This window comes from Apium graveolens, chromosome 10, assembly GCF_009905375.1.
Source record: "Apium graveolens cultivar Ventura chromosome 10, ASM990537v1, whole genome shotgun sequence".
Classification (NCBI taxonomy): domain Eukaryota; kingdom Viridiplantae; phylum Streptophyta; class Magnoliopsida; order Apiales; family Apiaceae; genus Apium; species Apium graveolens.
Genome location: NC_133656.1, coordinates 184,749,722 through 184,821,810, shown reverse-complemented (window position 1 = coordinate 184,821,810; position 72,089 = coordinate 184,749,722). Strand labels below are relative to the sequence as shown.

Sequence of the window (72,089 nt, the reverse complement as noted above, 5' to 3'; positions counted from 1 at the left end):
CAGACCAAAGATGGTCTGTTGAGTTGCTGTATTAAGATAGTATTGTCAAGATTGTTTGTTATAAGTTAGTCTTGTAATAGTTGTAATCTAAGTCATACTTAAACCTGGAAAAGGTCTTGGTAAAGGGGTCGTGGTTATGTATTATTAATGATTTGGATTATATTATGTTTGTTATTATTATTGTTGGTGACGTCAACTCTTGACCCCGGGGTTGAGGCCGTCACATATTAAGTGGCAATATCCACTTAGAACATCCTATAAAGGCTCAAATTGGTGTTTTGTACTCAAGTTATTTGTGTATTTGATGTGTTTTTGTAGTGTTTTGCATTTCAGGCATTGATAATAGATCGAGGAGATTTATCATTGCTTTGGTGCTAAAATGGTGTTAGGAAGGTGTCTTGGATAAATGCTCGTTGAATGCCATCAAGAACCAACAAAGAAAATAGAAAGAAGAAGATTTTCCAGAATGTTAGCGCGCCCGCACTGTGATAGCGCGCGCCCGCGCCAAAACAACAGAAGACAATGCGCCCACGCTGGGAGAGCGCACGGTCGCGCAAGGTCGGGTTTTCAGAATTCTGTTTCTACTTGGATTTTGAGAGTTTGAAGCCCAGGATTATTCTACAGCTATATAAAGCCTATCTAAAGATGTTTTTGAGAACGGAGCTTAAAGAGAAGACAGCGAGAAGACCTAGGAGCACAAATACAATGAAGGCGAAGAGGATCTAGTTTATTCTTGTGATTCTTTGTTTAAGTTGTAATCTTGGATGCTAGTTTTCTTGTTTGTTGAACCTATACTCTTGATTACGTGCTTTGGTTTATTATTCAGTTTTATAAAGACTTAGTTTATTATACCATGCTTTCATCGAAACCCACGATGATGATGAGTTCGTTATGAACTTATTGTTATCGTGGGGTTCTAGCGGATTTACTTATGGATTTCAATAGTTAATTTGTTTCGATACCTTAGTGTGTGGTGATTGTATGATATCTTAGTATTGGTTGTGTTTATTCGTCTAATGAGCGTCGCGAACTTATAAGATAGCGTGTTAATCTCTATTAAAGCGAAAGTGAATTTAAAGGTTTAGAACTTGCCATGCTAGCATAGGTTCATGTACTTTATATGCATGATTCGTAGGTAATTTTAACCATCTTACTTGCCCTATGTAATCACGATAGATAACTTGCGCATTAAACCTTTATGTTGTCAAATTCTATAGACATATAGGGTCTCAACATATTTGGTGTCTATTCAGCTTCTATCTCTTTTGTGGATGTCTGGTGGTAGGGTATTCTTGCAACGAAAGTTGGCGTTTACTAGTTGTTGTTGTCTGATTAGTGTCATCATTGTTGCATGCTAAGGATAAGAACAATGACTTTGAATGAAGTAGTAATGAAGTTAGAATCCCATGTTTGTCTCAAATAGTAAATCAACCTTTTAATCTCTTAGTTAAATTTTATGTTAGTTAATATCTTAGCATTGAATAATAACCATAGCATTGTTGCATAAGTGCATAGATTGAAATTAACCTAAACCAGTCTTTGTGGAAATGAACTAGAATTAATTCTATATTACTTGCGAACGCGTATACTTACGTGAATATTAGCACGTATTTTCGTCCTAACAATCCTTTACAGAACGTGGAGGTTCCATACCTAAGATGGCCTTTATCTTGTCCGGGTTGGCCTCAATTCCCCTTTTGGAGACCATCAATCCTAAAATATTTCCATATCCCACTCCGAAAGCACACTTTACAGGATTAGCTATTCTTGTAAAGTACCTATCTAGTAACATCATTTTGTGGTATCTCAGGACCTCAAAAGCTTCCCTCAAATTGGTTATGTGGTCATTCTTCACAAGACTCTTGACTAACATGCTGTCTACATATACTTCCATAGTTTTCCCAATAAGATCTTTAAAAATCTTATTTACCAACCTTTGATAGGTAACTCCTGCATTCTTGAGACCAAATGCCATAACAAGATAAAAAAACACCAAAGTCAGTGATGAATGATACATTTGGGATGTCATCCTTAGTCATCTTGATCTGATTGTAGCCGCTGAACCCATCCACAAAGCTTAACATCTCGCGATCAGTGGTCGCGTCTATCAGTGTATCTATCCCTGGCAACGGGAAACAATACTTTGGGCAAGCATCATTCAGATCAGTGAAATCCACACACATTCTCCACTTTCCATTAGCCTTCTTTACCATTACAGGATTTGCTAACCATTCCGTAAATTGTATATCTTCAATAAAACTAGCGTCTAAGAGCTTCTCTACTTCTTTCTTGATTGCTTCCTGCCTTTCAGGGGCAAAACTCCTTTTCTTTTGTTTCACGGTATTTCGATTAGGATCCACGTTCAACTTGGGGGTGATCAATTATGGGTCTATGTTGGGCATATCTGCGGCCGACCACGCAAACACATCATTGTTATCTTGCAAAAAAGTCACTAACTTCCCTCTAAGGGGCTCCTCCAATAATGCTCCAATGAAAGTTACTTTTTCGGGGTCTTCAAAAGCTAAGGCAACAAGGATCAAGTCTTCCGCTGGCTTTCCTCGCTTCTCATCATTCTTACGAATATCCAGGTCTTCAATAGGCAAGACCTGCCCCCTACTCCATCTGCCCACAGTGAGGCTACATAACAGCTTCTAGCCATCTTCTGGTCTCCCCTTTCTTCTCCTATTCCATTTCTCGTTGGAAACTTGATCATGGAATGGTAGGATGAGGGGACTGCCTTAAAGGCATGTATATATGTCCTTCCCATGATCGTATTATACGTTGATCCATCCTTTACTACCACAGAGTTCAACATCTGTGTGGCTTATCTTGGCTCCTGACCTATTGTTAGGGGTAGCTTAATTATCCGTTTCACGGGGCATTCGACTCCGGCGAAACCATATATCGGCATATCAGTTGGGGCCACTTGAGAGTCATTGTAACCCATCCTTATGAAGGTATCATAAAGTAAAATGTCTACCGATGCTCCATTGTTTACAAGGACTCTTTTCACCGGGTTGTTCCCTATTACGGGTGTTATGACTAGGGGATCATCATGGGGAAACTTGACCCCTTCTCAAACACCATTGCTACTCCTGTCCTAGCCCTTTTTGGAGCTTCTCTTACTATATACATGACTTCTCTGACATAAGCTTTCCTCGAGTTCTTAGAGGATCCTGCAACAGTTGACCCTTCAAAGATTGTATTTATAACCGGTCTTGGTCCCTCCTACGATCATCAAAGTTCCTTCTTCCACTATTGTGTTTCTCTTCGTCCCCAATATACTTACTCAATCTACCTTTTCGGATAAGGAATTCGATTTCATCCTTTAGTTGTCGGCACTCATCGGTGTCATGACCAACGTCCTTGTGGAATCTACAATATTTGCTTTTATCTAGCTTTGTGGGATCAGCCTTCAGGGGTTTAGGCCAACGAACAAACCTATCTTTCTCAATTCCCATCAAAATTTGGCTTCTAGGGGCATTCAGCCTAGCATATTCAGTAAACTTTTGTCCAGGCCCTCCCTTCTTTGGGGTTGAGTCAACGTCTTTCTCAACTCTAGGATACTTGTCCTTGACATTGTATTTTAGATCAGTCTTTCGCTTCTTGCCACCAGCGGGCTCGTTGTTCACCACCATCTTCTTCATACTTTCCTCCACCATGATATACTTCCCGGCCCTATCTTGGAGCTATAACATGCTTTCAGGGGGGAGCTTAGCTAAGGACATCTTGAAGAACTCATCTCTAGTTCCCTGCTGTAGTGTTATCATAGCTACCTTGTCGTCAAGATCTGGGACCTTCAAGGCTTCCTTTGTGAAACGATTCAGATAGTCTCTCAAGGAATCCTTTGCTCCTTGCACAATGCTCATGAGAGATGCTGAATTTTTCTCATGTAATCTACCACTGATAAATTGCTTGATGAAAGCTTGTAAGGATGATGAGCATTCTGAAATTTTATGATATTGAAAAATTTAGAATTTTGGGAGAATAAGAAGCTGAAGTTTGAATAATTTTAACCACATTTGAAGCAAAATTGATCGTGTTCCCCCGAATTGAATTATTGTAATTCATATAGATAGTGATTGTCAGTTTTTTATATTACTTTTTCATTTTTTCCAAAAATGGTCAAATTTTGATGTATTTTTTAAAATCAAGTAGATTATGATGTTAAGTTCGAAATAAACCTAAATAATGTTGGTTTAAATCAAAAATCGAATAATTTTATGAATTATGTGTACATCTAACAATTCCATTTATCACATAATTGTTGACTTCTTTGATTTTTTGTAATCAATTTGGTCAAATGACTAAAATATATCATTTTATTTTCTTAAAAATATATTATGTATACTTTCTAAAAATATATTTTTTATTGAATAAACACGCATTATAAACTTTATTTGTTTATTTTTAGTATTAGCGTGAACTTGATTATTTGACATCATTAATTAATTCTTATATATAATATCGTAGATTTTAACAAGACGATTATTTGAAAATATATTATATTATTTACTAAATATATGTCATGTCTTAATTTATTTATATTTTTTCATATAATGGTTATCATTATATGTTAAATATTTATCAAAATTATTATCTAAATTGTAACTTTAATTATCTAGAAATATTTAGTTAACTAAATCAATATATATGAACGGAAATACATGATTATAAAAGTTATTTCATGAATTGCAATAGAAAACTGAATTTTTTCTCTTTAGAGACACACACATATTAAGTGTTTGATTGAAACATATTAAGTGTCATACTATAGTGTTAGACTTAATGGGTAGATTGTGGTTTGATTACCGCCAACAACAATTTTTTAATTATGATAGATAGAGGGACAGATTTGTCATTTTACTGAGAATAAATAGTTTCACTAATTTTATAGTCAAATTGTGCTATTATATATAGAAGAAATTATAGAAAATATCATTTTTCTTAATTTTTTGAAAAGGGGAATCAGTTCACTGATGAAAAATCATACGATATCTAAATATAACTGGACATTGTTGAACTCTTATTTTGTTGAAAGACAATTAAAAAAGATATTATAAATATATTTACTTTTATGTAACTGTTTTAAGCAATTAATGATTCTATGATTTTTTTTATGACCGAATAAAAAAATACGAGAATCCCGAAAATTTGTAATTTCGGAAGAAGAACACCAAAATAAACTCAACTTTCACAATAAGAAAGAGACTAAGCAAAATAAAAAAGGTTTTTTTAGAAAGATGCCCAAGTCCAAAAATGTTTTTTAAAAAATACTTTCACTTTTGTAAAGAATGTGCAAAAATATTTCTTTTTATTCGTAAAAATATTATTTTTCATTTTTTTGTTGCAAAAATATGATTTTCTGTAATTAGATACAACCTCGACGAGTTTATGCAGTTACATGCAAACTCAAATGCAACCGGACAAACTCGATACAAGTGGTTGAATATATGGAATTTATGGTTTCACCGTATTTTTGTAAATATTTTAAAATGATAATAAAATCATAAAAAAAATTAGAAAATTTAGTATTTTGATAATTTCTCTAAAAAATGAGACTTTATTGAATAAAAACAAGACTTTAATCAAGATAAATGAATAAGAAAAAAATATTGGAACTTTTCGTTGGTAAAAATCGATGACTGCTTCTCAGAAAATATTCGGGGTGGCTGCTTACATAGAATTATAGCATGAGTATAATCAAAATTAATAGTCCTATTACCAGAAAACAGATTCCAACTTAGAAATACTCAGAGCACCCCCAGTGGGTGGTCAGTTGCCGCATCGGGCCACGTGAAGTGGCTGAATTGTGAAAACTAGGACTGTATTTGCATTGGAAGAATGAAGATAAAAATGGGCAGTCACTGTCCCATTTGATTATTTTAGTATATATTCAAAATCAGTTGCATGTGCATTACTTTACTTTTTCAGTTTACAGATACCTACAGACTGCTTTTCTGAATATAACGTATATATTTCTAACATAAACTTAAAAACGGTAATATTTTTTCCTATAAATACTCTCAATTCTCATACCTTATTCATAATCTTTACATTCTCAAAAAAAAATTAAAAAAATTCTTTGGGAAAATATGAATCTAAACAATTCCAACAATCCTCCACCTTCAAATTCTCAAAATTCAAACCCCCAATTTCCATACCCATATCCAAATTCCTATTTATCAAACCCACAAAATTTTAATTTTCAAAATCCGAATTCTCAATACCAATTTCTATTTTCTCATAATTCCCAATTTCCATTTTCATGTCCTCAAAATTCCCCGTACCAATTTCCATTTCCTCCGTTTTCAAATCCACAATTTGAAACCTAACAAATAACCCCCGATAGTCAAAATTCTCCACGTTTGCAAGTTCTGGCCTTTAATAACCCGAATTTTATTGATTTAAATGATGATTGTGAAGAAAGTGAAGATGTTCGAGAAAATACTGGTCGGTGGAAGTGGGTTGAAGATCAACTCTTAATAAGTGCATGGTAAAATGTGTCAATTGATCCAGTGGTTGGTACAGATAAAAAAGCTGAAGCATTTTTGGGAACGAATTCATCAATATTGTGAATAAGATAATCCCGGTGTTATCAAGAGAGGAGTTGTGGCGATGAAAAATGATGGAGCCGGGTAAACGAAGGTGCTCAAAAATTTGGAGCGTGTTATGAAAAGGCAGTCAAGCTAGTCGGGAGCGGCTCAAATTTGGTTACTATATCTGACCAAACTCATGTATATCATTTAACTATATACAAAAAGAAGTCTAACTTTGACAAATACTAGTTTGAGCTCCGTAGACATCCTAAGTGGAGAACTCCTTCAAGTACTGAAAGTTCGAAAAAAACTAAATTAAGTAATTCCGGAAATATGAGGGCATGTATCATAATACATAATATGATTGTTGAAGACGAGAGGGGCACGTACGCCACTCAATTTGGTCATCTACCGACTTATGATGATGCAACAAATGGCTTATGGCAACTAAATTTAGACGAAGAAATTCTCGTTCAGTATGAAACGTATATTCAGAAGACTATACAAATGCGTGATAAACGAGCATATCGCCAGCTACAAAATGACTTGGTTGAATATATCTTCCAGTTCCATAATAATCGTTAATTTTTTTTCCATTTTGTAATCTTTTTAATTTAATGCTTTATCCTGTGGTGTTTTTTAATATTTTTTACAGCAAATATAATTATAATTATTTATTTATTTAATTTCATAAAATATAGTAATATATTTATAATTATAAATTATAATTTTATTATAAGTATTGTAAAAGAAAGAATAAGATAAAGTTAAAAGGGACTCATGTGTAAGTAGAATTGGACTTGTGCATTGGAGGGGAGTGGCCACTTATTTCTAAAAGATCACTTGATGCTTAGTTGACAAAAATATAACCCCATTTGTAAGCGTGTTGGGTATTGATATTGTGGATGCTCTCATTTCTTGTTATTTAATGTCAACGTAACAGTTTATTTTTGGTTAATGTCAAATTAACAGTTTATTAAAAAGTTTACAAGTTTTAGCAAAAAAAAAAGAAGTTGACATGAGAGTAAAGATGCAGCGAGTGAGTGACAGTCTTTGAGATGCAGTTGAGTGTCTTGAGTCGTTGACTCAATTTTGCTTAATTGTTATGGACTCATTTTTGCTTTGAATAATCCTTGCCGCCGGACATTCATAAAATACAGTGCATGGTAAGATAATAATAATGAAACCAGTTTAGGAGGTGACTCACCTACATGGTAAGAGACACTATGATTAGCAAAGTGAAGAAGACTTGAGCACAAACAGATCAACTTGTAGGGAGATGGAATTGCATAAAATGGTTTAGCTTTTAGCTTTAACAGGTCCAGACCAGAGCCCAGCCCACAAGGAGGCATCCAGGTATATCGTATAGAATCAAATACAAATAAATAAATAATTTATTTATTTATATTTTAGGTTCTCTAGACTCCCTTACAAAGTACAAATTTAAAAACCAATTTTATCTGGACACACAATAAAAAATAATATATTAAATTTTGGTTAATTTTTCAATTATAAATATTGAGCGAGAGTGGGGCACTATTGTACTTCCTCACTATTCCAGGCATATTCTCGCGGACATTAGTATAATTTGACACGTTCTAATGTGTCAGGGCTCTAACCCATCCGAACTGAATTTGACACTCCAGTCTGCCCGACTCTATTTGAATTTGATTAAACAATTCTTTTCACACATCAAACTCGAATTTAAATTTTATTAAAAAATTTGGATACGAATTTCAATTTGACCGAATCTTAAATTTCAAAACTAAACTAGTAAAATGTTCGATAAGCCCCAGTTCGGTTTTAAAACTCGAATCGATTTCATTAAATATTGCCGAAAAATTGAAATAGGATATGATTGTTTCGGTTCAAATTTGATTCGATTAAATATATCAAATAAAAATTAAAAAAATAGTTATTTTTGTAAAAATATATTTATAAAATAAAAAAACAATAGAGGCTCGCCAACCTTACTAGTCGAATAATTTAAAACTCTGGTTCGGATAGGTAAAGAGTTCGGATAGCTCGAGATCAGGTTTGGCTCAATTATGACCAAATCAAATTTAAATATTTAAAGAGTTGAGTGTGAGATTTCTCTAATAATTTAATTTATTTACACCCATGTACATATATAAAGTATATACCCCTAATGCATAATAAAAATGAGAATTACGAAAATTGAGGAAAATCGGTGATTTTAGTAATTTTTATAAATTTTAGAATTTGATATCTATTAAATGATTGGCTTGTCAAAATTGATTTTTTTTATTTCTATAATCTTACCAATTTTGACAAGAAAAAAAACCAGTTCTTAATCAATAAATTGAGATTTAAGCAAAAATACTATAGACAAATCACTGTTATAAAAATCGGTAATTGAAATAAATAAGTGGCCTGATAAAAAAAAGTGGATGTACTGATTTAAGATTAATTAAATAATTGGGGATTTATTTTAAACTCTTATTTTATTAATAATTTATAAATTAATATATATTTCTAGTATTATATAATCATGATAATTTAAATTTAATTAAAATCCCATTTTATATATAATATTTCATTTGCAATACCAATCAGAAAGAATATAATAATTAACCGAATTTTAGAAATCGGATCAATCACCTATGTTATAGAAGATTAATACAGAATTAATGGATGAAATTGATAATATTTAGAATGATATGTTTATTTACACATTTATATTCTTTATTTCGTTGCTATTTATACTGACCATGAGTTTCCTTTTATACGAGCCACAAGATCTTGCACACAAAGTAAAAGTCAAGATTTATTCATTATTCCAGATGTGGGATCAATTGTGTTTCCCCTGCATTATTATAGTGACATGTTTCTATTATCCGCCAACAAACGAAGGGTGCTATAGCAGCTATAAGCCCATAATAAATTCCGTTTTCTCAACAATGTATTTATTTTATTTAGTAAATTATAATGTTTTTACCAGAGTTCTTACTTAGCGTCTGTCATATAATTTTGGTATGAATATATTAATAAAGTTGTGAAAACCACAATAACTAGATTTTTGAAAAATAAAAATTAATAGAATAACCTCGTTATACTAAAATTCTATAAAATTGTATCTATCTATACTGTATTATTATAAGCAGAACACCCTTTATTTGGTAGTCAGTTACTCGGTACAGTTGTTTGGTATGATAAATAACAATCGTCGGATCTAAAGTCAGAAAGATGAGAACCGTTGGATGCAATAATAAAATATTATTATATTAATATTTAAACTGCTCTGATTTAGGGTTCGAACCCTTACAACAGCTTATTATATTTAAACTTTTATATTCTTTATTTTAACAATTTCTACGGTTTCAGGGCTCGGATCCCGTGAACAACATATTATATTATATTATTTATTTTCAGTCAAGTCTCAAATTATTATAAAACATATATTGTTATAACTTATTATATATTTATTATTAAAAACTGCCGAATGTTAAAAGCAATCCGTGCATCTCATGTGTTATAGGCTAGTATTATATGTAATTATATATTGAGTTATTTAACTCAAATCTAAATGAAAAGAAGATTTTATTAGACAATTTGTAGTCCCAAATTATATACATAATTAATCACTACTGTCTCTTGAATCTTGATAAAATATAATTTGTTCTATATTTCTGAATAGAATCTCTTTTGGAATCTGTCCAGTATTTAAATTCGAATACTTCCATATATAACTAATTTCCATTCTTATTAACATAAATTGAGTCATCTTTGGTTTCATATATTCACCTATAAAACATTGCCTTTGCCTGTTTCAACTTTCAACTTGAAACTAATTTGTAACATGAAGATCCAGGATTTAGATGGTGTTATTGCAGATACTAATGATTGTAATAATGATAGCAGAACAGCAGTGGTTGATGCAAAGCGAGCTCTAGTTGGAGCTGGTGCTCGTATCTTGTTTTACCCTACTCTGCTTTACAATGTTTTTCGAAACAGGATTGAACCTGAGTTTAGATGGTGGGATGAGATTGATCAGGTTCTCTTTTCAACCTCTTCTCTTGTTTACGATTACGAGATGTGAATTCTTTTTATTTCATGCATACTTCTTACACTTCCAAGACAAAATCATATTAATTAACGAGTGACATGTACTATGTACTCATTAACTGCAACTAAGATTTTTTTTTTAAACACACGGAGATATTAGTTTATCGAGGTTAAAAATACATAGATGTTATCATGTTGGGACTGAAATACAGTTTAACTTGCAGAGATTATTACTTTATCGATTAATAATTTATCATGTTTGTGTGTTGTAATTTTGGTTCCATACCTTACAGTATCTTCTATTGGGTGCGGTTCCGTTCCCCAAGGATGTTCCTAAATTGAAGCTACTTGGTGTTGGAGGAGTCATAACCCTCAATGAATCATATGAAACTTTGGTTCCCACCGAACTGTACCAGGTATGAAGCTTTTTTTGTGTATCTTTCGCCTAGATGCATATACATATTTGTTTTCGTGATTGTTTCCTATATGGGTTGGTAAATTGCTCAGAGGTTGCTTTAATTTGTTCTTTTTGAATTAACAATTGTTCTTAGAATGATGTTTTGTAGCTAAATTATAAATTGTGGACTTTAGTTGTTTGATATTAAGTTCTCTTCTCTGTTCTGTAAATTTGGTTTGCCATGTATTGAGGCCTAATTCAATATAATTCCAATCTTTTCAATGCTGTGAGAGCTTAAACTTGGAAAAAACACAAGAGTCTGATTGTAAACAGCGCAACACGCAGGAAGCAATCAAACACAATATTTTTTCTGCTAAGTACCGCCTCTAAGGCTACTTTAGTATCGATGCTCTATTAAAATTGTTGCTAGTTTAAATATAGGAGTTCGTCGAATAGTCTCAAAACCTAGTAGATTACCGTACTATACATAAATCAGCTCATGTCACCGAGTTCAACAATATCGTTTAGAGGGATCTTGTGGCAGTCAAATTATCTCTCTTCCTTTTCATCATCCATCTATGCCTAGGACAGCTGGAGAAGCGGATTAATAAATCTTTAAACGCCTGATTAGATAAAACAGTTATTTTAGCCGAGAAGCAATATGTACTTTATCCCATTGGAGCTAAGGGAGCCGAGAGAGTTTTATAGAAGATATAATTAGCCTATTACACAGATAGTGAGATGGAGATATGGGTTCTGTTTTCGACTTCTGGAGCATCTCTATATATGATTTTTGTGCGTTTAAAGCGTGCTTTATTACTAATTTGAACCTCATGCACGTTGTTACCTTTTGTCCTGCAAATCCTTTGCCGGCTTGCAAAGCGCAAGTAAACTTGGTGGTTATGTTTAATGTTGCATTTGAACTAAATAATGAAGTTTTCAGGAAACACTACACTTGAACTGCCTTGTATTGCATTGCGAAAATATTTTTCTTCTTACTAGCTGTTTGTCGATACGAGTACGAGTAGATGTTTCACTAGTCTTTTATTTGCTTGGTTTCATTATATTCACATCTTATTTTTATTTCAGGCTCATGGAATAGATCATCTAGTCATCCCAACCAGAGACTACCTATTTGCCCCTTCATTTATTGACATTAACCGTGCAGTAAATTTCATTCACAGTAAGTAAATTACAGCCGAACTTGGTGTATCTGGGCAAGTCTGGACTTGACATAATATTTGCTGCCTCTTTTGCTTACGATTGATTTTTGGTTGTCAGGGAATGCTTCTTGTGGTAAGACTACTTATGTTCACTGCAAGGCTGGCAGGGGAAGGAGCACAACCATAGTTCTTTGCTATCTGGTAAAATATTCCCCCGACATGAAAGGATTACCTTTCTGCCAAGTATTGCCTCTAAGGCGGCTTTAGTATTGATGCTCTAATGATGCTCTCAGGCATCTGTCTTTGCCATTTGAAATGTTGGAATATACTGATACTTTTGCAATGTGCAGGTGGAGTATAAGCATATGACTCCTGCTGCTGCACTTGAATATGTGCGCTCGAGAAGACCAAGAGTGCTGTTGGCCCCCTCTCAATGGAAAGTAAGTACTACATCCAGCACTTGCACATTTTGTCACGTTTGTATTACTAGTCCCAAATGTGATCGTGCTATATTCTGATCCTCATAAACTTTCGGTCTTAATCCTCATTTCTTGCTGTTAACACATCAATAAACAGGCAGTTCAAGAATACAAGCAGCATCAACTAGCTTTTGCTGCAGAGTCTCCTTCTAGGGATGCTGTTTTGATAACAACAGCAGATTTGGAAGGCTATCATAGCTTTTGCGACGAAGATGCCAAAAAGAAGTTGGCACTTATCACCAGAGGGACAAGAACGAGTCCCATGATCGCAAGATTATCGTGCCTTTTCTCATCCCTAAAAGCTTCTGGTGGCTACACAAGCAGTAGTAAGCAGATCACTGAAGCACGTGCCTGCTAATGTTTAGAGACATCATCTTTTTGAAATTTTGTCTTTAAGAAGTTAGCTCGAGAAAAACAAAGGACATGTTGAAGAGATCTGCAAGAATGTGTAAAACTTCGTAGAAAATGAGTTAGATGAGTTTTTAAGCAATTGTATAGTTTGGAATCATTCTCCTACACCTCATGTGCAATATCTTGCAACAATAATAAAGAATTAAAGATGCAACCCCTATAACGTGTGTCAATCTTTTTTATAAATTAAAGTTTTTAAATGTCCCGTGTTATCTGATATCGATGTAGGGATAGGGTGCCCGTTTGGATTTTTTTTTTTTTTTTTTTTGCTAAATACCGTTTGGATATTTTAAAATAAATAATTTATGATTAAAAAAAATAACAAATAAATGATTAAGTATATAAAAACCGATAAATTAGATAAGATTTGAATAATTTTACTTAAAAGTCATAATCTATCTACTTAAATGAATTAAAAATAAATAATTTTTAAATACAATAATTTTAATTTGTAAATTTGGAAAACATTTAAAAATTATATATTTTAAAATTAGTGTTAATAAAAAATAAAAAAAATCAAAATAAGTCGAGAAAAATTAAGTTGTTACAACACAACTTATGAGTTTATAAATTATAAATTATAAATTTGACATATAAATTAAGTAAACAAACACTCAAAAATACGTATTTACGGGCTTATACAAATAAACGTCATTTTTCATGGCCAGCTAAACAGGTATAGACGGTGAGCCTACCTTCTATTCATCAATTGAATATTATTATATGTATTTACATATTATTTATTATTTATTTTAATATTAAAATATCTATTTTTATAAAAGTAAAAACATAATTTTTTATTTTATTATCAAATACAATTGGTAAATTTCCCATTTCATGTTTAAGCTATAATTTTTAATTATAAAAATTTACATTTTTCAATTTTATTCTTCATTTAGCTGTTTTTAAGATATTCACCGATTAATCTCGCCTACATTCTAACCAACTAATCGAGTCTGAACCAGTTTCGATTCGATTACTCGACAATTTTCACAAAAACGTTTTATGATCAGTGATAGGGCATAATGTTATTAGGCCAAGAACATTACAAAAATCCAAGGAAAAAGCACCCGAGGCCCAAATTAATGTGGTACTCGAGCACGTGGCAGTCAATCAATCAGGATGTCAACGGTCTCATATTACCCGAAATGGAATGGCAGCATCTTAACCATCCATGTGTCTAAACCTCAAGACATCTCAATAGCAAGGGGACAGCTGAGCCCCGTTAATAATCTGGACCATTCAATCATCCGCCAACCAAGGTTCACCAATGGCTAGGATGAAGAGGTACAAACCCCCATAACCCTAAAATTGGGAGCCTATAAAAGGTCCCAAAAAGAGGATTTTGGGGGTTACAACTTATTACTTGCTCTCTACACATATACACACACCACTGTAATATATTTGAACAGCTCTTTTCTTTTTCCACTTCTTTTTCAAGAAACCCCATTCTTATTGTTACGCCGGATTGGCCGTGGGGACGCCACCCCCCTCCGGTTTTGTTTGCAGATACCCCACCTCGCAGCTTAACCCCACACTGTCCTTATTGCGTTAATGGAGTTTGAGCCTGTGTAAGGAAAGGAGAAGACCCGGGAAAGAAACAGGGTTATCATTGGCGCTAGAAGGAGGGGGGGTCGAACCTCTGATACAGTAGTGTCATCGTTCTCAGCCGTCACCCCACCCCATAGTCCAGAAATTTTACGCCCCAGTAAGGTTAACACTCATACTCTCTCGTAGGTCTGTTTTTCGTACAGTTCATACCTTGAAACCATACATATTGTTGTATTTGTGGTATTTTGCCTGTTTTATGCTGAACAAATGACCACAAGGAAGAGTAAAACAACTATTTCCGGTCCGGTTCACCCTACCGTCATCCCCCCCGAGATGGAAAAATTGAAGAAATAGACGAGGGACTCCCCCTAACCCGTACCTCATCCCAACAAATCCAACAAGAAGACCAAAGAATAATCATAGAGAAGGTGGCTCACAAATACGCGGAATCATCTACAACTCCCCGGGAAAACATGACCCCGGAGCAGATTCAAGCGGCCATGAACCTTAGAAAGGAGAAAAACCACCCTGAACCTGAAACCTGCCCAAGGGAACATGAAGAACACTCCGAAGAAACCTGCGGTTCGGTCCTGGACCGGATTGCGAAAAATATGAAAAAGACCAGCGGATGATGCCCGTGACGAAATTCGAAGAGCCTCACTCCGGGACCGAATTCGAAAAGAGGAGGAAGCTAAATCCAAGGTGAACATTGAGAGAAGAATCCAGGGAGAGGAGGCTAAGCTGAAAAAGAAAACCCACAAAGTTCACGTCTCCTCGGACTCCGAGCCTGAGAGAGATTCCAAACGAGAGCAGATGGCCCGGGCTCTCTGTGATCTCAAAAGGAAAGTCGAAGGGGACGTAGAAGTTTGAGCGGAGAACACCCCCGTCACTAGAAAACTAGCATCTACACCCACAGAATCTGGCCTCAAGCACTTCAATTTCGATTCCTTTGATGGACTGGCTAATCTCGAGGAGCATCTGAACTACTTTGAGCAGATATCAAATATCTACGACTACACTGACCTCACGAGGTGTCATTTCTTCGCATCCACATTGAAGGGAGGGTCTCAAAAATGGTATAGCAGAATCCTGTCCCAGAGCATAGACTCGTGGAAAGATTTTCAGGAGATATTTCTGAAAAAATTCCGGGAAAACTGTATGAATGAGCTACAGATATGCCATCTGGAAACCATCCAACAAAGAAGCAAAGAATCACTCCCGGAATTTATCAAAAGATTTCAAGAAGCAATCAACCAACTCTTCAATCGGGAAGAAAAGAAAGCCGTGAATATCTTTCGGAGGAACCTCCATCCGATTTCTTGTGAGGGCTATGTCAAAGACCTGATCCACAGGGTACCCCAGAGCCTCTCCTCAGCCTATGCACTGGATTCAAAGTTCTTAAAGGAGAATGACTTTCTAAAATCGATGAAAATGTACAGAAGAATCCACGATGAGGACGAATCCCCGGAAACACGCTCCTCGAACAGAAAAGACAAAAAATTCAATGTGGATAGACAGAACAACTACATTTAGCAGTCCCGGGGAACCCCACCCCGGAACGATTATTCAGCTCCCTAAAGGAGTCAAAGGAATCCCAGAAGCAAGAGAGATCTGAAACCTGAACTCGAGTGGACCCACCTCAACTGGTCTCGGGCCGACATCTTGAGAGAAGTTAAAGGCAAATCTTTCTATTATCCCCCAAAACCTCTCCTCGCCCCTCCGAAGAATAGGGCAAGAGACAAGTATTGTGGGTATCATGAATATCACGGACACACAATTGAGAACTGCTTTTCCTTCAAAATTTTCATAGAAGATCAGATCAAAAAGGGAAACATGAACCAATACCTGCAGAGAAAGCCGACAGACAAGGACAAAGCCCCGGGGAGCGGAAAGCACGTGGTGAACATCGTACTGGGAGGTACCTCCACACCATCCCAGAGTCTCTACATGGACAGTAATGTCATGATAATCCAGCCCTATGAAGATGAGCCAATTTCATTCTCTTATGCTGACTACGAGGGACTGGACCTCGGGCACAACCAAGCACTAGTGATATGCCTGGATGTGGTATATAATGAGGTGAAGAGGATTCTGGTTGACAACGGTTCATCTGCAAACATCATCTTCGAACACACCCTCACAGGATAAAGTTGGGTCACCTACGGATGAACCCCTTCCTTGAAGATCCTCTCTATGGCTTTGGAAATTCAATGATTCCCATCCGGAGAGTAATTTATCTTCCTGTCACTTTCGGAACCGCTCCCCAACAGGTATCCCATATCATGAAATTTAATGTCATAAGTGCAGCCTCGTCGTATAATATGATTCTAGGGAGGCCAACCATCACCAAGCTTCAGGCCATCCCCTCCACCATTCACCTCAAACTCAAGTTTCCTACCCCGAGTGTAATTGGAAAAATCAAAGGATACATGGATATGGCGAGCAGATGCTACAAGAAAGCACTGGTCATGGCAGAAACATAGCCCGAAAACAGAAAGAAGGCTATGTCCCTACCCAAAGGACAAAGCCGCAAGAAGCACCGTGAGCACCTTAACAAGAGGCAAAGAATGAATGTAAATGTCATTGAAGATTCAAACTACATCGTAACCAACGCAGATGCCCGAATTCAAAAATTTGTGGAGGTCAAAGTAAAAACCAAAGTGGAACCAGCTGCCCAGACAATTAATATTGAGTTGGATCCCGGGAACCCCACCCAAAAATTGAAGATTGGGAAGGGACTGGGAACAACCTTCCAGAATGAACTAATTGACATATTGAAAGAGTGTGCTGATGTGTTTGCATGGATCCCGTATGACATGCCCGGGATTGATGATTTTATGGCAATGCACAGTTTGGATGTAGACCCCAAACAAAAGCCCATCAAGCAGAAAAGAAGAAATTTTGCTCCGGAACGGCAGCAAGCAACTGATGAAAAAGTAGAAAAACTCCTGAAGGCAGATGTCATTTGCGAGATAAAGTATCCGTATTGGCCAACTAATGTGGTGCTGGTCAAGAAACCGAGTGGCAAATGGAAGATGTGTGTTGATTATACAAATCTAAACTCTTCCTACCCTAAAGACTCCTACCCTCTTCCCACTATTGACCAGCTGATCGACACAACTTTGGGACACGTGATGCTGAGCTTTATGAATGCTTTTTCTAGCTACAATTAGGTCAAAATGGACCCCAAAGACATTGCAAAAATGGCTTTCATCACCTATCGGGCCGTATATGCTTTTCTTATGATGCCATTTGGACTAATTAACACCGGGGTGACCTACCAAAAGATGATGAACACCATTTTCAAAGATCAGTTGGGGAGGAATATGGAGTCTATGTTGATGATATGATATCCAAGTCCAAGACTATCCTAGATCATATCAAAGATCTCAAAGAATGCTTTGAGAACTTGAGAAAGTATAAAATAAAGCTGAACCCGGAGAAATGTGCATTCGGAGTCCCATCCGGAAAGTTTCTTGGTTTCTTGATCAGTGAAAGAGGAATTGAAGCGAACCCGGAGAAGTTTAATGCAATAATGGAGATGAAAGTTCCCAGAACACAGAAGGACATTCACAAGCTGGATGGATTCCTTGCAGCCCTGCGAAGGTTCATCCCAAAGCTCGCAGAAAGATGTTTACCCATCTTCGAACTGCTAAAGGGAGTCCGAAATAAGAAAGTTGATAGATTGAACTCCATATTGCAACACAACCTTTGAGGAAGTCAAGAAACACCTCATGAACCCTCAAATCCTGTCTAAATCTGAGCCTGGGTAACCTCTCTCACTCTACATAGCTGCAGACCCAAAGGCTATCTCTGCTGCCCTCATCTGGGAAGAAAAGGGTCTCCAAAGTTCAGTGTACTATGTCAACCAAGTCCTCAAGGACGCAGAAACTCGGTACCCAAATTTGGAAAAGTTTGTCTTAGCACTTGTTCATACAAGTAGGAAACTCAGACAATGCTTACAGGGCTGAGAAATCAGAGTGATCACGGATCAACCACTCAGGAAAATCATCCATAAACTAGACACATCCGGGAGACTTGTCAATTGGGAAATTGAACTAAGTCAGTGCAACATCAAATTCATAACCCGGACAACAATCAAAGCTCAAGCCGTAGTAGAATTTGTGATGGAGTGCATTTTCCTCGAGCCATATACAACAATGAAGAATCCAACCACACCTGAGGATGAACTCCCCAACAAGGAGGCATGAAAGCTATATGTTGACGGCTCCTCAACTGCCGAGAGATCTAGAGCCGGCCTAATCATGATCAGCCCCGAAGGGTTCACGATTCAACAAGCGATCACTTTTGCCTTCAAAGCAACCAATAAACAGACCGAATATGAAGCCATGTTATCTGGACTCCGGTTAAAAAAATCACTCGGGATAAGGAGTTTAATAATCCACAGTGACTCTCAGATCTTGGTTAAACAGAAAAATGGAGAGTACATCGCCAAGATGAGAAGCTAGCACAATACCAAACCATGGTAAGGATGTTAGTCCCAAAGTATCGTAGAAGAGGGGGGGTTGAATACGATACCTACAATCTTTTCGATTCGTTTACAAGTTCTTCATTGAAAGTATGGAATCAAATTGGACACAAAACAATTTGAGGAATATATCATTTTATTAATATAATCCTTGAGGTTGCTACAATCTAATCAATAAATTGATTAACAACAATAAATTTAATAGCATAATAATATGTTTATAAACTTAATAAATAAGGTGCTTTAATGGAGGTCCCGTAAACACTCTGTTGAAAACTGAAGAAGATAACTTAAATGAATTCAATTTATTTGCTGCTAATGTAGTCTTTCAAATTCATTGGACATGTGGCATTACTGTGTCCACACAATCCTTTATTTTTGCTGCAAAATATTCTCTGAATATCACAACTCTTCTATAGCGACTTGGTAAAGCCCTATGGTGACCAGGTAAATCCCTATGGAGACTTGAAGCCCTATGGCGACCAGGTAAAGCCCTATGGTGACCAGGAAAATACTGTATCCTCTTTTATGGTGACCAAGCTCTATGGCTACCACTGGTGCCTTAGAGATTCTCTATGGCGACCACTGTGGTGCCTTAGAGTAATTCTCTATGGAGACCAGTTCTGTGGTGACCATAGAGTCTACTTGTAGTAGTGTAAACTTCTATGGCGACCAGGGTGAAGAATATTATGCCTTAGAATGTTCTTGCTTCTATTTAACCATTCTTCACTGTATCAATATTTTCTTCTGTAACTGAATCATAATTCCTTCCTGAATACTGATGTTTGGTGCACTGGTCTGGTTCAAAAACAACTAGCATTGAGAGAACCTAATTCAATTTGTCTTGTGTTTCTGAGCTGATACAGATTGTGAATATCCATTGCTTCTTTCACTGAACCCTTGATCTGCAACACTTGAAGTCACTTGATGTAACTGATGATTAAAGTCCTTTGATGTCTTATTCTTCATGGCTGCTTGAACATGTTAATAAACTTCTTCCCATGATCTGTTTTGAGAACTTAAAGAGTCAATTACATTTTTAGGTTCTTTGTGTTTGTCTTGTCTTCATCTGTAGGGTTCCTGTGCGTCACAGTTTAATATTGTTTATCTATTTCTGTTTTCATGTTGATTTATAATTTACATGTTACATTACATTACGCTTTACAATCTCCCCCTATCTGATTGTTAGAGTTCGACAAGCAGATCCCTAAGGATAACTCAACTGATAAAAATAAGAAATAGTACAACCTCAAAATATATAAAGATATTAACTACATTTTGGATTACATATTCAATTCCATATTTCTTTAAGTTACAAATTACAAAGAAGTGTTCCTCTAGCCTGAACATATATATTCTATGTCTTCTTTGTCCTTATTCTTTTCTGCTTCCTGCTTCCTTCTCCTTCTTGAGTTTGATCAGATTTTCTCTTAGTGACTTTCTTCTTAGGATCTGAAGGTTTTGGAGGGGATTCTTTCAGCTCATTCAATCTAGCTTGCACACAATCACGAGCATCTATTTCAAGTGCATTGACTGGAGGTGGATTGTTCAACTCATGAAGCATTATCTCAAGATATTTGACTTTAGTGCATTTAGGAACAAAAGCAAACAATAGTGATAATTTTCTGGACATTTTGAAGACTGTTATCCTTTTAGGATGTCCTCGTATTCTCTTGGTGTCATTGATTGATTCTTCTTCCAGCACCTCATCAAGTATCCTTATGATTGGGATCAAGGTAATTTTATCCTCATTACATGTGGAGAGTTTGACGTCCATTAAGGCTTGATAAATTGATTCTGACCCGCTTATTCCGAAATCATTGATCTTAATCTTCGCTTGATTAATCTGAAAGACTAGTCCCCCTTCACTTTTAATGCTGATGATAGGTTCACTATCTTTTAGAAGATTCATTTCTGGCTCTCCAATAATTAACACTATCTCATGATAAGCTCTTCCAACTTTCTTCATATCCTTCTTTGTATCCCTGATCATTTTGTCATTGAGCCTGTAAGCATATAGAACTTTAGCAGCTTTAAGGTCTGCTTCCGATCTTTTAACTCCTGGTGCCTCCAGTTTTGCTCTTTTGCTCCTGAGTTGACTTTCAAGAAAAGTGAGTTGTAGATATCGAATGGATCTCAGATGTTGGTCAGACATAGTGATATTTTGCATCCTGCCATCCGCAATTACTTTGATCACGAATGGATACATAAAGGCTTGAGAGGATACATCCATCATCATTCTCCAAAGTTTGTCTCTGAAATATTCATTCTCATTTAATTTCAATCATGGGATTTTGAGGCTAAGACAAACAGTTCAACAATGTTCAACTTCTTCAGCACACTGGTAGACACCTTCATCTGTAGACCATCTCTATGATTGATAGTGATCTTCCATCCATTCTTCAGAATGTTCACAGTAGTTCCAGTAATTATTTTCCTGAACTGATCATAGAACTCATGGATATTTTCATACTCCTTTCTATAATGTTCCACAGTTCTCAACAGATTAGAGTTACCAGGGTCTGAATAGTGATATATTTCCGGTTTGTCCATTTTCTTCTTTATTTCTTCCCATTTGCTCCATTTCCTGTTAGCTTGAAGATATGCTTCTCTCGCTTCTTTGTTCTCCCTTCTTTGAATGGCTCTCTGAATTCTTGCTCTTGATCTTTCCATTTCCTCTTGAATCTCTATATAAGAGCGATTGATTTTCTCTGGCAATCCATAGAATAAACAGTCGTCTGAGAAAGCATCTTCATCTTCAAACTCTTCATCCTCAGAAATGATCTTTCTCTCTTCCGTAACCACTTCTTCAAATCTTGGCTCACACCACATTGGAACATCACTTTCATCTATTTCACCTTCCTCCAGTTCCTCTTCAGAGAATAAGGGTCTTGGAGCATATATCCGAGACCAGATTTTTCTGAGTTGTAATTATTTGGCTCAGATGTCCTGATTGCTCCCCCTGAGATGTTGCACTTTCCTTAGTGAATCTTTCTTTGAGGAGCACCCTTTCATCAATTCTCTCTTCTTGCTCTTCCCCTATCTCATCTCCAAATTCATCATAGGCAACTCCAGTAGTCTGAAAAGCATCTTGAATTAGATCAACAGCAATGGCTACTTTTTCTTGTTCTTCTACCCTTTTCTACCCCTCAGTTGGGTTATCCTTCAGAGTTGGTGTTGATTGAGCATGTAATGTCGAGACAGGGATCTCAAGAAAAACAGGCAGTTGCTTACTGACTGAGGTCATTGGCCCAGTACTGGAAAGAGCTGCTTCAGAAGAGACCGAGATCGATGCTTACTTGCTAACTGAGAGCTTTGGCTCAGTATTGGCAATTGCCTTTCCTTTTCCTGTGTGAGATAGAGATCGCTCAACGAATTCCCGTAAACTGGCGAATGTTGCTTGCTGATGTTCAAGTTGATCGGAAAGACTGTCGATTTGATAATCCCTGAGAGATAATTCTTCCTGGAGATGTTGGTCTTTAAGATCCAGCTGTTCTTTGAGATAACTGTCTTTGAAAGCCAACTGCTCTTCAAGATAGGATTTGGTGACATAGTTTGATAGATCTATGGGTGTATTTTGGATGTAGGTGTCTCACAGGCTTCTCGTAGTGTATCACTCATCACTCTATCACTCGGTTTGGGGTGATGTGTTTCACTCGTTCTCACATGTGCACTCCGCTCAGAGCTTCGAGTTCCAATTGTACCTGAGAAGACACTGGAGCCATCCTTAAGGAGGTCAGCAGTGGTGCAATGGGAGTTCGCAATTCCCGATCCTTGTCTGAGACAAGTTGCATGTCATCATTAGATTACTCATCCAGAGTTAGAATCTCTGGGAGGAGCACTGGGGCCGTCATATTTGGCATCTGATCCCCAGCTTTCCCTTACATCTGTGAAGATACATTCCCCTTAGGCTCACTAGTTAATTCTAGTTCATCGCCAATGGGTTGCCGATCCACGCCTATGTCGGATCCACTATCAGCAGATGCATCTAGGGTTATCAGTCTTGGGGAGGTAAGTGTTATGTTAGATTTGGCAGCGATTACATCACTATCTCCTAACACATGTGAAGGTAATTGATCCATTGAAGGACCTTGAACAGGATATTCTAACCGTAAAATAGTTGAATACCCTGTTTCTGTCAATACTTCCTCACCAAAAAGAACTCTTCTAATCGACTTATTTAAAGCTTTAAGAGCTTGAATATTGAAGAGTGTGTTTGACTCATTACAGGATGTCATGGCCGACGGGCGAATTTCAATAAATCTACCTTGTTGAGAAGATAGATCTAGTAACTGGTTAGTTGCCTTTTTAGCCAGAGAATCCTTTTGAGAAGATACCTAGAGGTTATAGTTGTCTCAGGAGATATACTGCTTTGCTTCAATGGAAACAGAGCTGTGGGTTCTCTCAAAGTACCTTCCTTATTTGCTACATCTAGTACAGTTTCGCCCTCTATATGCATTGGGTCCTTATACTCCAGGGTTTGGGCTAAGAGAGTTGAAGGTGTTTGATTTGGCTCTAGAGGGTGGTTATGAATTTGTGGTATTCCAAACTCACTACCTCTCCTATCTACTTGTTCAATAAGTAGCTGTGTGTGATGAGTGTCAAGTTATAATTGATCTATACTAATGAAATTAGAGCATGCTTCATAAGTTTTACTCATAGCAGATGTACCCATACCTGAGAAAGATGGTCTGTAGACAGATGTATTAAAGTGAGTAGACTCAACAGCTTCAGGAGGTTGTCCAGCAGTTTCAGGTTGAGGTTTTTGAGCACTGTCATGTACAGCTTCTTGTGTAGTTCAACTTCAATCTCTGCTTGATCAACATCCTCGGGTTCAGGTTGATCTGCTTCTTCATTTGCATTCTCTTCAGGTGCATGAGCAATGTTCTCCTGTTGAGCAACATCAGCTTGAGGCTCACCTTCATTTTCTTCATCTTCATGTTGAGCATTGATAATGGCAAAGACATCTGTCATGTATTCCGTTAGGAAACAACATTTGCCTTTGGATAGTTTCCTTTTCTGTGCAACTTAGTCACTATCAACGGAGACATGATAGGGGAATCTTCCAGGATGTCACTGTGAGTTACTACCTTTTGTGCTTCTGACAATTTACTATTGAACCCAATCTGAAGAAACCTTGTATATAAGATAAAGTTTTGATGCTGAGATTGGTTCTCCAAAATGTGCTTCATGAAGATACGCCCAAAGTTGATGCGAAGATTATTTATAACAGCAACACCAACAATTTGATTAAAATGAGTCATTCCATGGAATCCACCAGTCTTAGGAGCCAAGTAGTGAGATAATATGTTGAAAAACAGATTCCATTCCTTGGGAAGATGACTCTTGTTGAATTGTTTAGGAAAATCGTCATTCCCTGTTAGTGTGCTTCTTATACCTCTGAAGAAACTGAGTATTTCCCAGTCAGGTAGAATGGCATAAAAGTTATCACGAGATAGCTGAATGTGTTCATTTAAATCGTCTTCCGTGATTCTGATGGTCTCATTTCCAATTACAAAAGAAAAAACCAGTTGGTCGTTAGCAGAGGAGTTTGTTGTTGTTCTGTGCACATGCCTGAGAAGCTCAACATTTAATTTGACATTAGTAGTTAATGTGAAGCGCACAATGGAGTGTTCATGTAGAAAACGGATCCATGTCTTAAAATAGGCCATCTTAACTGGATCACGTTCAATAATTGAAACAAAATTTGTTTTTAGAATCTGAATATTATTCGCCATTTAATTAAAAATGAGAATAAAATTTGGATTTAAAACAAATAGATTTGTGCCCTTCGAATTATAAAATAAAACAAATAGACCAAACTTTTAACACACTTTAAAAAATTAACCAAACGAGGCCTTAAGAAGAAATTAAATTAAAATCAACCCAATTAACAAGTTAAGCCAAACAAAGACTTAAACCAAAAGCTAGGGTAATTCGATCTCCACAAATCTCCGGTGAAATTTGTTGATTTTGGTATCAAACTAATCCTTGTGATCTGGGCTTTTAAAATCTTCAAAAATTATAAATTTTGGCAGCAGTTTGTTTTGGTTTTGGTCAAAGTAAAAAATCTTCTTCTCCCTTGCGACTCGGTGCTGTATGTATATGACTGAAGAAAAATCGACTGTATGCATATATACTCAGACAGCAAATCACGAAATGGTTCAAGTGTTATGTGGCGACTTAGAGTATTAAGGATCTCCTGTGGCGACCAGGTAGCAGAGTATACTCTCTGTGGCGATCACATGAGGGAGTTAAAATTTTCTAAGACGACTTTCTGTGGCGACCAGGGCACAGAGACTACTCCTGTGGCGACCATAGTGAGATCAACTTAAAATTTTATAAGATGACTCTCTGTGGTGACCAGGGCACAGAGTCTACTCCTGTGGTGACCACAGAAGAGTTAGAATTTTCTAAGTCCAAAACCCTCTGTGGCGACCATAACCCTCTGTGACACAGAATTCATTTTATTTTCCAAGAAATGAATTTTTGTGTTGCTTATATTATAAATTAACATATTCTTTTAAATAATTGTGAATTTAAAAGATGTTAAAATTAATAAATCACAATTATTTTTCACCACTTATACAATTATTATCATTACATTGATAATACCATATTTTTGTAAAAAATGATTATGCTACAATTATAAATTAATTTCAATAGACCCCTTTAAATATTAATTATTTAAATTCCACTGAAATTAATTTTGATAGCTTTATCAATATTAATGTGCCAAAACATATATCTTATTGGATGCAAGCACATAAATATTTGAATTACGAGAAATAAGTAATGGCATGTAAATTCAGATGTCCTCAAAATATTGAAATTTAATAACAAGTGAATTTAACCAAGACAAATTGCAGTTTCTGACTTCTAATATACTAATTAGAAATATTTAACATCCCAAGTTCACTAACCAACTTAGAGAAAGTGTTTTCATCAAGTAGTTTTGTGAAGTGCCATTTGTGACATGCTCTTTGATAAAGTGATACCTGATATCAATGTGCTTTATTCTTGAGTGCTGAACTGGGTTGTTTGAGATTGCTATTGCACTTGTATTGTCACAGAATATTGGAATCTTCGATACCAATAGACCGTAACCCCAGAGTTGGTTCCTCATCCACAAGATTTGGGTACAACAGCTTCCAGCAGCAATGTATCCAACTTCAGCAGTTGATGTGGATACTGAGTGCTGCTTCTTGTTATGCCTAAATACCAACCTTCTCCCAAGAAACTGACAGCTTCCTGAAGTACTTTTCCGATCAATCTTATAACCAACAAAATCTAAATCTGTATAGCCAACTAGGTCAAAACCTGTACCTTTAGGGTACCAAATACCAAGATTTGGAGTACCCTTAAGATACCTAAATATTCTTTTAACAGCTATAAGATGAGATTTTTTTGGGTCAGCTTAAAATCTAGCACTTAAGCATGTTGCAAACATAATATCTGGCCTACTTGCTGTGAGATAAAGTAATGAACCTATCATACCTATGTAGCTTGTGATGCCAACTTTCTTACCAATTTTGTCCTGATCAAGCTTAGAGGCTGTTGGCATGGGAGTCTTTGCTGGAGTTGAATCTTCCAGATTGTACTTCTTGAGAAGTTCTCTGATATACTTGGATTAACAAATGAATATACCATCTTTCCTTTGACTCACTTGTAAACCAAGAAAGTAGTTCAACTCTCCCATCATGCTCATTTCGTACTTACTCTGCATTAGCTTAGAGAATCTCTTGCAAAGATCATCATTAGTAGAACCAAATATAATATCGTCAACATATACTTGAACTAATATCATATCAGATTTATGCATTTTATAAAACAGAGTTTTATCTATGACACCTCTAGTAAAACCATTTTCAAGTAAAAACTCAAAGAGAGTGTCATACCATGTCCTTGGAGCTTACTTAAGACTATAGAGAGCTTTGAATAGGATGTATACAAAATCAGCCAGATTTGGATCTTCAAAACCTGGAGGTTGTTCTACATACACTTTTTCTTCTAGCTCCCCATTCAGGAATGCACTCTTCACATCCATTTGATAAACTTTAAAATCTGAATGTGCTGCGAATGCCAGAAATATCCTGATTGCCTCAAGTCTAGCCACTGGTGCATAGGTTTCATCATAGTCTATACCCTCTTCTTGAGAGTAACCTTTAGCTACCAATCCAGCCTTATTTCTCGTTACAATTCCATCTTCATCTAACTTGTTCCCGAATACCCATTTAGTGCCTATCACTGACTTGTTCTTTGGTCGGGGTACTAGCTTTCATACCTTCCGCCTCTTAAACTGATTGAGTTCTTCTTGCATATCAATAATAACCCAATCTGGATCTTCAAGTACCTCATCCACTTTCTTAGGTTCCATTTCTAAAAGAAACCCTGAAAAGTGACATTCATTCTAAATGGCATGTCTAGTTCTCACTCCTGTGTCAGGATCATCAATGATCAACTCAAAGGGATGGTCTCTGTTCCAAACTCTTTGTCGAGGCAGATAAGATCTTGATGTTTCCCCTTGTTCATCCTGATGTTGAGTGTGAACTGTAGATCCTCTTCCTGCTCCCCCAGAGTTGTTGCCACCATGACTAGATGATTCTGATCTTTGTGCAGTAGTTCTTGAAGGTGTTCCTGTATGATTATCATATTCATTATTTCCACCATTACTACCACTTGATCCTGAATCAGCATTGCCATGTACTGTAGGTATAGCTTTAGCAATCTCAGGTTCTTCTATATCCAAAGGATCATCTGACAGATTTTCAAATTCCAGAGATTCAAATCCTTTTCTCTTTGCAGGCATGCTAACTTGGTGTCGTCGAATGTTACATTAAGGCTTTCAATCACCTTCTGATCAGTAATCATATAAACCCTGTAAGCTTTAGATTCCAGAGAATAGCCAAGAAATATGTCTTTTTTTGCTTTAGCATCAAACTTTCCTAGATGTTCATTTCCTTCCTTCAACACAAAGCATTTAGCACCAAACACATGAAAGTATTTCAGTGTTGGTTTCTTGTCATCCATTATCTCATAAGGAGTCTTGTCATGATCTTTATTAATCAGGGTACGATTTTGAGTGTAACACACTGTGTTGACAGCTTCAGCCCAGAAGTAAGTGGGAAGCCTTGATTCACTTAGCATAGTCCTTACTACTTCAACCAAGGTACGATTCTTTCTTTCTACTACTCCAATTTTCTGTGGAGTTCTTGGGGCTGAATACTGTTTCGAAATACCTTTCTCTGTACATAATTCATTTAGAAATGCATTCTTGAATTCTGTCCCATTATCTGATCTGATCATCCTGACAGGTAATTTCACTTCCATCTCAATCTTCTTTATATGATCCACTATTAGCTGAGGTGCTTCATCCTTGGATTGCAAAAACAACACCCATGTGTATTTGGATAAGTCATCGACTATCACTAAAACATATATTTTCCTTGATAGTGACAACACATTCCCTGGACCAAATAAGTCCATGTAAATTAACTGAAGAGGTTCATATTCTTGTCATTTTCTTACTTCTGTGTGATGCTTTCTTTGATTTCCCCTTTTCACATGCTTCACAGAGTCCTCCTTGATATAATTCCATCTATGGTAGTCTTCTCACTAATTCTCTCTTGACCAGAGAGTTCATTGTCTTGAAGTTCAAGTGCGAGAGCTTCTTGTGCCATAGCCAACTTTGTTCTGATGAAGCTTTGTTGTAGAAACATCTGATTACTCCATCACAGGTAGACTTCAAGTCAGCTACGTACAAATTACCTTTCCTCACTACCTGTAAAGCAAGCTTCTCATCTTTCCTGTGAGTAATCAAACATCTTTCTGGCCTGAAATCAATATTGTATCCTTTGTCGCAAAACTGACTAATGCTTAGAAGATTATGCTTCAATCCTTCCACAAGAGAGATGTTTTCAATGATGACATTGCCAATTTCCAAATTGCCATATCCCTTAGTAAATCCTTTGCTGTCATCTCCAAAGGTAACTATAGGGCCAGCTTTCTCAACCACACCTGTGAGCAGGGACTTTTCTCCGGTCATGTACCTAGAACAACCACTATCCAGAATCCACACGATCTTTTCTTTTCTTACTTTACCCTGCAAACACAGATTGATTAAGAAGACTTTGTTACCCAAGATTTCTTGGGTCCTGAAGGTTTAGGGATAGAAACAGGATCAACAAATGAAATCTTGACAAACTTAGCTTTCACTTTGACTGACTCCTTCTCAGTGTTAATCTTATCAGAGATGTTAGACTTAGAGATAGGAGGTACTACAGTCTTATCCTGTGTATGCTCATTACCCATGCTTGTCTTAGTGTCAGTGCAAGTGCTATCAGTTGCATGAAAAGCTTTGAAATATTCAGACATGGTAACAAATGTACATGACATACATCCAACTACACCACAAGGATCATGAAAGCTAGGCATGTTAGGCATGGCAGGCATACTGGAAGTTGCAACAAATTCTACTTTAGCTTTAATGCATGCATGTGTAAGGTGTGCAGCAGAATTGCAATTATTACATAACTTCCTAGATGCAGATGAGGAAGATGCAAAATCAGATTTCTTACTTACACCTACATTGTCATTCCTGTTCTTCTTAGTCTTAACCTTATCACCATCACTAGTCTTAGAGTTAACTATAGGGCCTGGTTTCTTAAGTGTGTCAGGTTCCTTACTATCCACCTTATTACCTAGGTAAGCTGTGGATTTGGCTTTACTAGCTGGAGCCTTAGGAGTCTTAGGGGATTCCTCTACCTTCTCTCTATCTTCAGCAATCAATTCCTCATTGATTAGCAAACTTACTTCATCCAAAGGTTCTGAAACAGACTTAGTGAACAATGGAGATACAACATCTTTAATAACATATGGAACCTTTTCTGATACAAACATGTTTATTTCAGATGTACCACTATGTTTCTTACTGTTTAGCTTAGAATAGTCAAGTCATATTGAAGTCTTAGATTTAAATCTTTGACTATCTATTATCTCCTCTAGAGTCAAAACTGCATTCTTAAATGCATGTAACTTCGTTTCTAAGTCAGCAATTTGGGTTCTAAGAATGGCTTCTATGCCTGCATTGTACTTAACTTTATTCTCTAGATATTCATTCTTTTGTTTAAGGTCTTCTAGTCCAACTACAAGCAATTCTAGTTCTTCATTCCTAGAGATTAAACTTTCAGATTTAAGAACTAACTTATCATTTTCAAGTTTATATGCAAGCATGCTTGTATGAACATTATACAATTCTAGAGTAAGTTCATGCACAGTAGAATTGTATTCAGACACAGACATATCTATAGTGGTAAGTTCAGGAAACTGAGATGATTGTGATGATTCCTCTATAGAGTCTGCCATAAGAGCCAGGTTTACATACTCTTCCTCTTCATCCGAATCACTATCATCCCAGCTTTTTCCTTCAGCAATGTACGCTCTTCCCTTTTCCTTTACCACATAATCATTCAGTTTCTGTTTTAGCTTCTCATTCTTCCTCTTCAAATCTTCATAAGTTTCCTTCTTTTCATAGGAGTCTTTTGCTTTTGCTGCCTTGGGCTTTCTGCAATCAGATACAAAGTGACCTAACTCATTGCAGTTGTAACATCTTGTTTTGCTCTTCTCTACCCAACTTGACTTGTAGCCTCCTCTGGAGCTTGACCCTGATGAGTAGATTCCTTTCTGAAATCTCCCTGATGAACCCCTTGATTTACAGTTGGGCTTCCTTCTGAATCTAACATGACTAAATTTTACAGCCATGTATGCCATACATTTGTCCTTCAACTTTCAAGTTCTTCCTGAGTGTAGAACTCATTTTCATCCTCTGGCTCACCATGAGCAATTTCAGCTACAACAATTTCCTTGATTGTTGAGGAGGGTGCAACCTTGTCTTCTTGAGCTTCAGGTTCACGAACTACAAGTGCAGTGGTTTTTGTAAGTGTCGTACTCTTACTGTCAATGGAACTAGGTTCATAGATAATAGCTCTTTACTCTTGCTCCAGCTCATGTGTTCTTAGCTTTCCATAGATCACATCCAGGGACATAGTAATAAAATCTGCTATTTCCCTGATTGATGTGTTCTTTTGTTCCAAGTAAACAGGGAGCGTCAGCATAAATTTTCTGTTAGACTCTTGTATAGGGTAAACTTTCCCTTGCAGCTTTAATTCACTTAACAGTCTTGTATATCTCTCAAAGAGTGAAGACAGTGCTTCTCCGGGTTGAAGTTTGAATGCCTCATACTGAGTCGTCAGAATATACATCCTGTTTTCTTTGAGTTCTTCTGTACCTTCCATTAAAAGCTCAACGGTATCCCACTTATCTTTTGCACTGTTACATCCTAGAAGTTGATGACTCATATCATTATTGATCGATTCCACAATTATGAATTGAAGGCTTGTGTCCAGATTTATCAACTCCTTGTCAGTTTTCGTATATTTAGACGGATTCCTAGGAGTGGATGAGGAAGGAATTCTCACACCAGTTATGGTTGTGGATTCATCAACTACTTCCATCGAAACATAAGGGCCATTCAGTAATATCCCAATGTAAAGTGGATTCGAAACTTTCATAAACAACATCATCTTTTTATTCCATAGATTGTAATTATCTCTATCGAATGGGGGAACCTTTATACTTCCAGTTCTTTGGTTGTTCATCATCTTGGGGGAATTAAATTATTTAAAGTTCAAAAATTTCAAGAAATGAGAATTTTTGAAAATTAAAAATTTCAAGAAATTTTCAAGAACTTGTTTCTTTCTCCGGATCTTGATTTGTATGTCAATTAACAAGCTCTGATACCAATTGTTAGTCCCAAAATATTGTGGGGGGGGGTTGAATACGTTACCTACAATCTTTTCGATTCGTTTACAAGTTCTTCGTTAAAAGTATGGAATCAAATTGGACACAAAACAATTCGAGGAATATATCATTTTATTAATATAATCCTTGAGGTTGCTACAATCTAATCAATAAATTATTTAGCTACAATAAATTCAACAACATAACAATATGTTTACAAGCTTAATAAATGAGGTGCTTTAATGGAGGTCCCGTAAACACTCTGTTGAAAACTGAAGAAGATAACTTAAATGAATTCAATTCATTTAGCTGCTAATGTAGTCTTTCAAATTCATTGGATAGGTGGCATTACTGTGTCCACACAATCCTTTGTTTTTGCTGCAAAATATTCTCTGAATATCACAACTCTTCTATGGCGACTTGGTAAAGCCCTATGGCGACCAGGTGAATCTTTCTGGAGACTTGAAGCCCTATGGCGACCAGGTTAAGCCCTATGGTGACCAGGTAAAGCCCTATGGCCACCGGGGAAATACTGTGTCCTCTTCTATGGCGACCAAGCTCTATGGCGACCACTGGTGCCTTAGAGATTCTCCATGGCGACCACTGTGGTGCCTTAGAGTAATTTTCTATGGCGACCAATTCTGTGGCGACCATAGAGTCTACTTGTAGTAGTGTACACTTCTATGGCGACCAGAGTGAAGAATATTATGCCTTAGAATGTTCTTGCTTCTGTTTAGCCATTCTTCACTATTTCAACATTTTCTTCTGTAACTGAATCATAATTCCTTCCTGAATACTGATGTTTGGTGCACTGGTCTGGTTCACAAATAACTAGCATTGAGAGAACCTAATTCAATTTATCTTGTGTTTCTGAGCTGATACAGATTGTGAATATCCATTGCTTCTTTCACTGAACCCTTGGTCTGCAACACTTGAAGTCAATTGATGTAACTGATGATTAAAGTCCTTTGATATCTTATTCTTCATGACTGCTTGAACATGTTAATAAACTTCTTCCCATGATCTGTTTTGAGAACTTAAAGAGTCAATTGCATCTTTTGGTTCTTTGTGTTTGTCTTGTCTTCATCTGTAGGGTTCCTGTGCTTCACAGTTTAATATTGTTTATCTGTTTCTGTTTTCATGTTGAGTTATAATTCCTCGATTACATGTTACATTATATTATGCTTTACAAAGGAGTTTACTACAAACCATCCCGGACACCACCATTCTGTAAATCAATGAAGAAGAAAATGGCAAAGCAAATGAACTCTCCAAGTTAGTACAAAACTTTTCAGATTTGAGCTCCGCGGTTTACTTTGAGGAATTGTAGACTCCAAGCACCGAAAGGGCGGAGAACTTATGCATCAGCAGCCCGGAAAATTGGATGACTACATTCATAGCATATTTGAAGGATTGAACTCTCCCAGAAGACAAGAATAAGGCCAAGTATCTGAAGCATACAACTGCCCGTTTCTTCCTAGAGAATGATCAACTATACAGGAGGACCTTTTCAGCACCAACTTTGAAATGTGTGGATCCGGAGGAAGCAGACTACTGTCTCCGAGAAGTACATGAAAGCATTTGTGGAGATCATTTAGCAGCAAAATCCTTGGCATACAAGGTCATCAGGAAATGATATTATTGGCCTACATTCCACGCTGATGCAATGGCCTATGTCAAAAAATGCACCCAATGCCAAAAGGTTCAGCAACGTGCCCAAACAAAGCCCAAGCCTACCTACATCAGTTCTCTACTCCAATTCCTTTTGTTGTCTGGGGCAGAGACATCATGGGCCCCTTTCCCCGGGCAAGAAAAGATCTATGCTACGTCCTGGTAGCCATAGAGAACATAACCAAATGGGAATAAGTTAAGGCTATGCGAACAATTAACCAGCAAGACTGGATAAAGTTTATGGATGCAATTGTTATGAGGTTCGGGATCCCTTTTGTGTTGGTTTCGGACAATGGTCCTCAGTTTGTGGGTTCAGAATTCGAAGCTTACCTCAGAGAACTTGGTATCAAGCATAAAAGGTCTTCTTTGGCCTACCCACAGGGAAATGGGCAAGTGGAAGTGAGAAACAGGACAATCCTCCGAGGATTGGAGAAAATGCTCGAAGAATCGAAAAAGACTTGGCCAGAAGAACTCTTAAAGGTCTTGTGGTCGTACAAAACCACCCCCAAAACAAGCACCAGGGAAACCCCCTACAAGCTCGCCTATGGATCGAAAGCTAGACTCCCAGTGGAAATCGGGTCCCCATCTTATAGAGTTATCAATTTTGATGAAATATCCAACACTGAAGGCCTGAGGACAAACCTAGATCTGTTGGACGAAGTAAGAGATCGAGCCATGCAGAAGATGGAGAAATACAAAGAAAAGACAAGACTCTACTTCGGAAAGAAATCCAAAATAAGGGAACATGTGGTTTGAGATTTGGTTCTCCGGGATACATTGGCTTCGGATCCAACAAATCAAAGCAAGCTCCAGCCTAACTGGGAAGGGCCATATAAAATCAAAGAGGTGCTACGTCTGGGAACCTACAAAATGAACTATCTCAACGATACGGAAGTCTCGAACACCTAATATATAGCTCACCTCAGAAAATTTTACTAGTAAAAAGGTGTGCATGGGTGTATGATTTTTGTTGATCAAATAAGAAATTAAAGTCTGTATTTATCCCCCTCGGAATGTAATCAACACCGGATCTCTGTTCGAAATGAAAACTCTATATATTTTGAGCACCCTATAGCTTAGAACAAATTCATTTACTAGATTATGTCTGCTACTTGTGCACCAGAATGCATGTTTACAATAAATTTTATCCATTTAAAATTTTTCCCCTACTCGAGGACATTTACACAAACCATGGGTACTTATAAAATTTTATCCATTTAAAATTATTCAACCCTACCTGGGGACATTTACACAAATCATGTGCGCTTATAAAATTTTATCCATTTAAAGTTTTTAACCCCTATCCGGGGACAAATTTTTAACCCCTACCCGGGGTTACAACTTATTACTTGCTCTCTACCCATACACACACACACACCAGTACAATCTATTTGAATAGCTCTATTCTTCTTCCTCTTCTTATTCAAGAAACCCCATTCTTATTCTTACGCCGGAGTGGTCGTGGGGACGTCACCCCCCTCCGGTTCTGTTTTGCAGATACCCCACCTCGCAGCTTAACTCCACACTGTCCGTGCTGCGTAAACGGAGCTTGAGCCTGTGTAAGGAAAAGAGAAGATCCGGGGAAGAAACAGGGTTATCAATCAGTCTGCTTAAAATTATACTCCCTTCATCCCAACCAATTCTTTACGTTTGGTTTGTGCACGAAGGTTAAGAAATATGTATAAAATAGTGAAAAAGAGAAAGAAAAATGGGTGAAGTGGTGGGACCCATTGATTTTTAATGTATAAAAGGGAGATAGTGGAGTAAAAGTAGTTTGAAAAGGGAGGGAAAATGGAAAAGTGGTGGTACCAATTGACTATTTTTGGTAAATTTTAAAATGTAAAGAATTGGATCAGACATCAAAAAAAAACTGTAAAGAAATGGTTGGGATAGAGAGCAGGTTTTTGTAAGTTTAGCGCTTAACCCCATCTCTGAGACAACCTTCACTTTGGTCTAAAGTCAATTTATTTTTTTTATGTTTTTTTGCTTCCATATATATTTCAACACTCTTTTTTTCATTGAAGATTCTAATATGCCAACTTTACTGAATAAAAAAATTAAAATATAAACATTTTAAAGATAGAATAATTTATTCATTATTGAGATCACAAATAAAATTGTAATAATAATTAATTGATTATTGATATCACAAATAAAATTGACACTCTGTTTTATGCCAATTTTTTACACCCAAAATTGACAACACATGTCATCTCACTTAACATTCCAATAAATTTAGTGGAACGATAATAATGGTGCCAAATTACGTTGTGTCACATAGCGTTACACTTCTTTTGAAACTCTTGGAGTTGCAACATTTATCTTGCAATTGACTGTAAATGAGTCGAACCGAATTCAGCCAAACTATATAGTGTTAGTGTTTCAACTCTTTAAAACTTTATCGAACATGAACTTTTATCGACCAATTTTTTTGTTCGTATATCAACTCACTAGTACAAAGATTATTCACAAATATGTTCATAAACAGCTTGCAAATATACTTCACCTATTATGCTTTAACAATCAACTAATAAATATTGTTTACAAACTCCTACTTACTCACGAACAAACTAAACAAATAAATTTTAGTATTTCACGATGTATTAGCTTAAACAATGCAAAAAATAAGCTAAACAAGTGTATTTTTATATCAGCGTACATAGTTCAAAAACCAAATAAATAAATTTAAGTATTTAGTATTTGATTTTGATTAAATTATATTATTTTTGTTTAAATAATGACGTATGTAAACACTAATTGAATACATTCAAAAAATTAAATGAAATAATTATGTATATGTCATTTAGAATGTATTACAATTTAAGTCCCATAAATATAAAATAATTATAAATATAATAAATGATACAAAATAAATTGAATTAACTAAATAAATTGGTAAATCCATTCATAGATGAATATTTACACAATCATTCGCTAATTATCATGTCATGTACTCGTCCACAAATTCTATCAACAAGTGTCCACGAATTTGCTCACAAACTATATTGGAAAATGTGTTTACAAATATTGTAAATGAACTCGTTCGCGAACTTTCAGAGCTGAATTGTATTGTACTAAAATTCAATTCATTTATAAATCGAATCATAAAATTGTCATATTCGACTCATTTATAAATTGAATCATAAAATTGTCATATTCAACTCATTTATAAATCGAACTAACTCAAACCGAAAACCAAAGTATTTGTGAATGTATCTACTCATTTACGGTTCTAATCTTGCACAGTATCGACTTTTATTCACCAAGGAGTCAAGTACATTTTATTTCATTTTGCTTTTAGCAAATACACCTTTTTGTTTTACATTTTGGGTAGAGAAAACGAACAGAAAACAACACAAAGGGCTCGGATTCGGGGAATAGTAACCAAAATAGCTCATTCAACATTATATTCCGAGGGGTAAAGGAAGATATATAAAAGAACAATTCTCAACTAATAACATTAGAATTTATATCTATTGACACCAACCTGATACAAAAATTTCAAATTTTTTTCTAGATACATGAACTAAATAAATGATCATATAAAATGTGATATACTCTTAATTATAAGAATCTCATGGAGAGCTTAAAGTATCAAATAAATAAAATGAAACAGAATAACATCTGAAACGGACCTGAAATAACAAATATATACTTTCTAGTGGGAGTGGAATTTCATAATAATAGAGTTGACAAATTTCAAACTAAAACAAACTCTACACTCGAAATACTTGACGTTAAGATGGGCCTGCAATGTTTCATAATATTCGGTATCGCACTAATTCTGTTCTTCTTGCGACATCTTTACGAGACCGAATCTATTCACACTCGCTAAGGAAGCACACCCCTAAATACTCCTAACAAAGGCACACGCATATGTGCATCTACACACACTATCTCTAATTACAACAAGGAGGCATCAAAAATAAAAATAAAATTTTATAAAGTGATAGAGATGAATAATAGCTTTTTAGGTTGGAGAACATATAAGACATGTCATACTTTTTTCCAAGTTGCATGTGGAAACAGACATGACTCCCCTTTCTGTATTATAATGGGGCTGAAATAAATATTGCATGAAAGCTTTAAACAATTCTTGCAGATATTTGAAAAATAAAATATGTTCTCATAATTTTAAGGAACAACTTAAAGCTACGGCATCTCTATGTCAAGAGGTGCAGGGACTCTTTTGTACAAGAATCATGTTCCACGTAAATATATTTACAAAAAAAATCATAAGATGTGCCCCAATTTATCATCATCGTTAATTAATTTGAAATCTCATTATTATGATTTGACCGTAAATAAGATGAACTAAGATCCCGTTTAGTAATTAGCATTGTTAATTGTAGACACCTACAAAATTTTGTATAATAAAAAAAATCAAATAGTTAACTGATTTTTTAAATAATATTTCTTATATTATTCTTTTTTTAACATCAATTTTAAGTGTAAGTGGTCAGTACGTGGATATAGATAAGGGAGAAGTCGGTCATTTCCGAGAAGTTAAAAGTTAATGTTTGTTCTCGCCCTTTATTCCATCTAGAAATTACAGTAGTACTGGAGCTGAGATTAGATATGCATATATATATATATATATATATATATATATATATATATATATATTCTGTCCCTTTTGGAGCTTATATATATAATATATATGTTGGATATATTTGAATTTTATGCATGTCCCATGAACATATATAGATTTCTTGCACGCTAGTTCCTACTACGTACTGATCCTATAATCTGTTGCCTCTACATCCCAAGATTTATATTACTACTTCAGAATTAATCAGAAGAAAAGTGTGCAACCTAATGTAAAGTTGCTTACCAATAACACAGTTACTTATATACAGACGCAAACAATTATGGCTGTTGCACATTTCCTATATCTTTAATATGCAAGTATGCGCACGTCTATACGTTCTACTCATTAAACAAATATTTTACTTTACATACTTGCGACAATTCATAACATAGTTGAGCCTGGTTTGAATAATAGGAGATTATATTTATATTTGATGTCCGAAAGGACCAGAAAATCTAGCTAGCCTATAACTAGGTAGCATTGTTCTTGTTAAATAATCTGTACATCTAACACCTTAAATATATCATAGAAATTAGGTTGGAACATGATGTTATACTATTTTACGTGATCTTATACTATTTAACAGTTTTAATTATATAATGAGATTTTTTTTCATGGACCTAGCCGGTAACATTAGTAGTTGAAACTTAAATGACAAACACTTTCAAAAGTAAGGGTTTTCTAAAAAATTATAAAATGAATCATAGAACAAACCCTCTTGTTTCCATATTATATATATATTACGTAGTGCCGCTGAAACTTCTCCTAATTAATCTAGTTCTCATATAATTAATTTTAGATAATTCATTTACTGTTATGAAATTCACTAATATTACATGATTATGTTGGAGAAGAATAAAATGTCTTGAATCCAAGAAAGACGATAGATGTACTAGGAAGCAATGGGGGATATCGATCAATGTAATGAGTGACATTTTTTTTTTGTGATGAGATCTATGAAAAAATGGTTTGAAAGGCAAACATGATTTATAGTATGTCATATCTACCAATGCCAATCCTGACCCCAGAAGAATTTTAAAATCCTCTCTCACCGGCCAGCCAAAACCAGCAACTAAACTAGCAATCTCGCTAGACATTATATATGATAGAAATTAAAACATAAACCTGATAACAATTAGATATACGCAAACTTTACCTTGTACTATATAAAAAAAATGAAAGAATATATAATTTCTAGATAGATACCTCCGGCTTTTAATGAAGAAAACTGTATATATATGTAGCACATTGTTGCAATTTTGCACAAGTAGGTGTTTTCTGAATACAAATAATAAAAGGAAATAAATCAAGGAAATTATAGAAGAAAAAAGCAAAAATGAACATACAAACAAACAAACAAATAAATACTATAAGATAAAGAACATAGTGTAATGATAATGGTGATGATTTTCATGTAAAGAGGAAGAAGGAAGGGAGGGTCTTGAATTTGCTTTAGGTCTTCCTTGTTTTCCCCTCTTGTTTTTGTCAGTAGAGATGAGGCAGCCTTTCTTTCATTTTCCTCCTCCCTTTTTCCCTTTTGAATTTCTTTTCCTTAATCTATGCAAGGTCCAACAACATCATGCACTTGCCTGTTGTTCTGTTTCCTTCATGTTTCAACCATATATATGGCACTTACCATAAAATTTACCAATGTTCATATATATAATTAAATATTATATGTACTTAATTAAGGAGGGTTCAAGTACTATATAGGAGTATAATGATGATAACATAATGATGATGTTGTCTCTCTTCTTGGCGCTCTATGTATGTTTATGTATGTACTCCACGTGATTTATTTGAATAGGTTCTTATCTTTATTTGTTGCTGCTTGCTTCCTGCTTCTTCTTCTTCAGCTTCGATGCTCTTGACCTTATCCGTGATGATTCGGGTTGTCAGGGTCATGCGGGTCAGCTGGCCAGAAGTTTGAGTACTTTAACCAGTCTGCCTCTTGTGGATTTGAGATGGCTGACTCCTGCATTTGTTGTTTATGTATACCAACTCAAACAACTGAACATAAAGTGTGCCGTTTATAACTCATGAAATTTTAACATGATTAACCAGAATAGAAATTAGATTTTAATATACTTTTGTACTAAAATTCCCCTCTCAGTCCCTTTAATCAAGTAAAAATCACATGATCTAGCTAGATGGCTACAGTTATATACATCCATGCATATATTATTTATAAACTTGTACAATTGACATTACAAATTTTAACTACAATACCTAAGAACAAAGAAAATCGATATTCTTCATGAATTAATACTTTTTACGTGTCTCGTTAAAACAAAAAAAAATCAGGAAAAATGTATGATCAAAAGTAATTTCGAATTAAAAGGAAGAATGACAAGATACACTTACTGTCAACCAAGTGATCATCCAAACTTACTTAACAGAGAGAAAGAGTTGTGAAAAAAGCAGCACAGAATATAGCAACATGTAATTGGTAAAAAAAGGGAACTTAAGGAATATAATTTTATTCGTAACTTTACCCTTAAAACTTCTAACAACTAGTGGGAAAAGAAAAAAAGATAAAGAAAAGTTGTCCTAATAATATATATGTTGATAAGCCTCTTTTATTAGTACCATAATAATCTTAACTTTAATATATAAGTAGCTAGAACAAATGTATTTAGTATACATTACCTCTTTGATATCTGTTGAAGTGCAACCCATAATGAGTTCCTCTAATCCAGATGCAGACCTTCCTTCTAGTTTATGATGTTGTTGCTGCTGATGCTGTTGTTGGTGTTGTTGCTGCTGCCGAAAGATGCATATATTTATTAATTTAGTGATTAGAAGTTTACAAAACATAATCATCAATATGATCATGTATTGTCTCCAAAACCAAGTGTTTCAAAGGTAAAAAGTAAATTTTATGCTCGTTACCAACTAGACATATTACACAAATGACCACAAGCCATGTACTAGTTTATCCTTCTTTTTTAATTTAATAACCTGGTGTTCAGACTGTCTCAATAACCAGCTGAGTTACGTGGAGTGAGCAGTACGTGCTAATTTATCCTTCCACATAAATAATATGATATTTCTCGTTCTTTCTTTTGCAGATTGAATTGAATTAGTTAATACCTGAAAGTTTTCATTTTGAAGCATCATTCTAGAAACATGAAAAGAGCTTTGATCAAGAATATCAATGGAAGCTTGATGGAGGGAAGGCGGAGATATAATGGTGGAAATGGAGTGACATGGCCTGCTGATGTGGAAAGCAGCCGTCGATGTTGCAAGTTGTTGATGATGTGGATCATGTGTTTGAGATTGATGATGTTGATGATGATGATGCATGTGCTGATGATGCGACATTTGTAGGTCATGCTCTTGGGACATTCCCATGCTCACTGCAGTCTCCATTGCAGTTGAAGCTTCTAATCCTGTACCTGCCAACTGTGACAATCCGCACTTCGCACTTCATTATATAAGAAAGATCACGTATATATAATCGATGAATTTTGTTTTATTTTGCGCAACATTTATCGGGATCAATGTAAGGATTATACGATTAATTGAAAAAAAATTGTACCTGATCATCGAAGCTTTTCCTAAATGGAACAAAACTGTAGTGATCTTTTATATGTTGAAGATCCATAGGATTATAACTACTTACTGGAACTCCACCAACGACAGACAAGTGATGATCATCTCTAAGACTAGAAATCGCTATCTCTTTGGACGATGAACAACTTCCACTTCCACTGTCTCTCCTACTAGTTGGCTCACTACTATTTCCTTCAGCAGCAACAAGATTTCCGGTACTAGTACTATTAATTCTATCACTCCAATTGCATTGTCTTGGTTGAGTTTGATAAAATATCTTGGAAACTACAAGCTCGCCTTCCCTCTCTTCTTCATGTTGCCCCAAGTGATATTGATGCATCACCCAGTTTGTCTTTTCAGGTTTCCGATTTTTACCAAAATTCGTATAGAGGACTAGAATTTTCTTGCACCCCTTTTGCTTGCCATTCACCATTACTGGCCTAGTCTTACCAGTTTTATGCCACCTTGTTTCTCCACCTTGCAAATCACATTCAGTTTGAATTTTCCTTCTTTTTCGTGTACCAGTTGTGTATGCTTTCGATGGTCTGTGGAAGAAATGCCTGCTTAGTCCATCTCTAGTAACTCCTGCACATTTAACATCATTTAATATTAGAAATTAATAAAGAATTAGGAAAGAATTTGGTATATATATGTAAGAGAGTGATTAGTAGGTATAACAAACTTACTAATAATTCCTAAACAAATTATTAGAACAAGGTGGTGAAGAAAAGAAACAAAGTCCATGCAGTTTCTTCAAAAAAGACTATTGAAATTGTACATAAGTAAAACCTAACTTATACTAATAAATTGTGGTTGAAGCAATCTAAAGGCTTTTTGTATATGCATGTACATAGATATTTTTAATAATTTACCTGGAAGTTTTTCTGGATGGGTATAACAAATCCCATCGTCTCCTTCGATAGTTGGGATGAATTCGTCGATAAGAGGGTGAGACTTTAGTTCTTTATCTTCGACTTTAGCATCTAAGTGTTCCATCAATTCTTGATCTGTGGGATCGAATTTCACTCCTGCTGGTAATCCTACCCAGTCCTGCAAAACGAATCAAAACCATAACCAAAGACGACGACGAAAGCAAATATTGAAATTTCGAAATAAAATAAACAAGAAATTTGTAAATTCAAAGAAAGAAGGGCTAAAAACTAGCTTTCAAATTAGTATTGAACAAAACAGTGTATTGATTGTCTTTATTAATAAATTATGAAATAAAAGCAGAAACTAAGTAAGCCCGCAATTGATAGCATAACTTTATTCTTGTTTGATTCTTCTTTAAATCAAATTAAATCTTTCTGGTGAAGCCAAGAATATTATTTGTACTAGTAGCTGCTACTACTTATATAGTTATATATATACACACATGTATACGTACCGGCTTTCCTTCGAGCTTGTGCCCACAGCTAGGGCAGTGTTTAGATCCACAGAGTTGATGTTCCTCAAGCTTTGCATCAATAAGATCATGAGAGCTTCCGATAGACGATCCCAACTGATTCATATTGCTCTTGCTCATGCCTTTCTCCATATACTTATCCGCCATTATTGTTGCACCTTCCTTCACCCCTCTTATCTCTTTTGCTGATGATCAACTTCAACAAATTCCTCCACCCAATTAGACATTAATTCTCCAACACAAAATTATATATTTCTCTGCAACTGGATCCGATGATGTTCTCGTTTGTGCTAGTATATAACTTAGCCTTCGGAACATACAAAAAAAAAGATGATTAAATCACTTGGTGAGTATGTTGATCAGTAAGCTAGCTACATAGGTCTATGATATATAGCATCACGGATAAACAAAAAGAATAACATGAATCTAAAAAATGAAGAAATAAAACAAATAAAAATCTAATGAATCAAATCACGAAAAAAGAATAAATTCCAGTGAGATGATTTGTACAAATTATAGATATAAAGATGGTACCGGAAAGGGAAATATCTTGGCCGGCCACAAACAAAAGGTATAGGAAGCTAGCTAACACGAAAGCAGACGAAGAAGAAGAAGAAAAATAGAGAGAACAAAAATGAAAGCGAAGGAGGGAAAGGAAGAAACGGTGAGGTAGAGGAGTTTGGGCTATAAAACCTGCTTTAACAAATGTAAAACCACCAGAAATTCCTCTACTTTAACTGAAGCCAGTGAGATAAAGAAAAAGGTTCCTCTATATACATACTACTAACCTTTAACTCTTTGTTTTTTTTTTTTGTTTTTTTATTAATTTTTATATCCATATACGTTTTGGCGGTTTTGTATATATACTTGTGTAGAGGTACATATACTGTAACTGTGTGTTTGTACAAATATATATAGAGAAGTAACATGGCACATTTTTATAATAATAAGAAAAGAAAAGATGAAAACCTATCATCAGCCGGTGTTCTTTGTTTGTAAAGCTCATGAAGCTTTGTTTGAGTCTCTTGACTAGTAAAGCAAAAGCTATGAAACGGCCTCCACAGCTGTATGTATGAATTTAATGTATTGGTTTGTAAGGGCATGTATACTAATACATTCTATTATTAAAGCCTTAAGTTTTCTGTGACCTGATTACTAAACATTGAATCAGCATATCTCAAGTTCGATTCCATCTTATCTCACTTTTCGACCCAAAAATAAATATTTAATTGAGAGAGAAATTTATAATAAAAAAATATAAAATTGCTTTCTAACATTTTAAAAATTTAAATATATAGCTAATTTTTAGAAATTAGTTGAGGCTTAAACTAATTATTACTAAATTTTATAATTAACATATCAAAAAATAAAATTTAATAATTTTCGAAGATCAACCGAGTGCGGATATAAATTAGCCTTAGCATAATTTTGCTACATATGGGCAGGGAATCCATACAGTAAAAGGTGAAGTGAATTTTTTTTCCAAGACAAAATGAATAAATTTGGTATGCGTATACAACACTTCACTATGAGTAATACTCAAATACACTATACTATATACATTTATGCATCACAAAAGAGATTATCTGCACAAACTAATTTAATCAATCTAATCATATTAACGTATAAAGATTGAGTAATCAATTAACTAATCGCAATAAATTAAGTTAAGAACTCACGGGCTTTATCTCGAATAACTCAGCTGGTTGAGATCGGGATTTCAGGGTTTACCATGCACCTAAAATTTTAGGTTTGATTTCAAGTAATTTTCCAGATTTAAGTAGGGGCCATAATATTGAAATGTTGTATTATCACCTTCCACATTAGTCGAGAGGAGCTGTGTTGGAAATCCTGGTTATTAAAGAATTACAAAACTAGAAAATAAACAAATTAGTTAATAAAAAAGAGGGGGATAGAGAAATAAACATGCATTAAGGAGCGGGAGTGCAGATGAATCGTGATTCAATTTTCATGAATGTTGCAGAGAACAAGGTTGCTTGATATGGAAGGCAAATGAGCAGTCGTGCCTTGATGGAGCAGGACCACCACCATACCTTGTGTAATTATATACGTATGTTTAATGTGTTTATACATTATACGCATACTTACAAAACCCCCACAAAACTTTAACTACAAGCAACGATGGGTTATGTTTTAGCTAGCTTTAGGTTTTCATCTTGTGTTTGTGTTTAACAGTCTCTACTTTATCATTGTGGGGAACATGATATGCTGTATTTTACTGTTTCACAAATATCCATTTTTTTATTACTGTTTTTTAACATATAATTTATCTACTATAGGTATATACACACTCCTATACAATACTAGTAGATTTTATTGCATTGTATCTGATCATCTTATATCTGCAGAATTCCGTTTCTTGTTCGAGCTAGGTATGCTAAAAAAATTGCATTATCACAACAAATTAATTGATGTTGAATAAATTTACATCATTATCATAAAAAATGATCATTTCCCGCAAAAACTAATAACCGATTGTGACTGTCTAAAGTGTAACGGTTTCTATAATAGATCGTTAAAAATTAGTTCTCGTATATGAATTATAGCATAACTGATATATTTTAATGACTAATTATAAAACAACACCGCTTCATTTTGAACACATATTAGTAAAAATCAACCACCGATTACTCATAAATTGCGATTTATATTGTTACATGAAAATTGTTATGTGAGACTATAAATTAAGATGACATGTAGCAATTTATGTACAATTAGTAACACATCGTAGATAATTTATAAAATTAATTGATGTTTCAAAGTTGAACATGTTATTTCGACATAACTTATATCTTATAAATTTGATTGATATTAAAAGTGATCATCATGTTTGTTTGGACAAAAATATATTTCAAACTTTTAACAGATCAATTGTGGTTTTAGCCTTTAAATTAAGACTTATTTTCTCGTAGTTGATCTCTCTCGTGAGAGACAAATCACCGGTGATTAGAATTGCTAATTAATCTTTGTGAAAACACTAATTCTCCCCGCGGTCTCCAGTTGGCTATCTAGGCTTGGTTAAGCATGGTTAAAGCCAAGTAGCATCCACAATGAGTAGCCCAGGTGTACTTATATATGTTTGGTCCCTTTTCTTTTTCAAGATTTTATTTCAACCAATCAGATGATGGCTAATTAAGCATTCATGTCGATGATACATACATCCATAGTCAAAGTATCCATGATGATAAATGTTTGTAAAGAAAAATAGCCATGATTATACATTTCTCATGTGTTTGAACCTTCTTTTTGGGTATGAAAGATGAGTGGCTATATATAAATCACTGATTAAGAAAGAACAAAATCTAGAGAAAATTTTGTTGCTATTCTCGCAGGCAAAACATTCAACTTTTTTTAGTTTTTGTAAGATTAGATATTTTCCTTTTTTGCTTAAAGTATGAGTAATTAGTGTATGAAATTGTATGCATGAGACAATCTAGTTGAGTTGACCACTGACAAATGCACTGCGCCCCACATATCTTAAACAGTTGTGTTTTTATGTTCTTGACTGATCCTTTCTGTGATTCGCTCTAGCTACTTGTGACTTTATTAGCTTAAGTGGTTGATTAGTGAGAGTTTTGTCTTTGCTAGGTTGTTTTCATGAGAATTATTTAATACTTAATCTGTTTAAATTGTAATTATGATTGCGAAGTGTGTGAATTGTATAATTAATTATATGGTCATGTTTCTTTACGACGCGTGATCAGAACAACATATAATGATTGATGAGCACAAATTTACTAAGAAGCCCTGAAAAATAAAAAATAGGTTGTATTTGCACATCTTATATTTGATATTGAATGATATCAACTATGCCTATTTTCAACTAATACTTCTCGTAATATCGATTGGGATATTCGAAAATACATATTTAGATAAAAGTTCATTTCTTAAATATATGATAATTTTATTTAAATTGATATATATACGAAGAGGTTTATATTCCCAACATATATGATTATCCGTATATAATTCAAGGCCGAACACATTAACCGTAATAATCCAATCCAAAGCTGCAAACCAACAGAGTCGAGCTGAGTTCTGTCCGAGCCGATCCGAGTTTAATTTATTTTTAAAACGAGCCCCGCCGAGCCGAGTTTAACAACCGAGCGAAAAGTGATGTTCAAGCTCAGCTCATTTATAAACGAGTCGAGCCCGGACTCGTGTTAAACGAGTCGAGCCTGGGCCGAACACGAGTTTGTTCACGAACAACCGACCGGAGCCGAACGCGGGCCGAGTCGAGTTGTCCACTAATATTTTGAATATATTTTTTAATCGAATATATAACCTTAAATTATAATTTATAATTTTATAAGTTGCATCGAAATCAACTACTAGTTTTACCTTAAAATTATACACGCACGCTCATATTTTACATTTATTTTTTAATCTAGCTATATCATTTTATTTTTCAAGACGATTTTTGAAAATATATCCTATTTTATTTTTGTTTATTAAAACATTCGTAACTTTATAAAAATATATCCAGTTTTTATTTTTAATTATTGAAACATTCGTAATTTTATAAATCGTACATTACTTTTTAAAATGACAATGTCAAATTTTATTATGTTTTGTTGTTTTACTTAAATTTGGTTTATGTAAATTACAAGTTATTTAATAATGTTAATGAAATATGAATAAGCAGAAATAAATATATCATTATATCAATATGATAGTTTACTTATGAAAAAACTAAGTGTTAAATTTAGAAAAATAGACAAAATCTTTAAAATAATTGAATTATTAATAAATGATGAAAAAATGTATCGGTAAAAACATTTAAGTGATTAGTAATAATTTATTATTTATAATATATATAAATTTTATCTGAGCCGAGTCGAGTTACCGAGTTCGAGCCGAGTCTGAGCCGAGTTCGAACTAAAAGAGCCGAGTCCGAGTTTAACAGACAAAAAGTTCGGCTCGGCTCGTTTATTTATCCGAGCTCATTTTCATGTTTAAGACCGGCTCGTTTAAAAAATTGAACCGAACCGAATTCACTTAAACGAGCAATCCCGAATTTTGTTCACGAAGAACCATGTTCATTTGCGGTCCTAGTCCAATGTCTACTCAACATACCAAACAGTTTCGGATAAAACATACAAAGACATTTGATAATCGTTGGTTTTGTATGTTAATCCTAAATCTGAGATAAACCAGATTTTGTACATTTACAGAGGTTGGGAATTAATGTAAGTTGGGTAGGACTAATGAACAAAATGCTAAAATTTGCTCAACAAAAACAACGAAGTGATCAGATAACATAAGGGGTAAAAGTTAGGTTCATCTAATATGACCCATTCACTTGTCCTTCACTCCATCCAGAATTTGATGTGTTTTTACGTATTCATTCTCATCATCATCTTCTTCATATTTGTCTCTTTGCTGAGATCACTATTCAACGACATACTTTAACTGAAATCCAGGAGACCTGGGGTTTTCGTCATATGTCATTCACGTTTTATTATGCGCGTTAACTGTTTCGACATTGTCGTCTTCTTTAACTCGTCTCGCACCGAGTTTACACGGTTTTCTTGTTTATGGAAACGACTACAATTTTAACTGATTTGGAATAATATTAACACCGATCCAGTAATCATACACAAGACTGCAGTGTTCCATTTTCCCTACTTATAAATGTGAGTTCTTTAAAAGCTTTAATGAAAATGCAAATACCTCTTCGTATAACGGTATCTCTGGAGATCCGGTAAATATGAAATTTTGAACAGGACTCCAAATTCAGCTCAAACTTCAGAATTCAACAAATGTGAACTAGCTACAACACTTGTTTGAATATTTAGTGGCATTCGGCTCATCTCAGCTCTAAATTTTAGGTCCAGTAACTAGAGGGTTTCATTTGAAGTAGAACCTTTTCGATCATGTATAATTTATCTGATGTGTTCAGGAAAAAAATTGGAACATCTGTAAAAATAGAGGAGCTGGCAGAAAGAAAAGATGTTGGATAGAGCATCAGACTATTGGCAATCTTTTTTTCGTAGCATCTCAAAAACCATTCTAAAACTTCAAAGGTTTTATTATTTTTCGGAAACTATAATATAATAACATTCTTTTGAAGAAAAACGTCTTTCAAAATAGGCGTAAAATCTGCTTATATCTGATATCTGATATCTGATATCTGAGATCCTAAATGCGAACCAAAAAATATTCCCGGTTAATTGAATTTTGCCACTAATTTCTGGTTTATTTAGGCTTGCAGGTTGCAGCTATATATCGAGTTTTGATCACTTGGAGCAAGTCCAACAATGTTCTACTAGATGTCTTATAAATATAATAAAATATAATGTTCTCGTGATTTAAGACATAATTTTTACATATTAACTCCAACAATTAAAATGGTGCCCTATTATTAGTATAATATTATATTTGAATTATAATCGGAGGGAAAAAAAGATGAGAGAGAATAGATGTGTAAGAAGAGAGGGAAAGAAATTTTTTATTGATATAAATTAAATAGGGCATGCCTCTTAAAAATGAGGCATTTGATAAATGTTCTAGTATTTTAAGACAGCACTAGGATATTGTTGGAGTACTGATTTCACTACTACACATTTAAACTTATATAGCATTTCTTTTTGAGTTTACATAGAATTTTTAAGTGTTATATAAGCCAGTGCTATGCAAGTGAACTTTACTTACATAGCTCTTTCTCATATGCTATACTAAGTAATCAACTTGGATAGCATTTTTGAAAGTGCTATCTAAGTAACTATTGTCCAAGTAAATTTGCACTTGCATAACTCTTTCCAAAATGCTATCAAGTAGTGTGACCTTTTAAAAATATCAGTTGCTTAGCTGTTACAATAGGCGCTATCTAAGTTGCCAATTTTATTTTTTTAATTTTATAATTTATTTATCTATGTGGCCATTTTAAGCTGATGTATTCGTAATAAACTCATAAAAAATAGAAACTAGAAAATACTAAACCAAATGACGACAGAAATATTTACAACACCTCATACTGCTTTCTTATACTACCTCCGTCCCCCTCATTTCTTTACAGTTTTTTTCACATGCTTGACACGCATTTTAAAACAACTATAAAGTATATTTCCATAATTTATTTTTAAAATTTTATTTTTTTTGTATAAAAGTTTGAACATTATATTTTTATTTAGAAGAAAAAAAAAATTAAAAAAAAATATTTAACCACATTTAATAAGAGCATTAAAGTGCGTGATGAGCCCCCGTCCCCCAATGTAAAGAAATGATGGAGACGGAGGGAGTATTTCATAAAAAATTCAGATTTCATGGAATTTATACAAAAAAGTCTTCATAATTGATATATAATATTTCTAATTGAATCATACACATAACAAAGCACAAGTACAATTTATTGTAAAAAAATATAACAAGCTACTTCAGGAACAATTTCTTCATAGAGAACCAACCAATTCTTCTCGAAACGAACCATTCTGTTGAGAGGATAGGGGTCCTCAATCTACAAGCATTGATAACCTCCACACCAACAAAATTATAAATTTTACAAAGATTAGATAACATAATATACTTGTAATTAACAATAACCGCTTAAGAATTTTTTTACTTACATTACCATTAAATATTCTTACACCAGCTAACCAGCACTTGAAACTGTTGGATTTTAATCGCAGCGGAGGCATGATAAAACACTTTTACACATATAAAATCCAAATAAAAGCATATAAATTGTGGTAAAAATATAGGGATCGATTACTAACCTTTAATATGCGATCCAAGAGCAACGATCGGAGATCCTTAACAGCTACTCCTCAAACGTGAAGCACTCCACCGGTATCCACCAAGAAAACGACGTTAAGGAGGAGGAGGTGGAGAGAATTTGGTTTTCTAAACACTTTTAATTATTAATCCTTTTTCTAAACACTTTAGAAATAATTCTCTCTCTTGATTTAATTTCCAAAAATTAAATCCTTTAATTAATAATATTAAGAACTTTTCTTAATTAATTTATAATCAATTAAATCTCATTTAATCAATTATTAAATTTGCCAATTAATTATTTATTTTATAAATAAATAATTGTCAGTCATTATTAATTAATTCCTCCACCATTAAATCATTCTCTTTTTATGGTATGACCCTGTAGGTTCAATATTAAGCCGGTAGTAGAAATAAATAATAATAAAACTATTTTATCATTATTTATATAAATTCTCTAATTTATTAAATATGATTAATTAATTAATCACATTTATTCTACATCGTGATGGATACTTCTCAGCATATCGCGACTATCCGGATAATATGAATTCACTGCTTAGAATACCAAGAACCTATTCAGTGAATAGTTACCGTACAATAAACTCCTTCTACCCTACAATGTCCCGATTAAATACAAGGCATGGATCTCGTGTCAAGCCTATCTAATTCAATCACTTGCTTACCATTTACTATGCTTAATTCTATGCAAATTAGAAACTCCTTTCTAATTTCATTCACTCTGGCCAGAGATTCCTGAACTAGCATAAGTGGATCAGCCTTGAACATTCGCTTCCTTCACTGGAAGGGGTAGATCCTTTATTGATCATACACTATCTTCGTGTACAAATTCCTATACCCAGTAGAGCCCTAATAATTGTCCCTGGAGACTAAGAACTAAACCAAAGCATAGTTCAGTGTACACAAGATGACTATGATGACCTCAAGTCTAAGGATACTTGTACAACTATCACTATGTGAACAAGTGCTGACACGTGAGTGAACTCCATCAGTTGTTCAGCTGGGCGAGTCATGTTCAGTGAACTTATTCTATAATAAGCACCTACATACTAGCTATAGTGTCACCACACAAATGTCTATGAGAACAGACATCCTTCATAATGAAGCAAGCATAGTATGTACCGATCTTTGCGGATTATTAATTACCAGTTAGTAATCCTACGACCAGGAACTATTTAAGTTTAGAGTTATCATCTTTTAGGTCTCACTATTATGATCTCATCATAATCCATAAAAAGCTTTACTCTAAACTATGGTATATCTTATTTAAACACTTAAATAGATAGAGCCCGTAATAAAAACAAAACAAGTCTTTTATTAATATCAATGAAATCAAAATAGATTACACAGGAAGTTATTCCTAAATCCTAATACATGATTGGACTTAGGACATATTACTTTCAATCTCCCACTTGTACTAAAGCCAATCACTCTGGTATCTAATACCCATCTCGTCTTTATGACGATCAAAGTGACTTTCAGAAAGTAGCTTTGTGAGTGGGTCTGCTATGTTGTTATGTGTGTCAACTCTATTTCAATACAATACAAGAAATGTTACCGCGCTCCCACTAACCCTTTTGTAGACGCATGGTTCATCTGCGTTTTTGATAAAATCGAACTCTTTGATTGTCTCATCAAAACGAATGTTCCATCTTTCGAGAAGCTTGCTTTAAACCACATATGGTTCGCAGCAGCTTACACACTAGGTTTTCATTTCCCTTGGAAAGAAAACCATCTGGCTATTTGCCAGATCTCATAGTCGTAGTAAGCAGCATTCGCAAGCAAAATCCGAACTGATTTTAACAGGGCTACAGGTAAAAGGTTTCATCAAAGTCAATTCATTGCCTTTGTTTGAATCCTTTTGCCACAAGCCTGGCCTTATAGGTCTCCACCTAGCCATCTGCTCCAATCATTCTTTCGTATACCGTATACATAGATTCCTTTTCGGATTTCATGGCACTATGTCATTTCTCTGAGTCAACACTACTAATAGCCTCATTATAGGTTACAGGATCGTCATCATCAATGATCGACAACTCATTGTCATTCTTAATGACAAGGCCATATTACCTCTCAGGTTGGCGAGACATTCTCCCTGTTCTATGAATGGGCTGTTCCACAAAAGGTTGTTCAGTCAGAACAGGTATTTCCACTTGATCCGTAGTAGTTTGTGCTTCTTGAACTTCATCAAGTTCAATTTTGCTCCCACTGTTTCCTTCAAGGATAAACTTCTTTTCCAAGAAGGTAGCATGTCTGGAGACAAACACCCGATGATCGGTGTAAAAGTAATACCCTAAAGTCTCTTTAGGATATCCCACAAAACTACATTTTACGGATCGATATTTCAGCTTATCTGGGTCAACTTACTTGACATAAGCTGGACATCCCCAAATCTTAACGTGTTTAAGACTCGGTTTCCTTTCTTTCCATATCTCAAACGGAGTTTGAGGAACAGATTTGGAAGGCACCTTATTCAGTAAATATGCTGAGGTTTCCAATGCATAACCCCATAGGAATACTGGAAGATTTGCATAGCTCATCATGGACCGAACTATGTCTAACAAAGTTCGATTTCTCCTTTCAGATACCAATCTGGAGGAGTCCACTGGGAGACTATACCATTTACTTTGAGATAATCTAGAAACACTCCATTAAAGTATTCACCACCTCGATCTGATCGAAGAGTTATAATACTATGTTTGGTTGTTTCTCCACTTCATACTTATATTTTTTGAACTTTTCAAAGGCCTCAGACTTGTGTTTCATCAAACACATATCTGAATCCAGATCTATCATCTATGAAAGTAATGAAGTATGAAAATCCACCCATGGCTTGCGTAGACATTGGTCCACATACATCTGTGTGTACCATTCCTAGCAAATTTGCAGCCCTCTCTCGATGTCTACTAAATGGAGACTGCAGTGCCACAATGAAGTGAGATTTTCATCATCCCTTTTCTTTTGCTAGTTTGTTCAATCTGAAGTAAATTATGTCACATTTATACAGACCATTATTTAAAGTACCACGTCCATAAAGAATATTATCTCTAAGAGTAGAACATTCATTATTCTCAATAATAAATGAAAATCCAGCCAAGTCTAACATGGGAATAATATTCCTCACAATCGAGGGAACAAAATAACAATTATTTAAAATAATAGTCTTGCCTGTAGGCATATGTAAATGAAATGATTCTACATCTTCAGCAGCAACTCTTGCTCCATTTTCCATCAGTAGAATCACCTCCTCTTCCTCAAGAGTCCTACTTCTCCTTGGTCCCTGCAACAAATTGCAGATTTGAGAACCACAGGCGGTATCTAATACCCAAGTAGAAATTTGATTTAATGACATATTCACTTCTATCATGAACATACCTGAATCAGAAGCGGTAGTCTCACTACCCTTCTTCTTCTTCAATTCTGCAAGGTAAACCTTGCAGTTCCTCTTCCAGTGCCCCACCTTGTTACAGTGAAAGCAAACAACTTTGCTCTTGGGGTCTTCAGCTTTTGGTGGAACCGGCGTTTTCTCACCTACTTTCTTCTTCTTGGAAGGGTTCCTCTTCCTTTTCTTAGGATTGGAACCTTCACCAATTAGAAGAACAGAACTCTTCTTAGGGGGAAAATTCGATTCCGCAGTCTTCAACATGTTGTGGAGTTCAGGCAGGCTGACATCCAACTTATTCATGTGAAAGTTCACAACAAACTGCGAGAACGAACTCGGAAGCGATTGCAAGACCAAGTCTTGGCTCAGCTCCCCATCCATGGCAAAACCAAGTTGTCCAAGACGTTCAATCAAATTGATCATCTTAAGTACATGGTCATTCACAGATGATCCCTCAGACATCCTACAACCGAACAACTCCTTCGATATCTCATATCGAGTTGTCCTCCCCGCCACATCATACAACTCTTGTAGATGCATGAGGATAGTGTGAGCATCCATATGCTCATGTTGCTTCTGTAGCTCAATGTTCATGGAAGCTAGCATGATGCATTGAGCAACATTTGCATCATCTATCCACTTACGATACATAACATGTTCATCATTATGTGCATCACTAGCAGGTTCAGTAGGCTTAGGTGAGTCAATCACGTATTCCAGCTTCTCAATCCTGAGAACAAATCTCAAGTTTCGAAGCCAGTCAGCATAATTAGGACCAGTCAATTTGTGAGCATCTAGTATACTCCTGAGTGATAGTGCAGAAGACATAACATACAAAGTAAATCTGTAAATGATAAACACATAACAACACTTAGCAAATATTCGATTTCATTTTAAAACACTATATGAATCGGGTCTTTATTAATAAGTGGCTTTACTAGTTTAGCTAATTTATTCAACCCCCTACGTGAAAAATTAAGCATTCATAATGCTAGTGGGAATAGGGATCCTACATTCCATTACACAACCCCGGCTGTAGCACGAACCGCCATGTAATGTTCAATAGGCAGACAACTCTTGACTTAGAATATTGAGTTTGTCGTGCCACAGCCGGGACTCAATTATTCAAGAGGCTAAAGTTTGATACGTGAAAAATTAAGCATTCATAATGCTAGTGGGAATAGGGATCCTACATTCCATTACACAACCCCGGCTGTAGCACGAACCGCCATGTAATGTTCAATAGGCAGACAACTCTTGTCAATTACATCTAATGTTATTCCCTAATTAAACTTTAGCCTCTTGAATAATTGAGTCCCGGCTGTGGCACGACAAACTCAATATTCTAAGTCAAGTCTAACCCAACATTTTGTACAGTTGAATCAGTCCCCAAAGGCCCACGGCTGTGGCACGTACCGACCTTTAGATTCTTATTCAATGTACACATCTCTATGTAATAGACAAGTATTTATTATTTCGAAATCAAAGCCGTCGGCTGTAGCACGAACCGATAATGATTCAAAAATAAGAACTACTTTCTATCATGTTGGAAGGTTATGACTGACACAAGCCCGTTGTATCATTGGCCAATTACTACTTGATATTATTTAATTTTAGAGGGATTATATTACGTTACAATCATAATTATATTATAAAGAGATTCTTCCTTTTAAATTAAATATTTCAAATCAATAATCAATAATCAGATGATTCCCAGATCGGGTGGAGCATTGTCAAGAGACGTCACTTAATAACCCTTTCTTACAGATAGAAATCTGTTGTTGACAGAATCATCCTTTCTCTCATATTGAAAATTCATATTCAATTACGTGTTTCACAAACACAAGAATCTCATGATTGTATTCATAATATTGTTATTAAGGTTATGAAACAATTTCACTATACTAGGTTGTCTAACAAACGCCTTATGTTCATTTAAGTTCACCTAAATCTATCATCGCATGATAAACTAAGCATATATCACATATATCAACATGAATAAACATCAAGGTAGGCATGTTATATCATCTAGCACATTAGTCTAAGCATTATACATCTCTATGTATCACATGAAGCATTTAAAAGCAGTTAAAATAGTTAAAAACAGCTTTAAAACACTTCCGGAAATATAAACAGATCAAAACTTTTATATAAACTAAAATTGATCACTCCATTAGATCCGTCTCGGAAAAACGAATACAACGGTATATTGCACGCCTAAAACGGAGTTACGAAACTCCCACAAAATCAATTTTAATCTTGACAGTCGGGCTGTAACGCATTACAGGAACACGTTACAAGCCCTGTAACGCATTCCGGTGATGCGTTACAACCATTTTAACCAATTAAAAGGTGTAACGTATTTCGTGAATGCGCCACAGGGTGTAACGCATTCCCGGAATGCGCGAGACCCTTTTTTTTTTCTTTTTCAGCAGCCGCCGTTGCTTTCCTCGGTTGCCGCGCCTGATAGTTATGTACCTTGTACCTTTGCTTTTCTTTACTCCAACAGACAGACAAGCAACATCAGCAGATGTGTATATATATATACATACTAACAAATAATATATATATATATGATTATTTAATTACGAATTTAATTGCAAGATCTTCAAAAATTCATAATAAAAAATCTATACATCATAAAATTATGAAAAAAATACCCAGACGATCTACAACACTTGTAGAACCCAGATCAACAATCAAAATTATTCTGAGAAACGATTTCTCATCAGACAAAATTAATCCATGATATAACTTGAAAAATCATAATTAATTCATACAAGCACATAAAATTCTGAAATTTTTACCACAGATCTATATGCATACAACATATGCTCTGATACCATTGTTGGATTTTAATCGCAGCGGAGGCATGGTAAAACACTTTTACACATATAAAATCCAAATAAAAGCATATAAATCGTGGTAAAAACATAGGGATCGATCACTAACCTTTAATATGCGATCCAAGAGCAACGATCGGAGATCCTTAGCAGCTGCTCTTCAAACGTGAAGCACTCCACCGGTATCCACCAAGAAAACGACGTTAAGGAGGAGGAGGAGGTGGAGAGAATTTGGTTTTCTAAAACTTTTGGTTTTTTGGGTTCGAATGAAAATAGGGTCTATAATAGTATATTTATAGGCAAAATTTTCAGCTGAAATTTTCCCATAAATAATATTTTTACTATCCCATTTATTATTCTCATTATTATTAAAACACCTTTTAATTATTAATCCTTTTTCTAAACACTTTAGAAATAATTCTCTCTCTTGATTTAATTTCCAAAAATTAAATCCTTTAATTAATAATATTAAGAACTTTTCTTAATTAATTTATAATCAATTAAATCTCATTTAATCAATTATTAAATTTGCCAATTAATTATTTATTTCATAAATAAATAATTATCAGTCATTATTAATTAATTCCTCCACCATTAAATCATTCTCTTTTTATGGTGTGACCCTGTAGGTTCAATATTAAGCCGGTAGTAGAAATAAATAATAATAAAACTATTTTATCATTATTTATATAAATTCTCTAATTTATTAAATATAATTAATTAATTAATCATATTTATTCTACATCGTGAGGGATACTTCTCAGCGTATCGCGACTATCCGGATAATATGAATTCACTGCTTAGAATACCAAGAACATATTCAGTGAATAGTTACCGTACAATAAACTCCTTCTACCCTACAATGTCCCGATTAAATACAAGGCATGGATCTCGTGTCAAGCCTATCTAATTCAATCACTTGCTTACCATTTACTATGCTTAGTTCTATGCAAATTAGAAACTCCTTTCTAATTTCATTCACTCTCGCCAGAGATTCCTGAATTAGCATAAGTGGATCAGCCTTGAACATTCGCTTCCTTCACTGGAAGGGGTAGATCCTTTATTGATCATACACTATCTTCGTGTACAAATTCCTATACCCAGTAGAGCCCTAATAATTGTCCCTGGAGACTAAGAACTAAATCAAAGCATAGTTCAGTGTACACAAGATGACTATGATGACCTCAAGTCTAAGGATACTTGTACAACTATCACTATGTGAACAACTGCTGACACGTGAGTGAACTCCATCAGTTGTTCAGCTGGGCGAGTCATGTTCAGTGAACTTATTCTATATTAAGCACCTACATACTAGCTATAGTGTCACCACACAAATGTCTATGAGAACAGACATCCTTCATAATGAAGCAAACATAGTATGTACCGATCTTTGCGGATTATTAATTACCAGTTAGTAATCCTACGACCAGGAACTATTTAAGTTCAGAGTTATCATCTTTTAGGTCTCACTATTATGATCTCATCATAATCCATAAAAAGTTTTACTCTAAACTATGGTATATCTTATTTAAACACTTAAATAGATAGAGCCCGTAATAAAAACAAAACAAGTCTTTTATTAATATCAATGAAATCAAAACATATTACACAGGAAGTTATTCCTAAATCCTAATACATGATTGGACTTAGGACATATTCCTTTCAGAAATATCCATTATATGATTAGTTGTTGCTTAGTGTGTGTCGATGAGCACACACTAGAAAAATCCATTGTATGATTAGTTGTTGCTTGATGGAAAAATTCGATTATCTATGTATGCAGCTGTGCAGGTTCATTCTATTTCTTCACTTATTTTCATTATTGATACAGCTATATCATAGACCTTGATTTCTACTCTTGGTAGAAAGCTAGACAAGGTTCCTTGTAAAGAGGACTTAGTTGTATGTATGGAAGGCAAAATCTTGATTCTGTCATGTTTTTAAAGCAGGGTTGCAAAGGACCATGCATCACTCATTCATATCAAACCAAAAACTCTCATTCTAATACACCCAAGTAAAAAAATAGAGAACCTAACTAGCATGGCGCAAAACTCACCTTCAGTGAAAAGAATAATGTTTTCAGGTTCCATGTGCTAAAAAGTTCTAAAAAGTATATGCACAACTTAAAATTCTATGTAGGTTGCTCTTCACCGAAAACACTATCACTATCAAGTCATTTATGGATATTATTAGGAGAGCATTAGTAATCACTAGGTGGATAAATTATTTTGCAAAAATAAAATATAAGACTAAAAATTCTACTAGCTAAACTATCTTAACCATAAACATCAGTGAGATTGTAGAAAAAAGAAAGAGTGCAATCTTACCTTGAGTTTGATCAGTTGTATAGGTTTTCATTGCAATACTTACTGATGATGCTTGCAAATAGACTTGGAAAACATCTTGGCCTGTCTGGTCACAAATTAATACCACAAAAAATGAATGAATAAATATAAATACGTGATGTTGTTGTAGTTGTCACAGATAATAATAATCAAACACCTACTCTTTTGCTAATTTGTAGTTGACACTTCACAATACAAGAATAAAACACATACACATACACACACAAACACTATAACACATTCAATCAAATGGGTTGCTGTGAAAGGAATTATCTCAATTACCGCCTAAAGAATTTTTAATTACCTGTACTCCTCAAATAATGCTAATAGAAATTGAAAATACCTTATACAAACAGAAATTAACACATGGGAGTTCAGTAATCTATAAGCTGTAGTCATCGCTCAAAGAAATTAATTCTATGGAGAACACAAGTATAATATCAATGCCCCAGATCAACCAAGCGGGCTGAAATACCATCTTTGAATTAATGAACAATATCAGCTTAATCGATTTGAGATAAAACAACAAATCGATTGAACCCCCAAATCGTTCGTTTAGGGTTTTAAGAACGAGAAGAACAAGAAACTGGTTGAATAAAAAATAGATTGTATCTCCCAAATCGATTGAAACGTAAGCCAATTGCCAGAATATACATGTGTATATTGATTCATATGTATATCTTCATCTTTGATGAGACGATTGAATCGAGAACACAGTAAGAGTCATCTCTGGTGTTTTTACATTAAAATATATATATATATATATATATATATATTATCTAAAAGACAATTACTTCTAAAATGCTTGCATAAGCGTTATTTAAGAGTTGATTAATAAATAAAAAATAATAGTTTCAAAAAAAAATAATAATAAAAATTACTTAGAAAACGGAAACTAGGATAGCACTTATACAAAATGCTATGCAAGTGCGGTTCTCCAATAGCGCTTCCTCCTTACACGTTATGTTTGTTACTTTTTAAATTTTTAATTTATTTTTATTTCTTATTACTATAACTTGCATAGCTGTTTTTTAGAAAATACTATGTAAGCGATATACTTCTATAACACTTTTTCGAAAATACTATGCAAGTAGTGTATCCTAAGTTTAATTTTGTAGTAGTGTTTAAATAAAATGTCTTAAATTCTAGTTTAGGACATTAATTTAGGGCATTCTTGGACTTGCCTAACAATGATATTCTCTAGTCTGAGTCTGGAATGACAATAGAAAAAAAAAACTCTGGACTGGGCTGCTTAACAAACTGTGTTTTGGTTAGATTGGGCCTCTCTAGCTCAACCATATTACTTTATCCCCCCAAAAAAACACAAAATCTAAACAATGATGTTAAACGTAGCAGTAGCATGTCATGTAAACCCCGTGCCTCTCCATCTAATCCCTCTTCACTTTTTGTTTCCTTCGAAAGTACAGTTTCCTCCAAATTCGGTTTATTATATAATGAATATTATTATTATTATTATTCTTTTAATAATAAAAAGTTACGAATTAATATTATATTTTAACTATTATTACCAAATTAATGACAAACTGATTATGATGTGCCAGCATGTTTTAGATATCCCGGTTAGAATTTAATATAAAATACAGGTAAGAGTCTTATTAACACATTTTAGAGCCGAGACTGAACTCTTCGATGACGATCTCAGCTTGTTAGGATTTTCATCTAACTAGGAGAAGTGTGAATCTTTTTTATTTGAATAATTCGTATAACAAATTCATGATGAAAATAAATAATCCAACTAATAATTTGATGGAGCATTTAGTAGTACATGCAAAGAATCTAATATCTATAAATGGAAACTCCTGCAAGGCGTCCCTGCTGCTGAATTTTCCTCCATTCTTTCACCTCCTTCCATCCTTAAATACTTTCCAGATTTTTAAAGCCTTGGCCGAGACTCAGCGTTTTTCTTCTTCCCTCTAATCTAATTATGTACATTCACCTATTGTTTACTTGAAAACACATAAAGATTTACGTACATACATATTATTTTTAAATATAGTTAGCTAATAAAACATTTGATGATCATTTGTTCTGAAAAATGGAAGCATCGATGGTAAGTTCTTCGATTATTAGGATGAATATGCAGGGAGAAAATTTAAGTCCAAATTCTTTGTCCAAATTTAAAAACGGTTCTGTAAGCTTCTCTTCGTCGGCTGCTGGTAATTTGGAACCCAAGATTGTCATGGGTGAAGATGGTTATGTTCTTGAAGATGTTCCTCATTTCTCCGATTACATTTCTAATTTACCGGTATACCTCTCTTTCTCTTCTAAATATTTACTTAAATAAAGGTACATGTAACGTGACAACCACAGATTTTGCTACCATTTTTATATAAATGATTTTATGAAATTTTTTGGTTCTCATCGTTGTCACGAAAATATTACCTTTTAGTATGTGTTTGTTTTTTGTGCATAGATATAATGAAATTTAAAATGTAGAGATAAGCATGACGTTTAATTTCGAAAATTTATGTAATTCAGATAAATTTTGATGGATGCATGCAAAGAACTGTGTTGACCCAAAGTATTTTAGTTTCGAATGCATGTACATGCGGTCAGATTGGGCATACTTTCAAATTACGATTTTGGATTCATTTCTTTCTGAAAATAACCGATTACCATTTACTTTATTCTGATTTTTGATCTTTCCCTTCTTCGCAGACATTTACCAATCCACTGCAAGCCAATACTGCATATTCTATTGCAAGGTAAGTTCAGTATTTTTGTTCTGTTTCAACTTCGATAATCTTTCGATAGGGGTTCTAGCATTTCATCGAATAGTAAGTTTGATAATGTTGGTGTGTGCTGATTAGATGAAGGAGCTAACTGATTAAATTTTTTCATTTAGGAAAGTCTGTGTCGATTGCGATGACACTATTGCACAGATGGTAAGGCCTTTTTCTTTTCTTGCAATAGTGATGATGTATCACTTGTTTCCATCTTATGCAAGAGCTTTGGTCCTTTTGTAGATTGTTGTTCACAAGGATAGTCCAAGAGGAACACACTATCGACGAGCTGGAGCTACTCAACAGGTAACCTTTGAGGACATTTAGAAACTCGAAAGTATAAGGCTCATTTGATTGGCATTTACATATGCAACTAAATGTATGCTTCAGGTATACTTTGAATCTGATGAAGTTCATGCGTGCATTGTGACGTGTGGAGGCCTGTGCCCTGGGCTCAACACGGTGATCAGGGAGATTGTCTGTGGCTTGTACAATATGTATGGCGTGAATAAAGTGGTCGGTATAGATGTAAGCCCGTATTTTATAATTACATCACAATTTCATATTTCCAGAACATAAGATTAGTTTATCAGTAAGTTGGTTGAAACTGTCAGTTTTCAGATTTTTTCATCTGTTATTGATTCAATGGGACGTCTCTTTTCTCACACGGTCTTTGTAGCATATTCCATTTCAAGATGATACAAGGAATAGGATAAAAGTCTAGTAAATTTGGGTTGCTTCCTTAATTAATCGTTCGACGAGGTAAACTTATATGGTGGCATCTGCAGGGAGGATACAAAGGTTTCTATTCTCGTAATACAATCCCTTTAACACCGAAGGTTGTCAACAATATCCATAAACGTGGTGGAACTATACTTGGGACATCCCGAGGCGGACATGACACTAAGAAGATAGTCGACTCCATTCAGGACCGAGGAATCAATCAGGTAACAAGAATATTGCAGATACATTTTAAGAGTATTCTTCATACTTTTAACTTGCAACTTAGTTCTGCACCTGTTAAACAATCTTTTTATGACCTTTTGTTTATAAGGTTTATATCATTGGAGGAGATGGAACACAAAAGGGGGCCTCTTTTATTTTTGAGGTACATTGGCGTAACGAGATGCCATTCACTTGTTCTTTATGAAAATAGTAATTTATATTTTGTTGAAATCATGGCTTATATGTGCTACACTCAGATCCTCTATCATGCAGGAAATCAGAAGGCGTGGTCTTAAAGTAGCAGTTGCTGGAATCCCCAAAACTATTGACAATGACATCCCGGTATGTTGCTTATCATGCTGTACATTTGAAGCATTGCTTCTTTTGACAATCAGTCCGTGATGAACACAAATTCATGGACCTTAAACACACACGAACACTTACAGCTTACTGACAATAACATCCTGTGACAGGTTATTGATAAGTCGTTTGGGTTCGATACTGCTGTTGAGGAAGCTCAACGTGCTATCAATGCAGCCCATGTCGAAGCTGAAAGTATGGAAAATGGTATCGGTCTGGTGAAGTTGATGGGTCGCCATAGTGGTAATATTCAAACACATGAACACTTTCAATGTACTCTTTGTTCTTTTCTATTATCCTGCCCAGCAAACATGTAGAATTTTCATTCCGAATCCGATATTTAATTAAGTATACTTGAGGATTATGACAAAAAGCTAACTATAGCATAGCTCCTGTTGGCACATCTAAAATTTATTTCTTGAGTAAATAATTTGCACATTTGTACTACATAATATAGTAGTTTTATTGTAATGTTTATGATATGTTCGGATGTTCAAACTTTGTGCAGGGTTTATTGCTATGTTTGCTACTCTTGCCAGCCGTGATGTTGACTGTTGCTTGATTCCAGAGTCGCCCTTTTATCTTGAAGGACCGGGTGGTCTGTTTCAATTTATAGAGAAACGTCTAAAAGAAAACGGTCATATGGTCATCGTCATAGCTGAAGGTGCAGGCCAGGAGCTCGTCACTGCAGAATCACAAACTGCTGAAAAACAAGATGCTTCCGGGAACCACGTTCTGCAAGATATTGGGATTTGGATGTCTCAAAAGATCAAGGTATGCATTCTGAATCTGATCCTAATGCATATTATGAATTCATTGTCGCTTGTTGAGCAACATATTAAATGGAATGCAGGAATACTTCTCAAGAACTGACGAGACTGGAGAAAAGTTTATGCATGTTACCCTCAAATACATAGGTTGATACATTTTACGTTTCAAGTTTATATTTGAATTTTTATAAGGTTATTTACAAAATTTTAAAAGTAATGCAAAAACTTTATTAACTTACGGACACTTGAGATGAAGCAATGCTATTTTGGTGTCTGGCAGATCCTACTTACATGATTAGAGCTGTTCCTAGCAATGCATCTGATAATGTGTTCTGCACACTTCTTGCTCAATGTGCTGTTCATGGAGCTATGGCTGGTTTCACAGGATTTACTGTTGCGCCTGTAAATGGCAGAAACGCATACATACCCTTCTATGTTAGTTGCCTATTTGATAATAAACATGCTACATGACATTGAATTCCACTGATTGCTAACCGCAGACTAACTTTTATACTGATCTGCAGCGAATTACTGAGAAACGGAACAAGGTTATTATAACAGATAGGATGTGGGCTAGGCTTCTGTCATCGACGAATCAACCTAGTTTTCCAGTTGCCAAAGACCCCTCCAAAATTAGCAAAGAGCAAGAAGAGGGTGATCGTCGGGTAGTTGACTCAGGAAGCAAGTAAGGGTGGCTGCAATGTTGATAATTCAATTTTTGTAAATTTTTTTTTTTAATTTTGAACAAGTACAAATCTTATTATTAGTTAAACTTTGTGTGTTGTGAGATATGTTGTATAGTAATTATTTTCCCCTTATTATACCATCAAGTTCATTTACGTGCTTAACAGGCATTCAGCCATCGCTTTGCTTCTATATCAGGCGTTTTCATAGCTTTATTTATCTTGCATTGCTTAATTTGTTAGTTTTGGGAGATCTGTTTACGAGTCACGTCAGATGTTTATGAAGCATGAGTCTGAGGATTAGTATTGTTCACACCATTAAATTTCTAACCACAGTTTTCTTTAAACCCCTGTTTCTAAATTGCAAAACAAAGAATCAATGCCGGGGAAAAGGAAGGTAAATGGAAAAAATAAGTAATGTACTCATCTAAGACGAGCTACTATTGTCTTAACGATATGATTTAGGGACCTCCTTGCCTTAGAATTTTGTAAGTAAATAGGTTGCTGATCAGACATAAGTAGTGTGCAGTAAGAACTCGGTGGCCTGTATTGACTATTTGACCCAAAGACTGAACAGAGATTCAGTATAAGGTAATGTCACCATAAATTGTAGTAGTAATGTGTAAGATTTTACCGTTTAGCAGAGGAGACAAGTGAAGTGAAGTGCAATGAGCCGGGTCAGATTTTGAGCTTGTTACACTGTTTCTCAGAACCTGGGATATTTGTCTCGTGAGATTTTTCCGTGGATTTATTATGTTTGTGACAACTATCAGGGAACAGCCAAGCTCTCTGTCTGTATCCACTGTTCGATGTAATGATATGTACAAGATTGTTAACTATTATAACACAAATCATCAGAGAGCTGCAGGCTTCCCATCTTTCCTAGGATCACTAACTGCAGTAAGAATCCCATGTAGTACTTGGTCTTTTGCTGCTTTCCCATTTTTCCGGCCTATAGCGTTTGTGTTCTGGAAGTCTTGAACAACAAGTTGGCATATGGCTCCCCCTGATTTAGCCTCCAATTCATGACCTCTCTCTTCCAAGTATTTCCGTGTCTCATATGCAAGCTCTATATGCTCACCATCAATACAATTCCAATCTTCGTACAAAACCACATTTGGTATCAACTGCATTTCAATCGTTTAGTCGAAATTTTAACATTCTTGCTTGTTAAATATAAAAGCAGATGAAATAAGGTAAAGGTTGTTGAAAATAGTAAGACCTTGTGGTAGATTCTTGGACTCTGAACAGCTGCCAATGGTTCCATGCCTAAGATAAAGTAATTAAGAAAAACTTGGAGTACCGCTGGAATTATGTATAAGCCTCCACTGCCTCCAATTACCCCCGCTAACTGATTATCCTGCAACCATTATACACACAAGATTATACTATGTTAGCAACACCACCTTCAAATTAACTTTGCATATATGCCTGAGAGTCATATACATGTCGTATCTGTTATCAAAATGCAGCTCTTACAGACCTTGAGAACTATTATCGGAGTCATTGAAGACAATGGTCTCTTATTTGGCTCGATGAAATTAGAAGGTGATGGAGGGAGATGATCATTGGATATCTCGGTAGGCGTGGAGAAGTCATCCATTTCATTGTTGAGCACAATACCGGTGGCAGGTGAGAGCACCTTAGCTCCAAAACTATAATTTACGGTGGTTGTCATTGATACAGCATTTCGTTCTGCGTCTACAATACAGAAATGGCTGGTACCATGGTCTCTCAGCTGACTCCACCTGGTGGCCATTAGAAATCAGACAAGTTTGTGATCAAGTAAAGAGTTCTATGCAAATTCTGAGATAACAAGTTGAACCTGTGCATATAATATTCAGAAGGGAAGGTTGTATTGTCAAATATCCTTTGCTGAATATTTTTGGCAAATGATGGAGAAAGCATGTCAGATACGGTTTTACTGATGTTCACAAAGTCGGGATCACCCAAGTTCATTCTAAAAGCAAACATGTGTTTTAATGCTTCGATTAAACGATGCAAGCCCAGAGTTCCTTTTGCAGCATTTGAACTTGCATAGCTATCCAATATATTCAGCACCTGTGACACCATCACTATATAATCAGTTAAAGTGTTGCAAGTTGTAAAGAACCATACCTAGCTAAAGTTAAATAAGAAGACGAGGGCATTAGGATATGTTTGTGCTAAACAAATGAAGAAAGGAAACGGTAATCTACCTACCAGAGAAATTCCGAGTGTTCCACTTGATGGAGGAGGCATTCCTAATATAGTATAGCCCATGGCATTCACAGCCAAAGCCTCCGTAACTTCAACTTTGTAACTCTTCAAATCTTCCATCGTCAATATACCACCAGCATTTCTCACATCCTTAACGAACTTCTCTCCAACCTCACCACTATAAAAAGCTTGTGGTCCTTGTTCTGCTATTGTTTTTAAGCTGTTGGCAAGTTCCTTATTATAGCATAAATCCCCAGCTTCTAACACTATACCATTTGGTGCGTAAACTTTTTGCAAACCAGGATCACTTGTGATTGAATCTGCGTGCCCATGAATTGCATTTGCAAGATATGGAGCTATCACAAAACCTTCTCTTGCAAGTTTGATGGCAGGTTGAAATAATGTCTTCCAAGGCAATCGTCCATATTTCAACCAAGCTTCAAAAAGGCCAGCTAGCTCCCCAGGTACACCCAATGACAGTGCTCCAAGAGACTTAGTATCCGGGTTGTTTGCATACATATTCTGTTAGATAAAATTAGCCAATTACACTCAATGAACACATTAAACTACACTTAAGAACCTGCAAAGCATTACTGATTAAGCTAATTTACATATTTAGCTACACTTAAGAACCTGCGAAGAAGCCAAGGGAGCAGTTTCCCTCATGTCAAATGCTAGCGTTTGTGAAGTTGCTGAAGATCTAACAACCATGAAACCTCCACCGCCAATTCCACTAGCCATCGGATTGACCACACCGAGGCATAGAGCAGTTGCTACAGCGGAATCAACAGCATGTCCACCTTGTCTAAGCACTAGGACGCCAATTTCAGAGCACCTAGCATCATCCGCTGCAACAACTGCTTTGTCTGACTCAACAACTTCACCATTTGGAATTTTTTTGTCATGCTTATACTTGCTTAGACTAATTACCATCCCATAATCCAAACGGTCTGTAACTGTGAGGCCAGCAACTGGGAGACAATAAAAATTAAATAAAATCAGCTAACATTAGGTTAAGTTTGAGCACACCCTGTATCAGAAGATTAAAATTAACTCATGTATTACGGCCATACTTATAATACTATCGCATAAATACCCTAAGATTAAGACTTTTCCAGTAAGAACTATGCCAGTGACAATCATTTCAGCTGAGGATATTTTCCCAAAAAAAAAAAAAAAATTACTCGAATTATGGTCTTTGGGGCATAAATTTTTATTTGTGTCCATAATAAATTGTAAAAATATTACGAGGTGACAATGAGCCAAATTTGAGCTCGTACTAGGTCAAGTAATGAACTTATCAAAAAACTTAAGATGTCATATAAGATCTCAACTTAATTAGATTATAACATGATCAATTACGTAAATTTAAATACTCATGCACACAATCATCCAAATATACACCGTTACCAAGATAAGAGGGACATTGAGTGTGTTACATTACCATGGTCTATGGATGATCAATTTTATGTCAAGGGAGCTTCCTGTTGACTATGATGAAACCCAAAAAATTTACACAGAAATCAAGTTCAGCAGTTAAACATACATAAACATGAAAAATCAAGAACCCGTGTAGAAGAAGAATCAAGAATCCTGGTATCATAAACGTTATCATCAAAACTTAAGCCACCAGATTACTAGGACAAATTCAACTATCAACAAACTAAAAAGAGTAGTTTTTTGAGACATACATGCTAGGATAATGAGGCCCAAAAGTAAGCACAAAGCTCTGGCCCACCATCTTCTTAAGAATGAATCTTGACGAGTTCCCAGAAGTTGAGAGTCTAGTCTCTGCTGCCCCATCAACACAGTTAGAAGATGGGGAGAGAGAGATTTGGATATGAATGTTTGTTTAAAAAAGAAAGTCGTGTGATTGGTTACAAATAACTACAATGACTTGAAAATGTCGCCTATATAGTTAGTGGCCAATGCAACAACGTTAATTAGTGTAAGGTGAATGTAATATGGATGACACATTGAGTGTGCTCGTGGACGTAACAAGACAGATAGATTCCTAATTTTTTTTATATCTGCCAAAGATTCCCCCTTCTTTTTCAATTCTAATTAACGGCCGTCTTCTTAAGAGAAATTTAATTTGGAGATATTTTTGGTTTGACAAATTTGACTAAGCTTTAAAGTCTTAAATCTCCAAATTTCCAAATTCATACATAACTTTAAACTATAGCATTTTATATTTTATATAAAAAACTAGAGCTTCCTTTAAGAAATAAAGAATTAAAGTTTTATGAATCGAAGCCTAATTTTTATTTTTACCCTAAATTTTGAAGATGAATAAATTGATCAAAATAAGACAAATTTATAAATTGACTAGTCTTTAAACTCTAGGAGGCAAAGATTTAAAAGGTTAAAAATCTGAAGTTCCAAGTATATTGGCAATCTTTTAGTAATAAAATATTTGTTCACGCAACAAATGCTGATATTGAATATCAGATATAATTCGATTTTGACATTAACTGCCGCCTAAAGATTCCATATAAAAATTACACAAATTTAGACTTTACAATGTACTGCTTTGCGCGGTCGGAAACATTTTTCTTACAATGGGTCCTTACACGTGGATTCTGGCACTTGATTTTGACATATTCTAACTTTTCAAAATCAAATTAATCAAAGTTTTTATTGAAAATTAATAAATTAATAAGCATACTTAGTCTTATAAAAATGAATTTGGACTTTTATAAAAAAAAATTTTTAGTACGTGAAAAGTTGGAATGATAAAATGTTAGTTGCTGTGTCAGGTAAAGTTTTTGAAAATAAATTTCGAAATAGAGATATTTATCCAAATATATCAGAAAATCAAGAAATTTGATATATTTACTTATTTGAAGATAACATAGAAAGTCAAGTCAGGCTTATATGAAAACTAGCTTTTAATTAAAATTAGAGTTAATTACACTTTGTAACCCCCATCTTTCATTTAAAATTAAAACAGTATATATATTTAGTAAAATACAGTTTGCAACACTTAACTTTCAATATCAACTACAATATAAAATTGAAATTGAGATATTAATATTTTTAACTAAAATTTCAAATTAATTAAAATATTTATTTTGATGCATTTTTTACATGAAAAAAAATTATAGCTAATTTCTATTAGTAATACTCTAAATTAATTATAATGTTAAATACTTAAAATATATTTATTAAGCAAAATATATATTTATATATATAATCATAAAATTTCTAAATATATCTTTATTTTAAAATTTTAAAAATATACCGAGTAATTAAATAATTGACAATAATATTATTTTAATAAATTGAAATTCTAAATTTTAGTTTAATTTAAAAAAATTATTATTTAAATATTTTACTGAATTTCATTTTTACCCTTCACAATATAAATATTTTTAACAAAATCGTTAAAGGGATACATATTGTATTTGATGTTTAAAGTTAGGGGTTGCAAAGTGCATTTTTGAAAGTAAGTATATAATTTTGTTATTCAATGAAAAAGTAGGGGTTGCAAACAGCAATTAACTCTTAAAATTAAAAAGTTGTTAATGCTCAAGCACCTTCACAATTCACACCCTACCAGTAAAACTGTACCAGCATGACAATTTCAAGATGGAAAGAGAAACTAACTCAACTTGTCCAACTGAGCTGGAGCTGAGCTAGAAATCAAGGTAAATTAAAGTATACAGTTTGCTTTACAATTAGTGAGGAGCTGTAACAGTTTGTTAGGAGTGATGAGAGTGAGTTAGAAAATGAAGATCTAGCTTGCTACAGAGTACTGTAGATAGTTTTATTTTGGTATGATTAAACTGTTATTCGAGCTGGGATCTTTGCGAAAACAACCTGTTCATGTTAAGGCTGCGTACATCTTACATTTTCTAAACTCCGCCTATAAACGGGATATCCTGGGTACGTTTGTTTTGTTAGTTTTAGACGCTGCTTCAATCTTGAGGTTGCAAAACTTGCAATGCATTAGCATCAGTTACAGAATCTCTTAGGAAGATTTTTTTCGGAAGTCATGCAGACAACAATGACGCGATGGAACCTTAATATCTCCATCAACAAAATTGTAATGACTTTTATACATAATTGAGTATAATCACAATTAAGTTTGGTGTCAATACAAACATACTAAAAACAAACAAGGAACAGATCAAGATACTCATTTGGTCCCCTGATTTATCTGCCACTGCCTTGTTACATGAAACCATGAGAACCAACAAAAAGGTAGAAAACACAGAAGCATAGAAAAAGTTATGAAACTGTACCAAACTTTTATTCATCAAACCAAACGTTTTATTCATCCGGACTAGATGAATTTTATTACGAATGCAAGTATACAATGTAATTGAAACATTACAAGAAAAACATTGCAACTCCATCTCTTCCTAATAGGCGCGGCTTTGTTCATGGATATTCTTCCTCCAACAGCGCTGGTTATGCGATCACCATTTAAGCTTTGCTGGGAAATACTGCAATGCAGGTACCTACTATCAGTATGATTTATTTAAGATTAAAAAAATACAATGTCTTTTTCCATTGATTCGTCTAAATTGTTTAAAGATCAGAAATTTAGTTTATAGTAATCAGTTAATACCTTTTCAATCAGCGACATGTAGTACGGCTTCACTTTCTCAACATCAACACGAACTTTGCTCTTGCTATACAAGTCATATTTGCTATTTAAACAATGAGCAAAAGTCAGAAACCGCGATATCTATTATCGACTAAAGAAAAGAGTACAAGACAAGTACCTGAAAATCTCCAGCCATTTCAGGTTCTTAACATCCTCCTCATTCATCAAATGTCTATATGCTCCTGCACGGTGCAAAGCTACCAAGCAACAAACAGAACAGCAAATATTAGTACAATGTCTTGGCACTAATGTTATCCATGTGTTTGAATATAAGACATGTGTTTCATAAGCAGAAATTACCATAAAAAGAGTGGAACCGGATGACAAACAATCCAGCGGGGGGAAGAGTGGTGCCATTTTTCTTAGCCACCTG

General features: G+C 34.9%; 5 protein-coding genes across 6 annotated transcripts in view; 2 read left to right on the top strand and 3 right to left on the bottom strand.

The window, feature by feature from the left end:
• The first annotated feature begins 10,258 nt into the window (after positions 1 to 10,258).
• Positions 10,259 to 13,214, top strand: LOC141692398 (phosphatidylglycerophosphate phosphatase PTPMT2-like). Its single transcript, XM_074497219.1, has 6 exons — positions 10,259 to 10,554; positions 10,859 to 10,981; positions 12,052 to 12,145; positions 12,244 to 12,326; positions 12,476 to 12,565; positions 12,702 to 13,214. The coding sequence occupies exons 1-6, from the start codon at positions 10,360 to 10,362 to the stop codon at positions 12,960 to 12,962; spliced, it is 846 nt and encodes a 281-aa protein (XP_074353320.1). The 5' UTR covers positions 10,259 to 10,359; the 3' UTR covers positions 12,963 to 13,214.
• A 26,085-nt stretch (positions 13,215 to 39,299) lies between these two features.
• LOC141692840 (NAC domain-containing protein 75-like) lies at positions 39,300 to 43,790 on the bottom strand. 2 transcript variants are annotated; one of them, XM_074497788.1, is made up of 7 exons: positions 43,610 to 43,790; positions 43,058 to 43,382; positions 42,543 to 42,720; positions 41,657 to 42,255; positions 41,209 to 41,520; positions 40,765 to 40,878; positions 39,300 to 40,090 (listed from the first exon to the last, which is right to left on the bottom strand). In XM_074497788.1, the coding sequence occupies exons 2-7, from the start codon at positions 43,220 to 43,222 to the stop codon at positions 39,989 to 39,991; spliced, it is 1,470 nt and encodes a 489-aa protein (XP_074353889.1). In that variant the 5' UTR covers positions 43,223 to 43,382; positions 43,610 to 43,790; the 3' UTR covers positions 39,300 to 39,988. The 2 variants fall into 2 exon arrangements, with proteins under 2 accessions (XP_074353889.1, XP_074353890.1); XM_074497789.1 differs by having other exon boundaries at positions 40,765 to 40,875.
• A 17,254-nt stretch (positions 43,791 to 61,044) lies between these two features.
• On the top strand, positions 61,045 to 65,043 carry LOC141690273 (ATP-dependent 6-phosphofructokinase 6-like). The gene is made up of 13 exons (XM_074494972.1): positions 61,045 to 61,666; positions 62,080 to 62,126; positions 62,267 to 62,306; positions 62,388 to 62,450; positions 62,535 to 62,672; positions 62,933 to 63,091; positions 63,199 to 63,252; positions 63,363 to 63,431; positions 63,563 to 63,692; positions 63,958 to 64,223; positions 64,303 to 64,366; positions 64,500 to 64,654; positions 64,744 to 65,043. Exons 1-13 carry the CDS (start codon positions 61,457 to 61,459, stop codon positions 64,906 to 64,908), a joined length of 1,560 nt encoding a protein of 519 aa, XP_074351073.1. The 5' UTR covers positions 61,045 to 61,456; the 3' UTR covers positions 64,909 to 65,043.
• A 513-nt stretch (positions 65,044 to 65,556) lies between these two features.
• Positions 65,557 to 69,011, bottom strand: LOC141690271 (glutathione hydrolase 3-like). Its single transcript, XM_074494971.1, has 7 exons — positions 68,793 to 69,011; positions 67,735 to 68,072; positions 67,105 to 67,623; positions 66,728 to 66,963; positions 66,386 to 66,650; positions 66,125 to 66,262; positions 65,557 to 66,029 (listed from the first exon to the last, which is right to left on the bottom strand). The coding sequence occupies exons 1-7, from the start codon at positions 68,902 to 68,904 to the stop codon at positions 65,757 to 65,759; spliced, it is 1,881 nt and encodes a 626-aa protein (XP_074351072.1). The 5' UTR covers positions 68,905 to 69,011; the 3' UTR covers positions 65,557 to 65,756.
• Positions 69,012 to 71,334: 2,323 nt separating this feature from the next.
• LOC141688814 (inositol oxygenase 2-like) overlaps positions 71,335 to 72,089 on the bottom strand; it is a 2,830-nt gene continuing 2,075 nt past the window's right edge. The window contains exons 8-11 of the mRNA XM_074492923.1: positions 72,017 to 72,086; positions 71,835 to 71,913; positions 71,678 to 71,759; positions 71,335 to 71,552 (exon numbers count right to left, since the gene is read on the bottom strand). Coding sequence (XP_074349024.1) covers positions 71,526 to 71,552; positions 71,678 to 71,759; positions 71,835 to 71,913; positions 72,017 to 72,086 — 258 coding nt within the window. The 3' untranslated portion in view covers positions 71,335 to 71,525. The remainder of the gene's footprint in view (positions 71,553 to 71,677; positions 71,760 to 71,834; positions 71,914 to 72,016; positions 72,087 to 72,089) is intronic.

Excerpts from the sequence above, each read along its gene's own strand:
- LOC141692840 (XM_074497788.1), bottom strand. The coding sequence starts at position 43,222 with ATGGCGGATAAGTATATGGAGAAAGGCATGAGCAAGAGCAATATGAAT. Across the intron at positions 41,521-41,656 it reads GGAAAAGCTTCGATGATCAG|TTGGCAGGTACAGGATTAGA; the intron begins GTACAATTTTTT and ends GGATTGTCACAG. Across the intron at positions 40,879-41,208 it reads TTCAAAATGAAAACTTTCAG|CAGCAACAACACCAACAACA; the intron begins GTATTAACTAAT and ends ATCTTTCGGCAG.
- LOC141692398 (XM_074497219.1), top strand. The coding sequence starts at position 10,360 with ATGAAGATCCAGGATTTAGATGGTGTTATTGCAGATACTAATGATTGT. Across the intron at positions 10,982-12,051 it reads TTCCCACCGAACTGTACCAG|GCTCATGGAATAGATCATCT; the intron begins GTATGAAGCTTT and ends TTTTTATTTCAG. Across the intron at positions 12,566-12,701 it reads TGGCCCCCTCTCAATGGAAA|GCAGTTCAAGAATACAAGCA; the intron begins GTAAGTACTACA and ends ATCAATAAACAG.
- LOC141690273 (XM_074494972.1), top strand. The coding sequence starts at position 61,457 with ATGGAAGCATCGATGGTAAGTTCTTCGATTATTAGGATGAATATGCAG. Across the intron at positions 62,307-62,387 it reads ATGACACTATTGCACAGATG|ATTGTTGTTCACAAGGATAG; the intron begins GTAAGGCCTTTT and ends GTCCTTTTGTAG. Across the intron at positions 62,451-62,534 it reads GAGCTGGAGCTACTCAACAG|GTATACTTTGAATCTGATGA; the intron begins GTAACCTTTGAG and ends TGTATGCTTCAG.
- LOC141690271 (XM_074494971.1), bottom strand. The coding sequence starts at position 68,904 with ATGGGGCAGCAGAGACTAGACTCTCAACTTCTGGGAACTCGTCAAGAT. Across the intron at positions 67,624-67,734 it reads CTCCCTTGGCTTCTTCGCAG|AATATGTATGCAAACAACCC; the intron begins GTTCTTAAGTGT and ends TTTATCTAACAG. Across the intron at positions 66,964-67,104 it reads GAACACTCGGAATTTCTCTG|GTGCTGAATATATTGGATAG; the intron begins GTAGGTAGATTA and ends ATGGTGTCACAG.